This window comes from Halichoeres trimaculatus, unplaced genomic scaffold, assembly GCF_033239565.1.
Source record: "Halichoeres trimaculatus isolate MK-OKI-2021-1 unplaced genomic scaffold, fHalTri1.1 fHalTri1_scaffold_19, whole genome shotgun sequence".
NCBI classification, from domain to species: Eukaryota; Metazoa; Chordata; class Actinopteri; order Labriformes; family Labridae; genus Halichoeres; species Halichoeres trimaculatus.
The window spans coordinates 28083800-28155612 of NW_027437197.1; the positions used below are offsets into that span (position 1 = coordinate 28083800).

The 71813-nt window shown below is 46.2% G+C and overlaps 2 protein-coding genes across 3 annotated transcripts in view; one reads left to right on the plus strand and one right to left on the minus strand.

Annotated features, from left to right (window-relative positions):
- The window catches only part of LOC141808207 (aryl hydrocarbon receptor-like), a 36175-nt gene extending 27711 nt beyond the window's left edge, over positions 1-8464 (minus strand). Inside the window, exon 1 of one of the 2 annotated variants that reach the window (XM_074694646.1) lies at positions 7995-8464. In XM_074694646.1, the coding sequence (XP_074550747.1) occupies positions 7995-8053 (59 nt within the window). In that variant the 5' untranslated portion in view covers positions 8054-8464. The remainder of the gene's footprint in view (positions 1-7994) is intronic. The other variant, XM_074694645.1, reaches the window with a different exon arrangement.
- Positions 8465-30808: 22344 nt separating this feature from the next.
- Positions 30809-35233, plus strand: ndufa10 (NADH:ubiquinone oxidoreductase subunit A10). Its single transcript, XM_074694811.1, has 10 exons — positions 30809-30973; positions 31649-31817; positions 31943-32158; positions 32239-32325; positions 32433-32554; positions 32746-32825; positions 32918-32972; positions 33087-33172; positions 33313-33421; positions 35063-35233. The coding sequence occupies exons 1-10, from the start codon at positions 30899-30901 to the stop codon at positions 35129-35131; spliced, it is 1068 nt and encodes a 355-aa protein (XP_074550912.1). The 5' UTR covers positions 30809-30898; the 3' UTR covers positions 35132-35233.
- The last annotated feature ends 36580 nt before the right edge of the window (positions 35234-71813 follow it).

Here is a 71813-nt window from a genome sequence, read left to right on the forward strand (position 1 = left end):
AGTAGAAACAGTCAGCGTTGATTTGACACATAAGCATGATATTCTTGAACCAGCAGCGTCTCTGGCTTTATTAACTGCCATTGTGATACCCTTTTATGTGATTTTCAACTTGAAGACATCATACAACTTCACGAGGACATCTCCGCTCTTGCTTTTGACATGATTTCGTCATTTCGACAATCAACACTTTGGGGCTTTTTATATACCGCGGACATGCGCCTAGCCGCAGCTTGGATCAGCCTGGTTTAAATAAGTGTCTCTGAAAATCAGCTGAGCCCCATTAGTGGAACGAGTTGCAGCTAAGATTAAAGTGGCCGCTTTTTCAAGCCACGCTTACCGGCGATAGCCCAGCCTATTTTAGCCAGCTTTGTGGAATACCCCCCAGGTCAACAACATCCACATCAACAACATCCACAACATTCATCACATCTACACCATCTACAGAATGTACACCATCCATGACATCTACACAACCTACATCTTCACCATCCACACCATTCATAATATTTACACCATCTACAACTTCCAAAACATTCATACCTTCTATATCATCTACACCCAAACATCCACACCATCAACACAGCATACAACATCCATCATATTTACTTTATTTAGAACTTTCATAACATCTAAAACATTTACACCAATCAAAAACATTCATAACATCCACACCATCCAAACCATCCACCACATTTACACCATCTACCAAATCCATAACATCCACAACATCTATAACATCCACCCTTTCACAACATCTACACCACCTACACCATCTACACCATGCACATCTACCATTCACAGCACTCACAACATTCACACTATCTTCAAAAACAACAACATCCACACCAACCACACCATCCACACCAACCACACCATCCACAACATCTACAACATCGACACCATCCACAATTTACACAACTTCCACAACATCACAGAGGAGCAATGTAAACTGATTTAAAAGTTAAAATATTTTTTAATCCAAACTTTGATCAATATTTAATGATATTTTAATCCTAACTTTTATCTGATTCTTTATCTCATCTTTATTCTTACTTTAATGTAACTTAAATCTAAAGTTAAATCTAACCTAAATCTGATTTAAATCTGTACTTTGGTCTAAAATTTAATCTGAACTTTAATCTAACTTTCATCCAACCTTATCCAGGATATATGTCACTTTAGGAAGCCTCAAAGTTTTAAGCGGTGATGAAACAATACTCATAGAAACCAAGATAATCTCACTTCTTGAGCCTCAGCACAGACTCATTTTATTCTAGAGTCTTCAACTCTGAGATTTTAATTGACAGGTTTCCTCACATGTTAGTGTTCCACAGCACAAAAAGGTGTTTAACTGGTGCTTGTAAGCCACTCCACTTGAAAAGGAAACAAAGGCCAGAAGAACAAAGGCCAGCTTTGTTTTTCACCCGAGTGTTCTGGCTCGCCACCAAATCTCCATCTGACACAGAGAGTTTCTCACAACCCTACACATCAGCTGCAGACAGATTCTCCCTCCTTAAAGCTACCTGTGCTGAACCAAGACGCACACACACTCACTAAAGCTGCGTTTCCACCAAGCAGTCCGGGTCGGTTCAGTACTGTTTGGGACGGTTTGGTACAGTTAAGCCTAATCCCGTTTGCGTTTCCACAGCAAACTGTGCCCTCTCGTGGTAGGCGGCGTGTAACCCGGATGCCGGAAGCCACAGCTGTTAAACAATAGTGCGACGCCGTAGCAGCTTACCCTGCTATTAAATCTGAGAAAGAAGAAAAACGTGACACATTAAACAAAGAGCACAGATGTAAGACATGCAGCATTTTGTCCTCTCAATGGTAAGCATGTCGCTCTCTGTTACAAAATGCAATCAGGCTTCGTTTCAGAGAAGTCTGTGTGCCGCCAGGAGAAATGCAGCCACTGTCGGGGTAAGTGACGATTCTTTTAGACCAATCAACAGTCTGCAGTGTGTTGCTCCACCTTCCGAGAGCAGATCGGTTCAGTCTGGCACCCATACGGAAGGGTCCCAAAAAAGTAGGCCGGCTAGTCTTGTTTTTTAGGGATCTGTCCCAGGATAAGTCAGTGGAAATGCCGCGAAAAGCGAGCCATACCGGGATGAACTGAACCAGTCTGCTTGGTGGAAACGCGGCTTTATACACACACACACACACACACACACACACACACACACACACACACACACACACACACACACACACACACACACACACACACACACACACACACACACACACTCAGGGTTCTTAAGGGGGCAGCAGAGACTCACACTCTGTCATTGACATAGTCATCCCCACAGCCTCAACAGGCTGCAGCTCCTACAAGGAGAAAAAAAGGAGCTGATCTGATCCTGTTAATATGTCAGGCTTTGCTTCCTGACACAAACCAGCTGAGCTAAAAGCTGAGCTAAAAGCTGAGCTGAAAGCTGAGCTGAAAGCTAAGCTGTAAGATGAGCTGTGAGCTGAGAGAGGGGCTATGAGCAGAGAGCTGAGCTGTAAGCTGGGCTGTGAGCTGAGAGCTGAGCTGGAAGCTGTGAGCTGAGAGCTGAGCTGGAAGCTGAGCTGTTAGCTGTGAGCTGAGCTGTAAACTGAATTATAAACTGAGCTGTGACCTAAGCTAATCTGTGAGCTGAGATGAGCTGTTACCTGAGATGAGCTGTTACCTAAGCTAAACTGTAAGCTGAGCTGTGAGCTGAGCTGTGAACTGTTAGCTAAACTAAGCTGTGAGCTAAACTAAGCTGTGAGCTAAACTAAGCTGTGAGCTAAACTAAGCTGTGAGCTGAGCTGAGCTGTAAGCTTAGTTGGCTGAGCTGAACTGTGAGCTGAGCTGGGAGTTGAGCTGTAAGCCAAGCAAGCTGAACTGACCTTGGAGCAGAGCTGAGCTGTGAGTTTAGCTAAGCTGAGCAAAGCTGTGAAAGGAGCTGTGAGCTGGGCTAATCTGTGAGCTGAAATGTGCTGTAAATCGAGCTTAACTGAAAACTGAGCTGAGCTGAGCAGTGTGCTGAGATGTTACCTAGGTCAGCTAAAGTAAGCTGTTAGCTGAGCCAGGCTGTGAGCTGAGCTGTGAGCTGAACCGTGAGCTGAGCTGTAAGCTGAACTGTGAGCTGAGCTGTAAGCTGTGAGCTGAGCTGTAAGCTGTGAGCTGAGCTGTGTGCTAAACTGTGAGAGAGATTTGAGCTGAGCTTGGCTGTGAGCCGAGCTGTGAGCTGAGCTACGCTGTGAGCCGAGCTGTGATGAGCTGAACTGAGCTGTGAGCTAAGCTTTGACCTGAGCTTTGAGCTGAGCAAAGCTGAGCTGTGAGCTGAGCTAGGCTGTGACTTGAGCTGTTAAATGAGCTTGGCTGTGAGCTAAGGCATAGGGAAGTAGCAGGAGGATGCAGAGAGAGGCAGGAGGATGCAGAGAGAGGCAGGAGGATGCAGAGAGAGGCAGGAGGATGCAGAGAGAGGCAGGCTGGGGACACTCAGCAGACATTGGGGTTATAAAGAGGGAGTGTGGACCACAGCCTTACAGTGGGCTGGATGGGGCCTTTGTGCAGCTGGGCCCGGCTGGTCCTATTGGAAATCTCAGCTCTGGCTGCTCTTCAAAACTCTGCAGAGACATCTGCACACAGGCCACCTTCTTTTTTTGAGACTCAGACTGGGAACAGGATCTTAACTCAGAATCTGAGACCTGGTGTCCATGCTGGGTTAAGCCATGGAGCACAAGCAGAACAGATCCTCAGAGTTATTGTAAAAGAGTTCTTCCAAGGGTAATATTAGAAGAAGAGGAGCCTGTTGTCTATCGTTCCTCTCAGTGTAAACAGCTGAGGGGTTCTTACATGACCGGGCTCATGTTCAGAGTCAGATAAAGACAAGTGGGACGAGCAAAGAGGCTTTCACTGACATAAGTAGGGTGTGACTGAACACTTCTCCCTGAGTTTACCAACTAAAACTTAATGATCAAACTCTCCCAGCTCACAACAAAACAATGAGACAGCATGATGACTGCCGATGAGGCCGTGGCGGCGCCAGCATCTACACTAAAGGCAGAGACCTGTGGCTAACAACAGAGACCTGATACTAAATGCAGAGACCTGAGACTGTCAACAGTACCTGAGACCAAGAACAGAGACCTGTGGCTAACAACAGAGCCCTAAGACTGACAACAGAGACCTGAGACAAACAGCAGAGACCTGAGACTAACAACAAAGACCTGAGACTAACAACAGAGACTTGAGACTAACAACAAAGACTTGAGACTAACAAGGACATGATACTAACAACAGAAACTAACAAAAGAGACCCTAACCTGATAACAGAGACCTAGGACTGACAACAAAGACCTGAGGCTAAAGACAGAGACCTGGGGGGTATTCCACGAAGCTGGCTAAAGAAGGCTGGGCTATCGCCGGTAAGCGTGGCTTGAATAAGCTGCCACTTCAATCTTAGCTGCAACTCGTTCCACTAACGAGGCTCAGCTGATTTTCAGAGACGCTTTTTCAATCCAGGCTGATCTAAGCTGCGGCTAAGCGCGCGTCCGCGGTAGATAAAAAGCCCCCACGTGTCCATTGTCGAAATGACCAAATCATGTCAAGACTGAGAGCGGAGACGTTTCCCTCAGCGGAGAAAAATCTCCTCATGGAGTCGTATGATGGCTACAAGGTGAAAATCACATAAAAGGGTGACACGGTGGCAATAAATAAAGCCTGGTTCAAGAATATCATGCTTATGTGTCAATCAACAATGACTGTTTCTGCTGAGTTTGATGAGCTTTTTTTCTTCTCACCCTAAAGCTCCTCACACTGCTGTGGCCCAGAGGAGATTGATCTTGATTAAATTAAAGCTGTTCAAATATATAAACTTCATGTGGTGATGTTTCATCAAACACTGACTAAAACAGCAGAAAAAAACACGTCTAAATGAGATGACATTTTTTTAAATAGAGATGATACAGCTGTCAGATGAGATGTGACAGTGATACAGTGCCCTATATTTAAATAAGGAGGAAGACACAAAGTTATCTCACCATGTGGAATCACCTTTACATTATCATCATGATCAGAATGGACCGCCGGTAAAAGAAATGTATTTCTATGGAAAATTGTGTCTGTTGTCACCTTTTGTATCATAAGACAATTTGTGCGTTTCATTCTGTTATATGTTGACTGTACTTTGGGGGTGACAGAAGAAAGTAAAACAATGATCACTGAGCATCTGTGTCCTACTCTCTAACCACTCAACCACTGACTGTCCTGCATAATGGATAGACAGTTTCGTATCTGACATTTCTTGACTCACAGTTATTCCAGTCTAGTTTAACTGGGGCGGTTCACCTGTCAAAGGATCACGCAGGTGTCCTAAGGCGAGCTCAGGGAGGACGGAAACCTCCCGTGGAGCTGAAGGACAAAAGCTCGCTTGATCTTGATTTTCAGTTTGAATACGGACCGTGAAAGCGGAGCCTCACGATCCTTCTGACTTTTTGGGTTTTAAGCAGGAGGTGTCGGAAAAGTTACCAAAAGGTCTCAGTTCATGTTTCTGAACAAGAACATCATCTATTACAGTTATAGATTCATTTAATGTGACACCTGCAGTTCACAAGGCGTCTTTTAGAAGCCGGTCTGACCTTCTCTGAGACGCAGCTAAGGTAAGCCTGACGTTTAGCCTGACCGGGACCAGGCTAGTCGCACTGGCTAATTTACCATGGTTACCAGGCCACGCTAGCCGTAAGCCTCGTTTGTGGAACCCAACTCTCGCTAAAGTTAGCGAGGCTAACCCAAATAAGCCAGGCTTTGAGCTAAGCCAGCTTCGTGGAATACCCCCCTGATTCTTACAATAGAGACCTGTGACTGAAAGAGGAGACCTGAGACTGAAAAAAGAGACTTGAGATGGAGGAAGAGACCTGAGACTGACAACAGAGACCTGAGACTGAAGGAGGAGACCTGAGACTGACAACAGAGACCTGAGACTGAAGGAGGAGATCTGAGACTGACAACAGAGACCTGAGACTGAAGGAGGAGATCTGAGACTGACAACAGAGACATGAGACTGAAGATGGAGGAAGAGACCTGAGACTGACAACAGAGACATGAGACTGAAGGAGGAGACCTGAGACTGACAACAGAGACATGAGACTGAAAGAGGAGACCTGAGACTGAAGGAGGAGATCTGAGACTGACAACAGAGACCTGAGACTGAAAGAGGAGACCTGAGACTGATGACAGCAGAGACCTGAGACTAAAGACTAACCATTAGGCAGACCTGGATCAGCATCAGAGTCCAGAAAAATGGAACTGTTGGTGCATTGACCAGGACACAGCAGTGTTTCCCCTTGTTTTTCTCAGCCTTAAGGTGCTGGTCTGTGTGTGGGAGCACATGTTTGAACATGTTTGGGCAGGTTTTTGCCGTACGGGAAACACCACAAGGAGAAATGTGAACATAACGATGTACAAGAGGCATCCCGTCATGTAAATTAGATGAATAGCATAAGGCTATTTACCTGATTTATGAGAGAGGTAACTCATGTAGACCAGATCCAGACAAAAAACAGCAAATCCACAACCTGCAGTGCAGTTCAGTTCTCCTGCTGCATGTCCATGAGCTGCGCTGAGAGGTCCCTGAAACAGTCGGTCCAGTTCCCATGAGTGTGAACTGTTTCCTCCCTCTCTGCTTTATGTATGACACACAGGAAGAAGATAATAACATGAGGGCTAGTTGAACTCTTCTGACAGAGACACTAACTCACCAAACACCATGGATCCAGGACTCTGACCTCTGCTTTGACCATGAATAAGAAACTGACAGACTCCAGAGAAATCAGCAGAGGGTGGGAATGATCCATCTCTGGACCCTTTATCTAACTCAGTGTACAGAGACACAGACACAGAGAAAGAGACACAGGGACAGAGAGACAGAGTCACAGAGACACAGATATAGACGAAGAGTCACAGAAACTGTTTCACAAAGAGTCTCAGAAACTGTTTCACAGAGACAGAGAGACAGAGTCAGGGAGACAGAAAGACACTGAGACAAAGACTCAGAGACTGAGAGAGAGTCCCAGAGACAGCTTCACAGAGACAGGGGGGACACTGAGACAAAGACTGAGAGACAGAGAGAGAGTCCCAGAGACAGCTTCACAGAGACACAAAGACAGGGAGACAGGGAGACAAAGACGCAGAGAGACAGAGACAAAGACAGAGGAACAGAGACCGAGTCCTAGAGTGCTGCAGCAGGGATCAACAGGCTGCACAGACACACAAAGAGGGCCCTGAGCCCAGAGGCCGCACAGTATCACATTACAATAACACACTCAGAGCCCTGCCCCCCTCCCCCTCCTCCCTCGCAGCACCCCCTCCCTCCTCGGAGCATCGCGTGAGAGCTGCAGCAGACTCTCCGACTTGATTGTGATTAATGCGCCAGGGCAACATATCCATGCCAGATCCGAGCTACGCACATTCTTAAGGTGGTCCGATCAACAAGTGGGCCACGAATTTGGAGTAGACCAGGACAGACCAGCAGAGATCAGAAAAAAACAGTGTAGACCTGAGCAGGGATAAAACTCTGAGTTTCACCTGGGTCCACCTGACACTGACACAAGAAGCCCCGATTTTGTGTTCAGAGGGCAGACACAGGACAAGCACGACCTTAAACCTGGTTACTTCCATTTCCTTGTCTCTAATTTAAAGCCTGTAAAGTTCTCAAAAGCAGCTCAGAGTGAAGTTCACACTGCCACACTGCGCAGACTCTGTGCGCCCACCGTAAAACAGCTGTTAGATGGAACCTGGACAAAGAGTGATCAAGTCTGAGTGATCAGGTCTGAGTGATCAGGTCCACATCCTGCCCCACGTTAAAGCCACAGCTCTGCGTGCGGTCTGTTCTCTGTTGGCATGTCGGTAAACGCGCTGTGTGTGTGTGTGTGTGTGTGTGTGTGTGTGTGTGTGTGTGTGTGTGTGTGTGTGTGTGTGTGTGTGTGTGTGTGTGTGTGTGTGTGTGTGTGTGTGTGTCAGCTCTTACTGTTTGAGCACAGGCTTCTTCCTCTTCTTGTTGGCGTAGGAGCCCGGGTTTCCCAACATGCTGACTATTTTCTTTAGCTCCAAAACTTCAGACCAGTCTGTGTTTGACCCTCTTCCCGCACTCTGTCTCCATGCAGTCCGGGATCCTCTCTGGAGTGCCACTCATGCAGTCGGGGATCACGGTCCCATCTCATAGAGACCCGCCGGAGTCCGCGAAGATCTGTTGCCGGGCTGACGGCTCCTGTGGGCGGTCTCTTTGGGTGAGCCGGGTCGGTGTTTCTGTGCGGTGAGCACGGAGCTGTGATGTGTGTGTCAGAGTATGTGTGTGAAAGAGGAAGAATAAACTGTAAGTTTAGACAAGTCCAGCTCAGGTCCCTCCCCTGGGTGCTCTGCTCCTGGTTCTGGCTCTGAGCAGTCCCCTCCTTTCACGGGGCGTTTTCAGGAAATGTGCTGTTTGGTATGTTCAGCCTGTTACACTTTTTAAGGTGGACTGACTCGAAGCGTGTTCCCTGCCCTCTCTGACACACACACACACACACACACACACACACACACACACACACACACACACACACACACACACACACACACACACACACACACTGAGCTTGGGTGTTGTGACTACAGGAGGAGGTATTAGGAGCTGACAGACATCTCTCAGCCTCAGCTTCCTCCCTCTGACTCGGCTGCTGGGCTCAGAGACCTTACATCAGGAACTCTGCAGGCAGTGTAAACCAGATCAGAGGAGGGAGCTGGATCTGACACGTTGATGATAGAAACAACGAAACAAAAACCTGAAGGAGCTTTAAACAGACTGAACCTTTGAGCATTCACCTACATGGAGCTGAACTACCCTCAGAGTAATGACGTGTTTGCGTGAGATAGGTCACTGACCTGTGTCTACCTGAGATTAATGTAATGATTGATGAAATGTTAGTGCTCATTACAAATCTGAAGCCACAGCATATGGGAACTGAATCAGGTAATTTATGGGTATCCACCGAATTCTGTCTGTAGTACCAAGTACTGAGGCCCCGTCTACACAACAACGTTTCATCTGAAAATGCTAAAATGCTGAGAAAATGCAGTGAAAAAAATCTGCGTTCACACGGAAAACAGTGATGGACTGAAATACGAAATGAATATCCTATCTTAAAGCAAGAGCATTTTAATTGATTTGAGAGCAGTATTTTATTGATTTCATGCTCAGATTTTGTGATATTGTCCATCAAAACTCTGCTCTTGCGCTCAAATTTGCTCTGCGTGTGCTCAAACTGTGTCCTCATGCTCAGTTATAATATATATTATATTATATTATATTATATTATATTATATTATATTATATTATATTATATTATATTATATATATTATAATAATTAAAAACTCCACTGTCTTCTCATTATCCTTAATGTTACTCTTGGCAAAAAAAGCTATCCTCTAAAACTGGTAAACAAAACAGGATCTTACTATCAAGTTATGGGAAAATGTATTAATAGTCCAAATTTCAATGGAGAAAAACTCAGCTGCAGCTAATAACACACCAGAGTCCTTTGAATCTAGATGGCAACCCATTCTTACCAAAATAACAAACCCAAATAAATGATTTCTGGGAACCACACAACTCATAGTCCACCAAGTACCCCCTTAGACTTGTCTTCTCCAAGGAAAATTGAGAATCAGAAAATCAAGCTCAGATTTTGCCCTGGCTAAATCTTAGAGTTCCCCTCTCCACGACTTTTTTAAACCAAATACTTTAACCTCATCTCACTTTATCTATTTCTTTTATCTTTCTTTTATCTTTTTTTCTGGTTGCCCCCCCCCCCCTCCCCCACCCACCCACACACACACACACACACACACACCCACCCACACACACACACACACACACATACACACACACACACACACACACACACAAATACACACACACACACTGTAACAACGCCAAGCTACGCGGCCTACCCAAACCTCGCAGGCCCACACCTAGCCTAGCAGGTAACCTTACCTGCTCCTGTGTTTTCCCTTGTGTGTTGTCGTGGACTCGTGGACACGGACGTGTTGGCTGCCTTACTAAAGGTTTAAACAGGGAGAGTGACATTGAGATTAATGGAGGAGGATGAGAGATGAAATTATTTCATAATGAACTTCTGCAGCAAGACCCATGAAATACTAAAACACGTAGTAAAAAAAAGGAGATTTATTTTTTACAATGAATAGACTGTTTAAATAATTATGTGAAAATTTATTCAAATATTTATGAATAAATGAATTATTTATTTATATATTATTAACTTTAAAGAAATGCTGATTTATTTAATTCATTATTGCGTCACTTGTTAACATATGCATTAATTCAGAATAATAATTATATATTTGTTTATATATTTGCTGAATTTTTTCCAGCATTAAATACTTGATGACACAGTCATTTTTTTTCAATGCAATGCATTTAGTCATGTATTTCATTCTGCACTTGTAGTCTCGTAGTTTCTGGTCTGCAGATGTGCTCCTGTTCCATGTCCGTCAGTGCCTCCTCCAGTCTGTCAAGATCCATCCAAACCTAAGGAATAGAATAGTCCAACAGTCCAACAGTCCCATTGTTAGGATGGTAGTGATCACCACCATCCTAACAACGGGACTTTGTAGAGGGTAATGTCAGCATTTCTGCTGAAATCGCCGGCTTGCTGTTTACTTGGCAACAGTAGCGGCAGCATTTTAGAAGAATCCCACTTTGGAGGCCGTTTACAAAAGTTTGTGTTTTGGGTCGGCTGAAACAGCGTGTCTGTGTAAACAAGAGGTCAAAACACAACAAAACGTTTGCATTTCATCGTAAAACCATTGTTGTGCAAACGGCCCCTTAACAGATGTCAGGTTATCCTGAATCCCCCAGCTACCTGAGACAGGTACGAGGAACAGGGCCCTGGCCTGTGTGTTTACTGTGGCCCAGCGCTGGAGAAACTCTTCTTCAGTCAATATTTTGGTCAGCAAGAGAGTTGAAAAAACTCCAAGAAATTGGTAAAATCTCTCTGCTCTAGTAGCTTGAGGGGATCCCCAGTGGCTGCTGCTGTGTTGGGAAAGTGCCCGGCCTGGCAACCCTACAAACCAAAGTAATGTTTGAGACTCGATCAGTGTTAGTGACGGATGAAATTATTCTAAGATTTCATGGCTTTCCCAGCAAGAACCATGAAATAATCAACTAAATATTGACATCAATAGATGTGATTTTACAAAGAACAAATGCTCGGCTTGAATAATTATTTAAACATTTATATATTTTTAAATAACTAAATAACATGAATTTAATTGATTAAATAATTTGTTATTAATTTCTATAACACACACATTTAATTATTCATTTATTTAAATATTTTATTTTGGCAATCCTAATGCCCCATTCTTTTGTAGAATGATTGTTGTTGTGTAAATTTAAAAAACAACACACAGGATATACCCCACTGTGATGTCATAGAGACCTGTGGAACTTCTAATCACCAGACCTGGAGCAGAATCTTCAGTTCAGCACTAGAGCCAGACACACAGACACACATTGGTGAATCTCAGCCAGAAAAAAACAATTCAATGATGGAAACAAGCGTTCAAGGAAGGAGGAGGACTGCCAAAAAGGGCAGAAACAAGACCCAGAGAAATGTGGTCTCCTACCCCACCACTCAGGCACCTCTCACTGAGGCAAGACCCGTCGAGGTGGTAGAGGAGGAGTTAGACGACTACTTCTTCAACAGGAATGTCTCAAAGAAGAGAAGGAACAAAGTCCAGACAGAGGTCAACCTAGCATCGTCCTTTCCTCTGCTGGACAGAGATTATACTGAGGAGGACCTGGCAGCTGAGGGGTGCCGCAAAGTCACAGCGTACTCTGCAGAGCCTCCAACACCACGGCCTGCAGAGGTATCAGACCCACTGCCCGAGGGACAACCTGGACCCCAGCCTGGACCAAAACCTGGTCAGTCACCAGAACCACAGCCAGCAGAAACAGAGGAAAAGCTTGTTCCTGCCTTTAAAATATCATACAGTGCAGTGGTTTCTGGGAAACAGCAGGTCAGCCAAAAGAAAGCTCTGACCAAACATCAGGACACCAAGCCTCAGGAGACCAAACCATCTCTGATCCAGATCTCAGAGATGGATTTTCACAGCCTTGTCAGCCAGAAAGAACTGGTCTCAAGACTGGAGGAGGAAAAGGCCACTTTGCTTGGTGAGGTTGAGAAGTTAAAGGAACAGCTCCAAACTCAGGAAGCCAAAGCTGCCTCCAACACAACACTTCTCCTTGCTGAGCTCACAGACAAGCAGGCCACAGCAAGAGAGGCCATCAGCCAGACGGAGGAGCTCAGACAAGACCTGGAAACTGAGAGGAGGAGGCACAAGGAGACAGAAGAGAGCCTGGTCCAGCAAAGGCAAGAGACCACCAGGCTTCAAGCCTATGTGCACCACATTGTTGGGGATTTTCACCACCAGGGCCACATGTGGGGACAGGAGAAGTATCTCCTTTATGGAGAAATCCATAAAATACACACTGCTCTGCAGCAGGCACAGTCAGCAGAGTCCAGGTCTCATCTCTCCAAAGAGGTGCAGACCGAGACCTGCTCCACAGAGCCTGCCCTGAACCAGGCCCCAGAGAATCCAGTAAATAGCAGCCACCAGCTGGAGAAAGAAAATCCAAACCTCCCGTCAGAGCTGGACGAAATCACCAAACTGAAGGCTGCCCTGAACCAGGCCCAGAAAAACCTGAAGGACCACCAACAGCAGCTGGAGGAGGAAAGATCCCACCGCCTGTCAGACCAAGAGCAGACCTCCAAACTGAAGGCTGCCCTGAACCAGGCCCAAGAGGACCTGAAGACTCAGAGGCAGCAGTGGGAGGGGGAAAGATCTCGTCTCCTGGTTCAGCACAAGGAGACGACCTGCACCATGGAGGTTGCTCTGAGACAAGCCCTGCAAGACACCCACAATGTGAAGAGCCAGTGGGAGAAAGAGTGGTTCCTCCAGCTGGAAAAACAGATCAAAGAGAGGGACATGTTTCAGACTGCTCAGAACCAGATGCAGGAGGACATGGACAGACTCAGAGACCTGTGGGCTCAAGAAAAAGCCCACCTGCAGTCCCTACTAGAGGAGGAAGCTGTCAGGAGGGACAGCGCCCTGTGCCGGGCCAGAGAGGACCTGGAGCACCACCAAAACCAGTGGGAACAGGAAAAATCTGAACTTCTGGAGAAACAGCGTGAAGACACCCACAGGATGACAGTCCAGCTCAGACAGGCCCAGGATGAGCTGAGGATCCAGAGGAACCAGAAGGAGGTAGAAAGGTCACAGCTCCTCACAGGGCAGACAGAAACCTGCAGGCTGAAGGACTCACTGAAACAAGTCCAAGGAGCTCTGGAAAGACAGCAGGCCCAGTGGCAGCAGGAGAAGGCCTCTCTCCTGGACTCAATCAGGGAAAACCAGGAGACTCCTGTGAGGGAGGAAGAGGAGGAGGAGGAGGGAATAACAGCAGCACCCGCCATGATGGACACTCTGATGACCCTGGATGAGCAGATCGCAGAGGTAGCTCCGGACACACCAAAGAAGTCCAGGTGGAAACGGTTCCTGGGTCATTTTAAAAGATCAAGACCCCAAAATAAAGACCAGTGAGCTCCTGGCTCCACAGCATCCATCCCCTCAGATTTCCCCTCTCAGTGGTGAACCTCCAGACTCCCCTCTAACAAAACCCCACAGAAACTTCACCAGGGGCCCCTTTTGTCCCCCAGAAACTGGACCACTTTGTGTTTGGTTGTGTGGTCTGTGTCTTGTTAAATGGAGCATTCGATGGGACACAGACCACAGAGCAATAATTCCCACAATGCCATGCCATTGAAATGTTTTTATATGTGTGTCCAAAAGAAATAAAATAAAAAAATAAAAAAAATAAATACAAATTAAAAAAATTTAAAATAAAGAAAAACAGAAAAAAAAACAATAAAAAAAATAAGCAAGAAAAAACAAATAAATAAACAAGCAATAAATAAATAAGTGAATGAATGAATGAATGAATAAATAAATAAATAAATAAATAAATAAATAAATAAATAAATTCCCCCAAATTCTGCATTCAAAGTCTATTTTTTTTAATTACAAAGTGTAAAAGAGAACACTCACCCTGTAGAGACTGACTCATCGTAAAATGACCAGAAAAAAACCCTTTGTTTGGAAACAAACCAGTTCTTAAGGAAATGGGACACGTTTCGTATTATCTTTTACAGGTTTTAAAGGAAACTGTTTCTCATGTTGATGAGATAGAGGTCTGTGAAACTCATGTATCAAATTTAAATGTTTATCAATCTATGGTTAAAGCATTTGGATCCTCTAATTCACCTGATTTTGTATAAAGGTGTGTGTGTGTGTGTGTGTGTGTGTGTGTGTGTGTGTGTGTGTGTGTGTGTGTGTGTGTGTGTGTGTGTATGTGTGTGTGTGTGTGTGTGTGTGTGTGTGTGTGTGTGTGTGTGTTTTCTGGTTGGAGATGCTTATAAAAAAGTTTTCTCATGTAAACCTGACTTGTAATCTGAATTACAACAAGTAGTCAGGTTGCTTAGGTCAATATGTAGGATGAAGACGGAGATTGGTAAAACTATATATGTTCAGAAACCTTATGACATAACAAATCAGAAAACCAATGTTGCCATTTTTTCTGAGATCGTTCTGGCAGCCATCTTGGATCTTTAAATATAGCCTCTTTCAAAAACGTATTTTTCAATATCTCATCTCCTAAATGACCTAAATTCATGGTTTCAATGGTTAAAGGGATAGTTCAGTTTTTTTGAAGTGGGGTTGTATGAGCTCGATGTGACCACTAAGGACATTAGATACAGTAGAAAGTTGTCTCCTCTCCCTCAGTAAGACACAGACTGTAATCGATGGTGACGAGGAAATAGACGCTAACAGGGACAGACGGTACCAAATTCAAAGGCTATTTTCTCTGCCTACAAGAACTAAAATCAAAAAGCAACACCACAGTTTAAGAGTATGCTACATAAAATATTTTTTAAGTGCATTAAGTCTTCGGAAATATAAACATTTATCTGGACCTAACTAACTCATGTGTCCTTATGCGCAGCCGGTTGTAGCCTCGTGTAAGTTTGATCAAGTATTGTAATTCTTTTGTTTGTACTCTGAGGATTGTGAGGCAGCGTAGGAAATTCAAAATGAGTGACTATGACAGCGACGATGAAGTTCCATTCACTTTGGAACCAAAAGGATACCTGTATGAACCAACGTAGCTACACAGAAGAGGAGCTGCTACAGATGGAGACTGAAAGGAATACAGAGGAAACATCCGCGGACACTGGACATCAAGACAGAGTCGGAAATACTCAGTGGTGTAAATTTCTGAGCTGTGACTCAATGCCCACGGATGCTGAGTGTTACTGCTGTCACGAGTGGAACTTGGTTACACACTCTTCAGGATTTGTCTGAGGACACTGCTGGCTCTCAAGCCATCTGAATAACTCATCACACAGATTTCCCTGCTCTTCTGAATTCTGGAGTGTCCTGTAACAGCAACAACAACAACAGTCGTGGCAGCAATAACACTCAGCATCCTGATGTCCAGTGTCCCTGGATGTTTCCTCTGTATTCCTTTCAGTCTCCATCTGTAACAGCTCCTCTTCTGTGTGCTCCGGTTCATGCAGGTATCCTTTTGGTTCCAAAGTGAATGGAACTTCATCGTCGCTGTCATAGTCACTCATTTTGAATTTCCTATGCTGCCTCACAATCCTTAGAGTACAAACAAAAGAATTAGGATACTTGATCAAACTTACACGAGGCTAAAACCGGCGCTTGACGCACAGCTTGTTTACATTCCATACAGCTAAAAGGAGGAGGGGGGATGGAGCGCACTAGCGCTGCGCATAAGGACACATGAGTTAGTTAGGTCCAGATAAATGTTTATATTTCCGAAGACTTAATGCACTTAAAAAATATTTTATGTATCGTACTCTTAAACTGTGGTATTACTTTTTGATTTTAGTTTTTGTAGGCAGAGAAAATAACCTTTGAATTTGGTACCGTCTGTCCCTGTTAGCGTCTATTTCCTCGTCACCATCGATTAAAGTTTTTGTCTTACTGAGGGAGAGGAGACAACTTTCTACTGTATCTAATGTCCTTAGTGGTCACATAGAGCTCATACAACCCCACTTCAAAAAAACTGAACTATCCCTTTAAATCTACATTTTTGGGGGCAAGGAATCTAATGGAGTTGGCCTTCCTTCTAATTGAGGCATGTATGGTTGTGTATTTTGCATCTTTACACCATAAAATGGTATTTATGGTCATTTGGATATGTATGTCGTCCAAACAATGTAATATTTCACTAACACTCTTAATCACATCTTACAAAAGACAACTCTTAAAAGACAACCTGCCCTTCCTTAACTTTGAGGTCCTTTTATCAAGCACTTAAAAGGGGGTGCTCTTACCATTGCATACCATCATGAGAGATCATCAGGCGCTATGACAAAATATGGACAAATGTAGGACAGTTTTGTGATCATACACTAAAAGATAAACTAAATGCACATAGGATCCCCTCCCCAAATACAATATATACAATATTCTCTGTACATTGAACATTCATATCTACAATATAACAGACGTCAATCAATCAATCAATCAATCAATCAATCAATCAATCTTTATTTGTATAGCGCCAAAGCATAACAAACGTTATCTCAAGACACTTTACAAAAACATTTACAGATCTAGACCCGTAAATGTTATACAATTTTATTAGCAGAAACTCAACATCAAGACAAGATAAGGAGTCTGATCTTATCTTAATCCACCATGAGTACAGGACTTTGCAGCATTTAGCAAGTTACAATGGCAAGGGAAGACTTCCCTTTAACAGGCAGAAACCTCGGACAGAACCAGACTAATGTTAGACAGACATCTGTCTTGACTGTCCAACATAATATCTATCAAACTTGTTTAACATAAAAGAAATGTTTAGAGCAGGGGTCACCAATACGGTGCCCGTAGGGTACCTGGGCGCCCGCAAGAACCACTTAAGGTGCCCGCAAAGCATGCCCAAAAGATAGCACAAGTCACAATGGAGCTACTTCATACCATCATTCTTCTGTAAATCATTAATAATAATTGTGAAATAATTAACATTGACCTGTGAATAGTCTTTTTGTATGGTATTACCACTTTTCCATGATAAATATTATTAAAAAGTGATCTGTGCAATTTTGTTCAGAAAGTTTTTGTCGGACAAGTAGCCCTTCATGCCACTCATTTCCCATGAGGTAGCTCTCGGTCTCAAAAAGTTGGTGACCCCTGGTTTAGAGCTCTTCTCATCAAACCTTGCAGTTGACTCAATGCAATTGCTAACTAGAGTTACCTTGGCCATGCCATGTAGACCTAGCATCAACATTATACTGATAAAGCAACATACAGTGAGGAGCATAAGTATTTACACCCCCTGTGACTTTGCAAGGTCTCCCACTTAGAAAATCGGGAGAGGTCTGAAATGTTCATCACAGATACATTTTGCCTGTTAGAGACATAATCTTAAAAAAAAAAAAATCCGGAATTCACATTGTATGATTTTTTAATGATTTATTTGTATGTTACTGGGGTTCATAAGTATTTTCACCCATGAGAAAATCAGTGCTAATATTTAGTGCAGAAGCCTTTGTTAGCAATTACAGAGGTCAAACGTTTCCTGTAGTTCTTCACTGTTTGCACATACAGCAACAGGGATTTTGGCCCACTCCTCCACACAAATCTTCTCTAGATCTGTGAGGTTTAAGGGCTGTCGCTGAGCAACACAAAGTTTCAGCTCCCTTCAAAAATTTTCTATTGGATTTAGGTCTGGAGACTGGCTAGGCCACTCCAGAACATTAATATGCAGCAACTCCTTGCTCATCCTGGCTGTGTGCTTCGGATCATTGTCATGTTGGAAGATCCAGCCATGACTCATCTTCAATGCTCTCACTGAGGGAAGGAGGTTGTTGTTTAAAATCTGACGATACATGGCCCCATCCATCCTAGCTTCATACAGTACAGTCTTCCTGTCCCCTCTGCTGAAAAGCACCCCCAAAGCATGACGTTTCTACCCCCATACTTCACAGCAGGGATGGTGTTCTTGGGATTGTACTCCTTCTTATTCCTCCACACACGATGAGTGGAGTTTAAACCAAAAAGTTCCATCTTTGTCTTATCTGACCACATGACTTTCTCCCGTGATCCCTCTGGATGATTCAGATGGTCCCTGGCAAACTTTAGACTGGCTCGCACATGTGCTGACTTCGACAGGGGAACCTTCTGTGCAATGCATGATTTTAAACCATTACACCGTAGTGTTCTACTGACAGTAGCCTTTGAAGCTGTGGTTCCAGCTCTCTTCAGGTCATTGACCAGCTCCTGCCGTGTAGTCCTGGGCTGATTCCTCACTTTGCTCATCATGAGTGATGCCCCACGAGGAGAGGTCATACATGGAGCCCCAGTCCGAGGTAGATTAACAGTCATGTTTAGCCTTTTCCATTTTCTATCAACTGCTGCAACAGTTGATTTTTTCTCACCAAGCTGATTCCCAATTGCCCCATGGCTTTTTTCCAGCTTTGTGGAGCTCTACTATTTTGTCTCTGGTGTCATTAGAAAGATCTCTGGTCTTCCCCATGGTAGCGGTTGGATTCTAACTGACTGTAGGGTGCACAGGTGACATTATTGAGCCCAAAGAGGTAGTGGGTGGGTGGTTTGTCGTGGGGTAAAGATGGACTTTTTTTAAGGTGGACTGACAGCTCTTTGAGAGTCATAATTATTGCAGATTCTAATGGGTGCAAATACTTATGAACCCCAGTAACATACAAATTAATCATAAAAAAAATCATACAATGTGGATTCTGGATTTCTTTTTTGATTATGTCTCTAACAGTAGAAATGCATTTATGATGAACATTTCAGACCTCTCCCTATTTTCTAAGTGGGAGAACTTGCAAAATCACAGGGGGTGTAAATACTTATGCTCCTCACTGTACCTGGATCTGAGACATAGCCTGGCTCACTGTAGACTTATTTATCCCTGCTAAGTACACAGCTACTCCCTATCAAATATAATTGACATGTAATATTGATTAAGAGATGATTTTACTCCTTCTGAAAATATCATTAACCTTGCAGTTGACACAATGCAATTGCTAACTAGAGTTACCTTGGCCATGCCATGTGGGCCCAGCATCAACATTACACTGATAAAGCAACATACCTGGATTTCTCCGAGATGTATTGGCACCATTTGTTTTTTTTTCACAGCCAAAAATGTAGAAGCCAGTGGAATCTTGAATTAGAATAACATAAGAGTTGAGCTACGGTAAAGGGTTTAGGTTAGGATTAGGGTTGGGTTAGGGTTAGGGTTAGGGTTAACCCTAACCCTAACCCTTCAATTAGGATATAAGGTATTGTCATGATGACCTGATTGCTTCATTATGCCAATTCTATGAAACACTGTGTGGTGTTATGACTATGGAAAGCAAAGTACTGATATAACAGCCTTGTGTTGATTGGTCACTTTATTTTTGATTTTTTGTGATTGGTGCTCTTGTTATTGGTGTCTAAATTAATGTTCTATTCTGTATTAATCATAAGCTGTGAAGTTTAAGTAGAGAGATCACATTTATCTAACACACTACCACACCTCTATTCTCTTTCCTTTACATCAATTTAAGTGTCAAAACTGTTACTACATACATCTGATTATTTGTGCTCACAGTTTGTGAAGGTATGATATTGAGTGAACTGAAAATATACGCCTCTATAGGGACCTTTGCATGGGTGGCTGTCCCTGGGCCGCTGCCCTGTGGGTGATCTGGGGCCCCCTTTGGCCACTTGGGCGGTGCCCTCTGGTACATATCCTGGCCCTGGCTCTTCTGGGGGGCAGGGCTTAAGCCTGACCTGACCATTGTGTGCCCTCATCCAGCCTGCGGCCGAGCCTCGGGCTCCCTCTCCCTGGGGAGCGGCCTGGTCTCGGGAAATTTGGCTCCAGGGGGGCTGCGGACCCCTGGCCTGCCTTGGGGGAGCAGGGGTTGGCTGGGAACAGGGGGTAGGGGTGGTCTGGGGGCCAAGGGGACGGTGGATTGGCGAGGGTGGGTGCAGCCTGAGGGCGACGTCCTCCCTGGATCGCCTGGGGTTGTCCTTGGTGCCCCTGTAGCGGTGAGTTGGCTCCTCCTGGGGTCCTGGGGCAGTCCCTGGGTTCAGTGGCTTCGGGATGCCTGTATGGTGAGTCTTGGGTGCACTGGTGTCTCAGGGGATGCCCGTTGCAGTGGTTTCCACGGGTTCGGGCAGCCACTTGGGTACTCGGTGATCACCTCACATGCATGTCTCGAGATACTCAAGCTCCTGTTGAGACTTACTCAAGAAGTCATTCGTCTCATCAGAACATGCTGAGTTGGACTTTGTCACACTTTTTTTTTACATCCTGTGATGCAGCCCCCCCCCCCCCCCCCCCCCAGACCCTCTGTTTGGACCCTCTGCTGTATGCTGGGGGTGGGGTGTGTGTCAGTGGTGGCTGCTGGTCAGTCAAGGAGGGGAAGCTCATTTTTTTCAGGCCTACATTACAAATTTGTTTATTTATTTAAACTTAAATTCTACCCTCCGTGTCAGCTTGTTAGCAGCTGGAGCTGCTACGTGAGACTACGACAGGCTGTAGGTGTGAGTGACAGGGGGAGCAGCTGTAGCTGTAGCTGTAGCTGCTTATTGGTGAAAAGAGAGAGAATCTTTAAACACAACTCTCGTCGTTCTTAAGAAAGGTAAACTGGCTGGGGATCAATAAAGCCACCGGATCAGTCCAGAACAACTGAATGTAGAACTCCGAAGATGCTCCGGTAGAGGGTTATACTTTAAGATCGCTGACTGGCTCATTTCACCGTCAATCAAAAAGGGATTCATCATGTAGAAGCCCAGCGTCCAGGCCAGCCCACTGCCTCATAGACCCCCAGAGACACTGAGCGCCTCCTTGCTGAAGTCAGAAGACGCTAAGCGTCCGACTGTGTTAAAGAGCTGAGATGCTGCGGGGATGAATGAGAAGGAGGTGGAGCCAGTTACCTGTGATAGGAGCTGATTCTGAACAAAAGATGAAGGAGTTATAGCTCATATTTTGTCAATGAAATGTACACACAGCAGTACATATCACTTTTTTGGGGGATATTTTAGGGGAAGCTGAGCTTCCCTTGCACTCTTAGTTCAATCGCCACTGGTGTGTGTGTGTGTGTGTGTGAAGGGGGGGTCTGTGCACTGCAAAAACTGAGCTCTAATCCAGTCTTTACAAAGTGTTTCAGTGTCCATCGTGGTATGAGGCTAAGTGTGAGCCACGTTCACTGACAGGTCCAGAAAGATGTCGTACGTCATTCTTCAAGATATCAACGGACAAAAAGGAAAGGAAAGACTCTGCCAGGGGTTAAATAGGTCTGATCTTGGGTCCATACCAGGCCCTCATCTGTCAGGGCCTTCTTGTGACAGGACCCCCATGATATAGCCCGCAGAGATACAGTAAGTGCAGTGGCCCCGTGGAGTCTGTGTGCCCTGTGTGTCTGATGTTGGTCCTGCAGGCCGTCAGAGTTCAGTGTGTGTTTGCTGCTGTTAAGTGTGTGACAGCTCCCCTGTGGTCATGTTTGTTTCTGCAGTATTCCCGTTTACCCATCAACACCCCGCTCTGAGTTCTCACACTTGGAAGCTCGGCTAACTCCCACTGACCTTGTGTTGGCACCATGTTGACCTTGTGCTGACCTTGTGTTGACCTCTTTCACTGCCTTCATGTTGGCCACGTGGTGACCTTGTGTTGGCACCATGTTGACCTTGTGCTGACCTTGTGTTGACCTCTTTTGCCACGGCCACACCAAACGCGAACACGCGAATTTAGTCGCGCGAATGGCCTGTCGCGCGCCGCGTAAACGCCCAAGTCTCGCCGCTGGACTTTTTTGACAAGCTGAGGCGCGAACGCGCGAACGCGCGAACGCGCAAACGTGCGGTACTGCGCATGCGGAGTAGAGAGCTCGTTCATTTAAAGACCGAAAGTCCAAAAGAGCAGCTGAAAAACAATGAGCTGTGGTTTCCAAAGCATGACAGGACAGTGTGTGAAAGCTTTGGAGATCACAATCAATGCCTGCTGCCTCTCCCTGGTAATCCACCAGCCCTGCTTGGCTGATCCCTGTGATCTCATCCTCGATCCCCCAAACCTCTGACCCCCCGTACCCCCGACCACCCGAACCCCCGACCCATGTTCCCGGAGGTCTCCCTGGGGATAATGAAGGGGTGGAGGAAAGAGAGGAGCACAGAGAACTTCCATCTTTTCCCTGGCTCTGCCCCTGCCCCGCTCTTTCCTCCTCTCTATCAGGCTCTAAACTCAGCTGAGGAAAACACAGTCGGACTCAGTGATAGCCCGTGCAGGCAGATCCAGCTGGGAACAAATGTTTTCAGAACTTACATTCAAAACCTGTCTCCTCAGAGACTTTCAACCAAGCCTGCTCCTGTTTTTCCGGTCTCTGTAGAGTACACAGGTCGTATCGTATAACTCTGGATGATGACACACCACACAGATTGTTTTCTCCTCCATCCTCCGGCGGAGTTGGAGCCGGAGCAGGCGGCAGTTGTCCCCCAACCTCATCAAAACAATGACGTCGTGGGGGATTATTTTGAACTCGAGCGAATTCGCGTCTACTGCCCAACGCGCGAACGCTCCAAACAAGCCGCACCAAACGCGCAAAATGCGCCAAACGCGCCAAACGCGCCAAACGTGTGAATCACGCCGCCCAAGGCGAATCGGCGGCTAAACGCGTTTTTGCATTGACTTTGTATGTAATCGCGCCGCAGTTCGCGTTTGGTGTGGCTGCACCATTTCACTGCCTTCATGTTGACTGTGTGCTGACCTTGTGTTGACCTTGTACTGAGCTTCTGCTGACCATGTGCTGACATGAGCAGACTTCTTGTTGACGTAGTGTTGACCTTGCGCTGACCTCGTGATATACTCGTTATAATCTTGTGCTGACCTCGTGTTGACCTCATGTTAACCTCATGCTTACCTTGTGCTGCCTTCATGTTGACCTTGGGCTGACTTTGTGCTGACCTTGTGCTGCCTTTATGTTGACCTTGAGCTGACCTCATGCACTGACCTCATGCTGACATTGTGCTGCCTTCATGTTGACCTTGCGCTGACCTTGCGCTGACCTTGCACTGACCTTGCGCTGACCTTGTGCTGACCTTGCACTGCTTTCATGTTGACCTTGCACTACCCTCCTGCTGACCTCGTGCTGTCTTCATGTTGACCTTGCACTGCTCCCATGCTGACCTTGCATTGCCCTTGTGCTGACTTTGAGAGGACCTCTTAAGACCTCTGTTGACTGTGTGCTGACCTCATGCTGCCTTCAGTGTTTGTTTTCTTGAAGGTAAAACAGTTTCAGTCTAAAGGTTTGGTGAGAACAGGGCTTTGAGCAGCTGTGAGGAGCAAAGACTGAAGCTCCTGAACCTGTGACAGACCAGGACAGAGAGCTGCAAGCCCTTTGTTTTGAAAAGGTTCAGGGTTATTGGGTTATTGAATGAACTGATGTTTTTTCTGCTTTTTACTCCTGTTTCCAAACTTCCCATTCTGTGATGAGTGGCTGTGGCTCAGTGGCAGAGTAGTCACCTGTCAATCGGAAGGTCGGGGTTTGATTCCAGCTCTTGCAGTCACATGCCGAAGTGTCCTTGAGCAGGACACTGAACCCCGAATTGCTCCCACTGTTGGTTGGTGGTGTGTGGATGGGTGTGAATGTGTTACATAAAACTGATGGTTTCCAATAGGAAATCCACCATCAGTGTGTGAATGTGGTGTGTATGGGTGAATGAGACTAGCGGTGTAAAGCGCTTTGAGTGGTCTGAGAGACTAGGAAAGTCCTGTATAAGTACTGGTTCACTTACCATTTACCATATGACCTTAATTGTTCCTCAGGTGTTTGAACAAGGAATAAGGCACACGTAAAGAACACAGGAAGTAAGACTGGACTCCACACAATGAGAGAAGATATTACAATCTGCATCCTTCTGCAGGTTAAAACACAGTTTGAAATAGCTTCAGAGTTCGGAAAGCAGAGAACTCTCAGCCTCCTTAAAAAAGGTTCCTAACCAGTTTTACGGCTCAGTGTATTGGTCATCGTTCTGATGTTTCCGCATGTCTTTAATCAGCAGAAGGATCTTCTGTCAGCCACTGCAGAGGAAATGACCTCACAGGAAATAAGGCAAGGTGTGAGCCTGGAGATATCAAACCAGACGTGAGGACCCTGAACTCATTTTCACCTTCAGAGATCAAACTCCAACTCAAACTGTCCTGCAGATACACAGTGTGAAGCTGAATCCACATATGAAGCTTTACATTTACATTACTTTCATTTTCCATTGCTAGGCGCTGCCCAAGTAGCTGCCTGTTGCAGCAGCTCTCTCGTCTTTGTCCATTTCTTGTAATTTTTTTCGTCTCTTTTTCGTGATCTTTGTATTTGGAGTGGATCATCACTTTGTATGGTTCATTGTCGGTCACGGACACCAAACTTTTTGTGGCTTCTGCGATATTTTTTGCGACTTTTCTCTCCTGTGTTTGTCTGGAGATCCTACATGTAACCATGGCTGCATTGTTTACATGCGAAATTAGCTGTTAGCAGCCTGTAGCATGTCAATGCTAACTAGTGTAGGGCTTGATGATTTCCCTCGAGATGAGGAGGAGGAGGTGAGGACGACGTGCTGGTTCTGGGGTGTGAGCTGGGAGGTGACGGCGTGGACCTGTCCTTCCATCCATCGTTGTTGGGAACGTGGGCTTATCTAGCTCCGGGGGATGGACGAGCTAGCTGTGCTAACCCAGCGGCATCGTGCTGTTCACGGACGTGGCTGACGGAGCTGACATCGGACGCCACATTGGAGGAGCTTCACCTGCTGTGAGCAGACAGGATCCAGGAGACAGAGACTGAACAGACTGCTGGGTAGGCTCAGTCCTGGACCCTGTGGAGGTGGAGACTGGCTGGGCTGGAGAGTGGTGGACGAGTGGTGGACGGGATGTCGTCATCTAATTTCTTATGGACATTTTTGCACTTTCTATACTCTTTCTTACTTTTGTTTTCTTAAATGCTGCGGTGACTCCTGAATTTCCCCTCGGGGATAAATAAAGTATTTTCTATTTTCTATTTTCTGTTTTCTGTTTTCTATTTTCTATTTACCATTCATTCTGGAATGCGCCACCAGGTGGCTGCAAATTGTAGATGCTCTGTCTTAACTTTTGTGATTTTTTTGTAATGTATACGCCTTTTTTGAATACATGAGCTGTCATTTTTGGTTTGCCCAAGAGGATTTCTGATGCTGGTTCAGAGTTGCAGTGCTACATGGGAGATTTTCTGGATATTTTTTGGCTTTTTCAAGACTTGTTATGCTGAATCTCCATGGCAACAAGACTTGTTTACCACCAGGATCAACTGATAATGCTCTCCAAACTCAAGATCATCAGTGAAATATCACCTCAAATCCCAATGGAGTTGAAAAGAAAGAGCAGAGGATGCAGGGCAGGAGTGAGGCAGAGAGAAAAACGGTGGAGATTTAAACTGTTTCTTCCAACTGTTGTGATGGGTAACGTAAGATCGCTAGCTAACAAAATTGACGAGCTCCGGGTGCTAACCAGGTCTCAGAAAGAATACTGAGAATGCAGTATTATATGCTTCACTGAGACGAGTTACATGAACACATCCCAGACTGTAATGCGTCTGTACACGGCTTCATGACGGTCCGTGCAGACCACAACAAACAACTCAGCGGAAAGCTAAAGGGAGGTGGAATTGCAGTGCTGGTTAACCAGCGTTGGTGTCATCCTGGACGTGTCACTGTTAAAGAGAAGAAACACTGAACTGCTAGCTGTGAATTTTCACCCATATTATTTACCCAGAGAGTTCACATGTGTTATTCTGGTAGCGGTTTATATCATACCTGGTACTGCCCCAGACGCAGCCTGTTATGTTATTAACTCTGTCATTGCCAGGCTTCAAACACAACATCCAAACGCTTTTGTGGCGATCTCTGGAGATTTTAACAACATCTCCCTCTCTGCAACTCTACCAACATTCCACCAGTTTGTCAGCTGCTCCACCAGAGAAAACAAAACATTGGACTTATTCTATGCAAACATTAAAAATGCATACAGCGCCTCTGCCCTGCCACCTTTAGGGATATCTGACCACAATCTGGTTCTTCTCACCTCCTCCTACAAGCCCATTGTTCAGCAACAACCAATCATCAGAAAGACTATTAAAACCTGGTCTAATGAAGCTGAAGATGCTCTGAGAGGGTGCTTTGAGGCTACAGACTGGAGTGTCCTCTGTGAACTGCATGGAGATGCCATCAACACCTTGACTGAGTGTGTGACAGATTATATAAACTTCTGTGTGGACAGCATCATTCCAACAAGAACAGTGAGGTGCTTCCCCAATAACAAACCCTGGATCACCTGTGACCTGAAAAAGCTGCTGAACATCAAAAAGAAAGCCTTCAGGGATGGAGACAGGGAGTTATTGAAGTCAACACAAAAACAACTGAAAACACAAACAAAGAAGTGCAAGGAGGACTACAGAAAAAGGTTGGAAAGTCAGCTTCAGCAAAACAACGTGAGGGATGTGTGGTCAGGAATGAAGAAGATCACTGGCTTCAAGATAAAGGGGGATCAAACTGACGGAGATCTGGACAAAGCTAATGTTCTTCAGTAGGTTCAGCTCACCTCCTGCCTGAAACCCAACAGGTCACACACCCTCCCTGAACCCACAGCTTTCCTGTCACTGCCCCACTCTGTCACCCTGCAGCTCAGTCAAGGACATGGAAAAAGTCTCATCTCCATCCAAATCAGGACTTCCTGAAACCTCCACTGCCTCTTCCTCCACTTTGTCTGTCTCCTGTAATCAAGTCAAGAAACAACTGGAGAAACTGAACCAGAACAAGGCAGCAGGTCCAGATGGTGTCAGTCCCAGAGTTTTTAGGACCTGCTGAAAACAGTTATGTCTGATTCTTCAGCACCTGTTCAACACCAGCCTGAGTCAGAAAAGAATTCTGGTGCTGTGGAAAACATCCTGCCTTGTTCCAATGCCTAAAAAAACACAACGTGCTGTACCAAATGACTACAGACCAGTTGCCCTGACATCTCACATCATGAAAGTCCTGAAGAGACTCCTACTGGCTCACCTCAACAAGCAGGTCAACACCTTTCAAGACCCATTACAGTTTGCATATTGTAATGGGCTTGGGGTTGAAGATGCCATCATCTACCTGCTTCAGAGAGCCCACTCTCATCTGGACCAGTCAGGCAGCACTTTGAGGGTCATGTTCTTTGACTTCTCAAGTGATTCTGCCAGCTCTGCTTTGTGAGAAGCTCCATGGATTCCAGGTGGATACCTCTATAGCCACCTGGATTTATGACTACCTCACAAACAGACCACAGTTTGTGAGACTGAATAGCTGTGTGTCTGAGAAGGTGGTCAGCAGCACTGGAACACCACAAGGAACTGTACTTTCACCATTCCTCTTCACGTTGTACACCTCAGACTTCCAGTACACCTCTGAGTCATGTCATCTGCTGAAATACTCTGATGACTCTGCACTTACTGGGTGTATCAGTGATGGACAGGAAGCAGAGTACAGAGAACTGGTTGGTCAGTTTGTAAAATGGTGCAGTAACAATCATCTCATCTTGAATACCAACAAAACAAAAGAGATGATTGTTGACTTCAAGAGGAACAAGAATACACATAGATGTGTTTCCATCCTGGGAGAGGAGGTGGAGGTGGTGGAGGAAAACAAGTGCCTTGGAGTTCAGCTGGACATGGACTTGATTGGAAATGCAACTCTGAGTACATCTACAAGAAAGGTCTGAGCAGACTCTACTTCTTAAGGAAGCTGGGATCTTTCAACGTCTGTACCAAAATGTTGCACATCTTCTATAAGTCTGTTGTTGAAAGTGCAATCAGCTTCGCGGCGATCTGCTGGGGCAGCAGCATCAGAACCAGAGACTTGAAGAGAATCAACAAACTGATCAAGAAAGCTGCTTCTGTGTTTGGAGTAACTCTGGAGCCGCTGGAACTGATCGTCCAAAAAAGAATAGTGCAGAAGCTGATGAAGATAAAGGAGGACTCTTCACACCCTCTCCACAACACGGTGATGAGACAGAGGAGTGTGTTCAGTGAGAGGCTTCTTCAGGTCCGATGTAAGACTGAGAGGTACAGATGATCATTCCTGCCAGCAGCCATCAGCCTCATGAACAAAGTCCAGAATTAATTATTGTTATTGTATATTATTATTATAAACACAATTTGATCTACTGCAATCCTGAATTTCCCTTTGGGATAAATGAAGTATTTTTCATTTTAATTTTCATTTCATTCATTTCATTTACATCCAGCTGACGGTGCAGCATGCTGCAGGATCACCTCTAAAACTCAGGGAAGGGAAAGTCAGAGCTGCTTCTTTGTTTGCAGTAAAGACCAGCTTCCCTTTCTGTTGCCATGCTGCTGGCTGTTTGACTGATAAACAACGCACACACTTCCCCCTCCTCCGCTTTCAGCAGCAGTTAAACTGGATTCAAACAGCAGGGAAATAAAAGCTGCTGCTGGAAAAACAGTGGAAATCTGGCACAAACACATTTACCAAACCCACAGCCAGCCTCACAGGGCTGCAGCCATGAAACTGGCTGAGGAGGAGTGCTGGTCACTGAAGACCAATTACCCGGGTTCCCTTCCAAACTTCTCATCCTGTGACCTTGATTGTCCCTCAGATGATGATTACACAAGGGATGAGACGCAGGTGAGACAGACAGGCACAGGTGAAGACGTTCAGAGGAGGTAAAACACAGGAAGTAAGACTGGACTTGACACAATGAGAGAAGATACCACAAAATAAAACAGACACGAGGCAAACAACAGCACGGACCAAGAAAAGATGACTCAGGAGACAATAGGTGAAGATAACCCCAGGTGCTTGTTGGAGGTGATGTCTCAGAGGACAGGCTCCTGGTTGGTTAGTTGGATAGTTAGTTGGTTAGTAAGTTATTAGCTGGTTAATTAGTTTTTTAGTTGGGAGTTAGCAGGCTTTTTGAGTCTAAGAACAGAAAGCAAGTAGTTTACCAGGCTGCAGGGGATATTTCACGAAAACCAATAAACATGAAGCCATGTTAATCTAAAGCTGAACCAGAAAAGAGATATCCTGCAGATCAGTTAATACAGAGTTTCAGCTGGTGTTGGTAAATGGATTTGAGCTTATATAGTACTTTTCTAGTCTTGGCCTACTCAAAGCTGCAGTACACCGCAAGGCACACTTACCCATTCACACCCATTTGGTCTCACATTCACTCACTGGTGATACAGAGTTGCTATTTTAGTTGTCTACCAATATATCTAACACATTCATGCTCTTTTCATGCCTATTTACAGGCCACTGACACAGCAGTGGGAGTTGGGCTTGAACCTACAACCTTCTGATCACTGACCAGGCACTCTATCCAATTGCACCACTAACACCCCTGTTCATGAAAAGTACATGAACAGTGGGGTACAGCAGGCAAAGGTGAGCTGTTGGTTAAACTCTGAGGATTCAAACTCTGGCTCACCTTTACCCGCTAAAAGAAATCATCTCCAGAACAAGCTTTAAACTACACCTGTTTCCTCTCCTGAGCTATGACTGTGCCACTGACTCATTATGGGATGTCAGGCATTATGTCATTAATTTAACATGGCAGCTATTTTGCACATTAAACTGTTTTGCACTGACTGAAGGGCTTTTGCAATTTCCTTGCACTTGTTGCAATGACAAATAAAGTTCTATTCTATTCTATTGAATAAAATGTATTGTATTGTATTGTATTGTATTGTATTGTATTGTATTGTATTGTATTGTATTGTATTGTATTCTATTCTATTCTATTATTTAAACTCACATCATATGAATCATAATTTCATGAACAGGTTATAAAAAAAAACATATTCTCATGCTGAATCAGAAATGTTTGTGAAATTGCACGCTGATGTGAAACTGAAACCAAACTCCAAATTTCAGGTTCTGCAGGATTCTCCAAGACTGCGGTTTTAATTCTGATCCTCACACCTATGTCAACCAGATACCCAGATACACATAGATACACGTAGGATACAGATACACAGAGATACACAGCGGCACACATGAAAACACACAGATACACACCGGGGTATTCTGACAAACAGCACCTTCAGGTTCTTACTCTATGAAAAAGGATCAAACTAAGGGAAATGGTCACCTGGATACACTGCAAGATGCACCCTTTCTGTCCTGTTATTTATTATTTTTTAAAGAAAAAGCATAAATCCAAAGACTAGGCCCTTTTAAAGCTAACCAACAGCGCCACCCGCTGGTGAGCAGATGCAGACACAGGCTGAAGAGGACTCCAGCACTGAGCAGAGTCCCAGTTAGTCCTTAAAGGGCGGTTTACAGGTTAAGTTAAGAGGGTGTTATCAGTATTAATATGACCATACATTTTCAATTCGATCGAGCTATAAATTAAACAACCAGAAAAACAATCAAACAACAACATCTTAAAAATGTAAAATTAGTGACTTGGGAGACACAACAGACATCTACATGACAGAGGGGATTTCACAGGGAGGATTCCCGGATGTGCAGAAGGATGTTGAGAAAATATTAGCGAGTTAACCTCTTCTTTTTCAATAACCTGAATAATATGAACATTAAAAAGAACTCCTTGTCAGCAGGCGGCGCTGACACACAGCGCTGGAGGCTAACTGCCGTTGATCAAGGAGAAGAAGAGCAGCGGCCTCTCAACCTCTGACGTCACACTCAAACTCTGGTTTACAGGTCTCAGAGTCCTTTGGAGGGTCTTTGGAGGACAGGCAACCATGGCCCTGAGGGTGATCCGGATGGTCATCCCGTCTGGGGCGACTGTATGTAAAGCGGTTAACGTTTCACAGAAGGTAAAGACAGAAAGTTACCAGAAGATCCATTTGTCCTGCCAGAGACTCACAAGGACAAGCTAACATTGCTAACGGTGCTAACTGCTAACTGAGCTGACACTGCGAACTGAGCCAGCCTGGTAGCAGTTAGCATCACACAGGGTCGCAGAGAGGATCTAATGCCGATGATGTGATACAATAACGATCGATAACACCGGAGCCGGCCTGTCACTGTGTTTTGACAGATTGTAGTATCTGAACAGTAAGACCTGAAGGCGCTTGAATTATTTTATTTATGCCTGTTTTCAGGGTTTGTCTGTTAGCTCGGTTTGTTAGCCTCAGAGATGCTAAGTGTGTTGATCTCATGTTTACATCTAGTCTAATCCTCAGTTTACCCAAACCGACCCTGGTATTTATACTTAGTGTGTAACTGTTTAACTGACAGTGTCTCACTCATTGACAGAGGGAATTATATTTACGAACTGATCAACAAATCGGATGATTGAACTAGGTCATGGTCCAATGGCTGAGAAATCTGCATGTTTATTTAATTATATCTGTTTCTATTAATGCTTGTGTTATTGTAAGGGTAGAAGCTAAATGTAGAGTTTTATGTTTTGCCTGATTGTACAGTAGCGTGGCATTAATCAGTGTTGACCTGTAGTTACTTGGTAAGGTTGTTTCCTTATTATCCAGGCAGGTCTTCACACCAGCTCAGTGAAAAGTCTACGGTATGGCTGGTGGGCGTATGCGCTGGGTGAGAGGACAACACCACGCTTATCCCAGCACAGCAAAATCATCTCAGTGGATGGAAACTTAGCGTCTGGAAAAGGAGCTTTGGCTCAGAAGCTGGCCGACAAGCTCGGTATTACTACAATTCTCCTGACAGCTTGAGAGATCTCCCAGTTTGTTGTCTAAGTGAGGGTTACATGTCTACATGAGAACCCTCTTCTATCATACTGTGAACAATGACTCCTTCTCTGTCCTCAGGGATGCTCTACATGCCCGAGCCGGACACTTTCTACATGGACAAGATGACAGAAGAGAAGGTCCCGCTCCCTGTGGACTTTAATGGGATGTGCAGCCTGGAGAAGTTCTACACAGACCCTAAAGCAGCCGATGGAAACAGCTACAGGCTGCAGAGCTGGATGTACATTATGAGACTCCTTCAGTACTCTGATGCCATAGAGCACATGCTCACCACAGGTGCACAGACAACTGCCGTCTAACAGATGCTGATGTGATAGGATTTATGGGTCACTAACTTCCTGTTTTTCTGTCTGAAGGCCAAGGAGTGGTCCTGGAGCGTTCTCCCTTCAGTGACATGGTCTTCCTGGAAGCCATGTTCAAGGAGGGATACATCAGGAAGGAGTGTGAGTGTCCACTGTCACTGCAGAGAGGCAGATTGTTGAACCGTTATCTAAGGATCTGTGATGTACATGTGACATGTTCCTTTGAGATGTATCTGTGTGTTCTGCAGGTGTGCAGCACTATAATGAGATCAAAGGCATCAGCATCTGTGAGTTCTTACCTCCTCACCTCACTATCTACATCGACCTGCCCGCCGAGGAGGTGCAGAAGAAGCTGAAACAAAGTGGAAAGGTAGATAAACACCAAACTGTCGTCTGTGGCAGAGAATCGCCTTTTTGATTATTACCTCCTCTCTGAGAGGATGACCTCCTACAGCCTGAGCAGAGAAAGACATCAGATGATTGTAAACATGAGGTTGTGAAGGATGAAGAGAGCTGAAGACTGTTGTTAAAAATTTTCTGATGACATATTTCTGCACTCAGCCTCTCCTGCAGAACGTTCCCCTGTCGTACCTGAAGGCCATTGAGGACTCCTACAAGAAGTCTTTCCTGCCTCAGATCAGGTGAGTGTTTGAACCGTAGCAGATCTGAAAAGAGCTCAGTGACATGAAATCAGACTTCAAACTAACCCTGAGACTTTGTTTTCTTCTTTCAGTGAGATGTCAGAGGTCCTGGCTTATGATGCAACCCAGGCCCTGGACATCGAAAGGGTAAGAGGAGGCGTTAGCTGTTACAGACACCTGAGCTCTGCCAAAGGATCTCAGGCATAGAGATGTAGAGGAACAGTCTGTTTGAGCAGAGTATTGATTGTGTTTGGTTCTCAGGTGGCCGAGGATATCGAGTATTTAAAGTTTGAGAAAGGACCTTGGCTGGAGCAGGATGACACCACCTACCACCACATGAGGATGCTGTAAGTACATGACCAGAACTCCTCAGAGAAACACAGATTTCACAGAAAAGAGAGACCACCAGAGGAGTCTAATCATTTTTCTGCTGCTACCTCGTGGACTGTAACACCTGTCCTCAAGCTGTCTCCTGTTTGTCCCACAGTGTGGAGGACAAGCAGAGGGTGGCCGGGCTCACCCATGTACCCTTGTTCCTGCCAGAGATAACCATCGGGGCCCACGAGTACGACCAGAAATACTTTGCCTTCAGAGCGGTACGTAAAAACGAACAGGTGGAAACACTCGTCCCTATTAGAGAGCAGCTGATCAGACCATCTCAGAACCAGCAGAACCCTGCACAGGCCTCATCTGTATGTCATGAGGTGATGCTTGGCTTGTTCTAGACTTCCCTGATGAAAATAAACTCATGTCTCCAACCATCTGTGAGATCTGCTCCACTCCTGCAGAGCTTCAGAGGTGAAACTGAAGGTCACCTCAGCATAGGTACAGGGTGGGGAAAGGGCCTGGATCAGATTATACGGCAGGCTTACAAACAGCGCTCCAGTCGTTGGTCTCTGCTCTCATTGGACCCAACATCTGTAGACAGAGCTGCTGCAGAGCCAGTGAAGGTGTGAAAACGGGGCTGTTCAGAGTTCTGTTCTGTTTGCTCTTTTTTCCTTCAGAGCACCATGTGCAGAGCAGTGAGTGTGTGTGGTCTCTTTTATTAGCGGAATAGCTTAATGTCCTCCTGCACACATAGAGTTAGAGAGGTGATGGAGAGGATCCTCAGAGCTCGTTCCTCATCCTCTCCAATAATTCAGCTCAGCTTTTATTACAGCTCAGCAGGAGGACAGCAGCACACCCATCCATCGTCCTCTCTACAGCTCTGTGTGTGTGTGTGTGTGTGTGTGTGTGTGTGTGTGTGTGTGTGTGTGTGTGTGTGTGTGTGTGTGTGTGTGTGTGTGTGTGTGTGTGTGTGTGTGTGTGTGGATGGATCAGTGTTTAGTGTGATCACAGCTCTTAAGAGCAGCGGCTCAGCAGGAAGTGATGGTCCTTGCTGTCGTCTTGGTGCTGTTCCCCAGATGGACAGGAGGGGGCAGCATGTCACTAAGAATCATCAGTTTGCTCAGAGAGGTAGAGACTGAACAGAGCTGGATTCTGGACTCACCTGAGCTCTTTCTCGTCAGTCTGAGATGTTGTGTTGTCTGGTGATGGTAATGATCCATGGTAAAGTCATCAGATAGTGAGCTGAGCTGTAGTCTGACACCGTGGCATGTTTTTACCTGTTGAACCTCCTAACAGGAGTTAGAGAACCCTAAAACCCCTTAAACCCTCAGTGAGCCTGTGACATGTGTCATTTCTTTTAGCCTGTTACAGAGCGGCTGGTAGTTCCAGAGATATGGAAGATTCCCCCGTCCTTCAGAGCCATCAGAAACACTCAGGGCTGACCTTTTCTGTTTATTGACTGGAGACTTTTTTGTCTCTCCTCAACAACAAGCAAAACGTGGTGTGTGTGATGCTACAGGAGGCTGAGACCTGACATTTAGCTCTGAGCCAGGATCAGCTGAAGCGAGCGGTGGAGTACTCTCCAACAAACAGAGAGAAGTAAACAGTACAAAGCCTCAGAAAGACGAGTTTTATTCCAGCACACTTTATTAAAAAGAGGAAAGGTAGAGATAAAGATGGGACTGAGAGGGAGGTTGTTTTCAAAGGTGAGTCAACACATGTAGAGACAGGCTCTCAGCCAAGATCTCCCCATCAGATCATCACGTCGGCTCTGTCTGAGCCTCGCTGATGAAGATTTGTCCTGAACATACAGATCAGTGTTTGGTGAAGGTCTCTGTCTGTGACTCAGCTGTTCCCAACGTGTCCTCGTGTCTCTCATTAATGGATGTTCCTTTTGTGTGTCCCTGCAGCTCCCGGGGAAAAGGTATGCTCCTGGTTATAACGAAGATGTCGGAGACAAATACATCTGGCTGAAGTGAGTCCTCAGGCTGAACGCTCGTCTCTGATTGGTCCTCTGGTGCTGTACATCCTGAATCTATGTATGTATTAAAGAAATAAAAGAGTAAACTTTGGGTCTACATGCTCCACTGTCTCTTTCTTCCTGGGTCCAGAGACCATCAGAGTTCAGTTTCTTCCATGTGGTCAGGTTCTGACTTCACAGTTTGGACTTTCAGAAGTGTTCCAGTCTAAAAACAGACTCTTGATCTGATGGAACACAGAACTCAACCCCAGTCTGTGTTTCTGCCCTCGCCTTATTTGGGTCTGGTGCCTCATGGCGAACAGACTGGAGGTAATGAACAGCTGACCTTTGGCTTAGTGCATGTCCCTCTGTGTACTTGTCCTCAGCTAATAGTGACCTTTTCGTTTCTGTGGAGCCTTCACTTCCTGTAGATGTGGACTGGTGTTTTCTGAGAGGTCTCTATGTCTAATGCAGCTCTGATGGACGCCACAGACACAAAGGCCATTGTTATCTGAGCTGAGTTCTGAGTCCGGGGGGGGGCAGTATTCCACACACCTGGCTTAGCTCAAAGCCTGGCTTTAGGTTAGCCTTGCTAACTTTAGCGAGAGTTGGGTTCCACAAACGAGGCTTAGGGCTAGCGTGGCTTGGTAACCATGGTAAATTAGCCAGTGCGACATGCCTGGTCCCGGGCAGGCTTATGGTCAGGCTTACCTTAACTGCCTCTCAGAGAAGGTCTGACAAGCTTCTGAAAGACGCCTTGTGAAACACACGTGTCACAATAAATTCATCTAGAACTGTAATTAATGATGTTTTTGTTCGGAAACATAAATCTAGACCTTTTGGTAACTTTTCTGACACCTGCTGCTTAAAACCCCAAAAGTCAAAAGGATCATGAGGCCCCACTTTCACGGTCCGTATTCATACTGAAAATCAAGATCAAGCGAGCTTTTGTCCTTCAGCTCCACAGGAGGTTTCCGTCCTCCCTGTGCATGCCTTAGGACACCAGGGTTATCCTTTGACTGGTGTACCCCCCTGTCATACTAGACTGGAATAACCGTGAATCAAGACATGTCAGATACTAGACTCTCTGTTCCCAATGCAGGAAAGTCAGTGGCTAAATGGTTAGAGTGGAATGGACAATAACTTAGGTTTTACTTTTGCCGTGGATTTGATCCCACCAGTGGTAACTATTTGAAAATATCTGATTTTATTTCTTCTGTCACCCTCAAAGTACAGTCAACGTACAACAGAATAAAGGCACAAATTGTCTTATGATATAAAAGGTGACAACAGCCACAGTTTTCCATATAAATACCTTCCTTTTTCCAGCGGTCCATTCTGATCATGATGATAATGTAAAAGTGATTCCACATGGTGAGCTAACTTTGTGTCTTCCTCCTTGTTTAGATATAGAGCACTGTATTACTATCATCTCTAATAAAAAATGACATCTCATCCATACATGTTTTTTTCTACTGTTTTAGTCAGTGTTTGATGAAACATCACCACATGAAGTTTATATATTCATATAAACAGCATTGATTTAATCAAGATTGATCTCCTCTGGGCCACAGCAGTGTGAGGAGCTTCAGGGTGTAAAGAAAAAACTCAGCAGAAACAGTCAGCGTTGATTTGACCCATCAGCATGGTATTCTTCAACCAGTAGCGTCTCTGGCTTTACTAACTGCCACTGCGTTACCCTTTTATGTGATATTCACCTTGTAGTCGGATTGGCAGTGTTTATCAGCCCATGAGTACAGAACTGTGACAGGAGTTCAAATCTGCCACGCGCCAGGGCACGGAGCTGTGAGGAGCAGGAAGTCATGTGACCTGAGAGAGCGGGAATCAAGCACTCAGAGAACAGCTGATCGGACCGGACCACATAATGTTTTCTTTTTTTAACATGTGAACACATCCTCCTCCTTCATCTGACACGCCATCTGATAACGCCGCTGCCTCCTACCCATGAACAGAAGAGGAGCACTCAGGCTTGGCTTGCAGGTTTCCTCCTCCCTGCTCTTATCCTCATATCTCAGTTAATTATTTTGTTATCTCAGAGCCAGAAGAAGAAAAGGTTGTTTCCTCCCTGTGTTTATCAGAGATCAGAGCCGGGCCAGCGTGCACAGATGCTCTCTTCAAACTGCTGGAACTCGCTAAAAATGTCAAATGGAGGAGTCCATGGTGTTTATAAGCGCTCCTCCTTCACCGTCACACTCTCAGCTCTTCCTGTTTGGGGAGCTGAAATCAGGTCTGACGCACAAACACACTCATTTAGCTAATCCCATAATCTGCACAAAGCATCTTCTCTGAATAAAACATCTTCGTCCAGAGAGCAGCAGATTCTCAGCGGATAAATCCAACCCCGCTGTGTCTGAGGTCTCTGAGGGTCTGCTCCTGTCCCCCTTCCGTCTCAGACTGAGAAACACTCAGCCTTAAAACCTCAGTGAAGAGGGAATCAGCCTCCACAGCTGCAGAGACAAACTCATTTATAAACTCTGAGCTCAGGACCAGCGCCAGGGTCAGAGCCATCAAACATGTCTCTTGATATCTGGGTCAGGGTCTGAGGAGCTTCATTCTTCAGTCTGAGGGGCTGAATCAGACCATGGATCCTCAGGAAACCCTCACAGGGTGAAAAACTCTCCAACACCAAGTCCTGTTTAGCCCCGTTTCCACCAAGTGGTTCAGTCCGGTTCGTCTTGGCACAGTAGGCATTTTGTGGTATTTCCACTGACTGATCCCAGGACAGGTCCCTAAATAACCCAGACAAGCCGTCCCACTTCCTGGTACCCTTCGGTCGGAAGGGTTTTAGTCCCAGGTTTATACTGAGGTTAAGTCTGAGGTTAAGTCTGAGACTTAGTCTGAGACTTAGTCTCACGTTTAGTTTAAAGCTCAGTCTCAGATTTAATCTCCTGTTTAATCTCAGGTTCAGTCTCAGATTTAGTCTCAGACCCAGTGAACACAGGTCAGTCCTAGTGTTTGAGAATCAGAATCACCTTTATTGGCCAAGTATTTTCAAGAATACAAGGAACTTGACTCCGGTTTAAACTGCACTCTCTCAGTACAAACGTGGATAGAATTACAAGAGTAGAAAAATAGAGTTTAAGTAGAAAAAGAATAATAATTATTACAATATTAAATAAAGAACTCTACACAGAGTAAATACAAAATATATACACAATTTAAGTTAGGAAAATGGTGCACTGAATAAATGTCATAAGGATAAGGATCTGTCTGTGACCTTTGAAGAGGCTGTAGATCAGTGAGACTCAGCTGAAGCTCCTCTCTGCGGTGGGCTCAGGCAGCGCAGGGTCTGTGGAGCGTGCAGACGTTTGCAGCACAGACAGTCAGCTCACAGAGGGGAACAGCCTGTGTCAGGGAACACTGTTAATTTGAGATAGCTGCAGGCTTCCTGTAAGGAGACTGCTTCACCTCAACGCGCACCACCTTCTGCTCACCTGTTGGCTGAACACTGATCATTCTCAGGCTGTATGACGTTATCTAGAGGGGGGAGCGCGACACAGCAGAGACGGAGGGCGCAGTCACACTGGCCATGCTGTGCTGTGCTTAAGCAGGCCTGACACAGCCCTCTAACTCCCGCTTCGTTTAGGATGATTGTCGAGAGATACGCTCATGGCCATCGTACCTCAAGATTCTTGTACGCTTGCATGAAGTAAACCGTGCCAAAGCTCACCTCTCCGCGGCGTGCCAAAGCAGAGAAGTGAATCCGGCTCAAGCACAGCACAGTCTCGGTCACACTGGCTATTCAAAATGTGCTTTAGGGCTGAAACGTGCTTAAGCACGGCACAGTTTGCCAGTGTGACCGTGTCCTGAGGACCAGGTAAAAGGCCACAGGTCAGAGCCTGGACCACATTGGGCTCCTCAGGGTCCGTACACAGAGTGTGATATCAACCACTTACTCCATAGCCTCAGATTTGTGTTATAGGGACAAGAAACCTGCCAAAGGGATTGTTTCCATGATCTCTAAGTCCCTGCTCTGGTTTCTGGAGTGATGGGGACCCTTCCTCTCTGAGTCTGGGTCTCTGCTCTGGTTTTTGAAGTGATGGGGACGCTTCCTCTCTAAGTCTGGGTCTCTGCTCTGGTTTCTGAAGTGATGGGGATGCTTCCTCTCTAAGTCTGGGTCTCTGCTCTGGTTTTTGAAGTGATGGGGACGCTTCCTCTCTCATCCTGAACCAGCTCTACTTCACATGCTTGTGTCCCAGTTGGAGGTTGAGAGCATGTCAGTTGTCAGGTGGAGCACATGTTTTGAGCTCCAGGAGGAGGTCACTCCTGACCCAGACGTGTGTCAGACAGGGTCAGGGTCTGAGGACTGATCACAGCCCTGAACTCTGAACTCAGGACTGGCCCTTTATGAGCCACTTTTTAATCATGGGTCTAAATGACGAGCAAAAGTGGAGCGGACTTACTCCAGGTGCTTATCATCTCGTCACATGACCCTCTGTGACCTCATCACAGCAGGAGGTTTAAACACTTGAGACCCGTCTGTGTTTGAATCCAGACTCAGAGGACTCAGAGTGAGACTTTTGACTCAGAGCACAGCCTCCCCCAGGACAGACCAGGCTCTGTAAAGTCTGGAGGCTGATAAAAGTCCTGCCCAGAAGATACATTATCCTTCTTCAACCCTTCAGACCCCAAAGTGCCCCAAAGGAGCCCCAGGGGGCCTCCATCAGAGGATCCAGACTCAAATTAGTGTGTAGAGGAACTTTCTGAGAGCAGAGATATTTCTGGCTGTTATAGTCCAGTGGTGAGAGACAGATTCATCCCTTTTTAACAAGCTCAAAGTGGCCTGAGAGGGGCAGAGGAGAGGAGGAGGTGAAGGTGAGGAAGAGTCACCCAGAGGCAGAAGAAAAGAGGAGTGAACGCTGAATTACTTGGATTAAAAATCTCCACACGGGGAGAATTAGTGAATGAATCCAAAGCAAAGAGTCAGATTAGCCCATCCAAAGTGTGAGTTCAGGATGAAGGGTGGAGAAAGGCCTGTCAGCTCATTCTTAGAGGAGCAGAGGGAGAAACCGTCTCTCAGTCAGAGCCCAGAGCCTCAACCTGATGACTGAAAGGAGCATGTGGACTCTGTCAGAGCTGCAGCTTCAGGTCTGCTCAGACACAGGAAGGACTGAGCTCTGCAGAGATGTCAGCGCCACCTGCAGGACCACTCAAATCATCCAGATCACTGCTCTATCAAAGACTAACTGGATTAGATCATCTTCATCCAGACACTTGAAGACCGTAAAACCAAAACCAGGACTACTGATGCTCTGAGTGTCCACAAGGGGCGCCAAATCCACACACACACACACACACACACACACACACACACACACACACACACACACACACACACACACACACACACAAACACACACACACACACACACACACACACACACACACACACACACACACACATACACACACACACTGGAAGATTTCCCTGTTTTTTTAATATGGTGAAAGAAACTTCATGGCTTAAGTTTTTTAATCTTCCACATTAAGAGAAAGTTCAGGTTCAGACGTTTGTGCTGTTACACAGCAACACCAAATCAAGTGTAGCGTTAGTTCAGGTGTCAGAATCCATTTCAAAAAGAGATCTGCTCTCTCTGCTAGGTCATTTCAATTTCGCCATGCACGTGATTCCTCAAGGCCATTCATTTTTATCCAGGCTTCTTGACCTCTCAAAATCAGTCGAAAAGCTTCATGATACATTTACTCTGGATGAAGGGTGCAGACCAGAGCTCCGGTTCTGGTCTTTGCTGCTCGAGAAATGGAATGGCATTTTGTTTTTCTATAACGATTATACAGAATCGTCTTTGGCCATTAGTTTATTCACCGATGCAGCTCCCTCCACAGGTTTTTGGGGGTTCTTCGATAACCAGTGGTTTGCTGATGCATGGCCAAAAGAATTGTCATTGCTGCCAGCTAGTGCTTGTTCTTGGAATGGTAATATACGCAATCACTATGGCTATCTTCTCTGGAGAAAATCCTGGTCTAGGAAGGAAATTATTTTCTCTTGTGACAATGGAGCAGCTGTTCACATTATAAACAAAGGATGCTCCACCATTCCATCTATGAACAGATTTTTAAGGGGTATAACCTGGGAATCCGTGCTGAAGAACTTTAATCGTGCAGCCCACATTCCAGGATTGGATAATGAGGTTGCTTGTAGACATATACACTTTCAGATGCAAATCTACATTAAAATTATATGACTCTGCATGGTCCTATTTCACCGCATTGTGTTCCCCCTTTTCTGTTGCTGTTCTTCCTATAAGTATTCCCATTGTTTGTGCATTTCTGGTTCAATGTTTTCAGTCTCACAAAATGCAGCCGTTCTCCATCAAAGGCCTCCTCACAGGTGTCCAGTTTCACCTGCGTTGCTTGGATCTGTCTACCTTCAGTTTACTAGAAAATCCTTCAATTAAGCTTCTTCTAAACAGCTTTAAATAAAAACCACAAGTCAATGACATTTGTCTCTCTTTCACTCCTCCACTTTAGCACAAATTAATCTCTCACTTAAGGAAAGGGTGCTTCCGGTCATATACAGACTAACTGTTAGAAACGGTCTTCCTCACTGCTTTTATGAGTTCTTAAGGTGCGGTGAATTCACAACGCGATCACGATCCTTTGAGCCCTCTCGAGACCTCACCATTAATGACGTAGTACTACACAGTCATTACTTTTCTGTTCTCTTGAAACATTCTAAAAATGACAGAGATAGGAGAGGAGCATCAACCAAAATTCACAAACCACTGTCTTCCATGGTCCACTGTCTGAGGAGCCGTGCCCAGGCCAGTCCTCAGGAGCCGCTGTTTGTCACAGAGGGAGGGGAGCCCCTGTCACGAGCTTGGTTCACCTCACGCCTTCGTCTCCTGTGCCAACTCTGTGGTCTCCCTCCAGAACGCCACACACCTCATTCGTTCCGCAAAGGAGCAGCAACAACAGCGGCTATGGTTGCTCCTGTATCCACCCTAAAAGCCATGGGCTGATGGTCTTCCTCAGCACTCCCTGCTTATGTCGTTCATGATGGCTCATGATGAGCAGGAAGCTGTGCTCTTCCTGCCTCAGGCTTTCCAAGCAAGCACGTGGAAGAGCAGGGAGCCCCAGAACAGAACCATACAGCCAAATGAAACTGTGCAAGTTTTTTTGATCAAGTTTATTTTGACAAAGTGGTCCTGACTGAACTGTCAGGAAAGTCAACTCTGAACCTGTTTGTGCAGACAGAGTGAACACACCTGAGCCTTAACCTGACCTGAACCTGTACTCGCCGACAGAGAGAACACACCTGAACTGAACCTGTGAATACTGTTAGTGAACACACATTTACCTGAACCTAGCTTGTGCACACTGACAATAAACACACCTGAACCTAAACCTGTAATATCTGACAGTGAACACACCTGAACCCGAACCTGAACATATAAAATCTGACAATCAAATTCAGAATCAGACTAGTTAATTGATCCCTGAGGGGAAATTTTATTTCAGCTACATCCCTTTTAAGACTTATAAGAAAACAAACATGGGGAAACACAGAATTGGGATGAACCAAGGAGCTGCCAGCTACCCAGCGCCTCTTTGCAATAGACATGAAATAAAAACAATGGGAGAAGAGAGGGGAAAAAGGTCAATTCCAGACTATTCCCAACAGGGGGCGTAGTTTGAGATTAAGACAAAAAAACACCTCAGCATATAAGCACATGATAGCAACAAACATAAACTGTCACTGCTCAGCCACTGAGGGGTGTGCACGCTGCCTTACTCAGGCACGTGCACATCAACCCTCTACAGCTGAACTGTAATGGAGCCAAAGAAGGCGTTGAGTCTGAGGTTGTGTGTGTGTCATGTGACTTCATGTGTGTGTATGTGTAAGCCCATGGACTTCGACCCGACCCAGACTCAACCTTAACCTGAACATGAACCTGTAAATTCTAACAGTGAACCTGGACAGGAACCTGAACCTGTGCACTGACAGTGACCAGCTGAACCTGAACCTGAATCTGAACATGTTAATGCTAACATGTTGAAAGCTGACAGTGAACACACCTGAACCTGTGCACACTGACAGTGACACACCTGAACCTATACCTGAACCTGAACATGTTGAATGCTGATATTGAACACACCTGAACCTGAACATGTTGAATCTGAACATGCTCCTTTGCATGCTGACAGAGTGTGAACCTCCTCTCGTCCTTTCCCCTCCGCTGCAGTGGTACCCTGAGCAGGGAGCCTGTAGGACAGACAAGCTGAAGTCTGTAATTGAATAATTTAGCTGTCAATCACAGAGCCGCCCTCCATGTCTGTAACCCCTGATATTTACATCCTGGAACAGTGAGTCTCATTCAGCTTCACCTTCAGAGAAAGTGGAGCTCAGAGACTTTTCTGGAAAGAAAGGAGGCAGGAGGTGAGCCTGCAGCTGAGAGAGAGAAACACAAACTCTGATCCAACATGTTCACACTTCAAACACACACTTTGTTCCTCCATGCTACAGAGAGGCGTTCAAAGGCTGCATGTTCCTGCAGGGACTCCACTCTCTGGCTCTGAAGCTGTGTGTATGCACACGAAAACACATTCTCCTCCTATGGTTCAAACCCTGCTTTAATACTCCAGGTGTTGATTTTTCTCTCTCTGTTTTCCACTGTGTCAGGAGAAGAGGCAACAACAGCCTGGTGGTAACAACAGGCTGATGATTATAACAGGCTTCTGTTTTTAACAGCCTGATGTTTTTTTTAACAGCCTAATGTTTATAATATGAATACAGTCTGATGTTTATCACAGCCTAATGTTTATCACAGTGTGATGCTTATAACAGTATGATGTGTATAATGTTTATGATATTATGATGTTTTTAACAGTCTGATGTTTATCACAGCCTAATGTTTAATACAGGCTGATAATTAGACAGCAGACTGTCTTTCTGGGCCTCAGGATGAAACAGGCAGGTTGCTGGAGTTGAAGGTGTGTGAGCAGGTTTGAGCTGTTACACTCTTTAAAGACAATGTTATTTCACTATTATTGTTTATTTTTATCTCCCCACATTGGAGCTGCTGATGTCTACTTCCTCGTTACTGAGTCGTTTTGTGCTCCTGCTGCTTCCTCCCTCTGATTTTCAGCATACAGAAACTACTGCCCCCTGCAGTGGGCCTCAGGCTGGACTAAGGCCCCGTTTACACGACGCCGAAAACGGTCGATTCCGCAAACATTTCGTTGCGTTTTTGCCTTCCGTTTAGACGAGACCACGTTGCGTTTTCAGTGAAAATGCAAACTTTTGAAAACGCTCCCCAGAGTGGAAAGATCTGAATCCGCTCCTCCATCCAGCTTCGTGTAAACACAAAGCGGAGCGTCTCAGGGTGAACCGCTGACGTCACCGCATGCGCACTCGCAGTTTTAGGTGAAGGCTCCGCGCTCAGCCACATTTCCAGTTGAGCCAGTAGGTGGCGGTAATGCGTGTTATGGTTGGATTGCCGACCGTCTCACACAACAAAACGGCAGAAAAAGAAAGAACAGAAGAAGAGACTTGTCCTCCTGGAGTCGTATGAACGCGGATCGTTTTCATGCCGTCCTCATGTAAACGCGGGTGGCTTTTGAAAACGCAAAGGAAGAATCGTTGCGGGAGTCTCCGTGTAAACGGGGCCTGAATTAGTGCTGAACCCTGCCATTCCTGCAGGTTGCAGGTCCTGAGTCAGCAGGTTCCATGGTCACTAAATTTAAATGACATATTTAATAGGCACTCCAGCAGTGATTCAGCTCCTAACCATCCATTACTCCTAATTCTCTCTGTCCTGAGGCTTTCAGCTCCACTCACTCAGGTTAACACATTTAAGGCCTCACAGAATCTGCTTGTTTAATCCTAATTACCAATCCACACGTTATTTAAACCATTCTCCTCACTTGAAGTGGTCAATTTATCATCCTCATTAACACATTTCTTGTGTTCAGACATGTTCAGACATGTTCCTAAGCGGACCTCAGTAGTGTTGTGCGAATCATGAACGAATCGTTCAATACCCGAGAATCACTTTACTGACTCGAGAATCATGATTCTTTGCCCCAAATGTCTCATTGACTGACTCAGTACAAAGCTCACGGTAGCCCAGCCCCTCACTCACATCACGGGAGAATGGCTGGTATGTAGAATGGCTCAACTCACAGTGTATACGGGTCATTAACTCACCCACAGTACATACGGATCACTAACTCACTCACAGTATGACTCAAAGCACATATGAGTCGCTCGCCAGCTCAAACATACGTAGCATGGCTCAACATTTAGCACATAGGATTCTCCTCACTTGAAGTGAGGAGAATCAGCACTTACGCACTCACAGAATCACTCATACGAGTCACTCGCAAGCGAATGTACATAGCATTACAGTCTCAGTCCTGGAAAGGTTCGTGAGACCATTTTCCTGAATGCTAATTTGTTGTGTGTACAATTCATTTTAAAGGAGGGGTGACTTTTTGATGACTGCTGACACTTGATTTTTATTTCACTATTGTTTAAGCTATGTTCGTTTTTTTTTTTTTCATATTTGTCAAGAGGTTTTATTTCACTTTTGATTTATTGTACATAGTTATTTTTTCTAATGTTGCACTGTTTGAACTTTGTAATTTTTCTCAGTTATATTAACCTAATTTAATCTTATTTTATTTGTGAGTTAGAAAAATAAAAGTTATTTTTATATATGTTGATCTTTCACTCTTTTTTTCCACATTGGAGTGTATTCATTGTCCTTTTCAATCATTTTGCTGGTATGAATTTCTATGCACTTTCTGGGTAACTGACTCGAGTGACTCAAATGACTCAAAAACCCGATTCACTTTGGTGAGTGACTCATTTAAACTCGACTCAGTAAAAAGAATCAAGTTTCCCATCACTAGACCTCAGCCTCTTTAATCCCATCCTGCTCTCTGAGCAGGTAGATACAGACTCCTGCTGTGAAGTGAGGACATGTCCTGCCGTTAATCGATGGCCTCAGTTTGCTCCCCTCACCCAAAGCTTTCAGGGTTTTGAAGGCCAAGGATGGACTCAGAAGCTTTGTGGTGTGTTCGGGGATTTAGCAAATGAATGTCCCTGCAGAGCTCTTCACTAAAAGCAGACTTTCTCCACAGCTTTCAGGATTAAAACTAATTTAACGCTGCTGCGCAGGCTGTTATTGAACATGCTGCAGCAGAAAGCGGACTTCTTCCCAAAGAAATGCCTGGGGAGGCCTCACGGTGACTCTGTGATGGAGCTTAGGGGAGATTATTGGAGCTGAGGGTCATTTCTCAGCTGCAGTGAGCTGTGGCTGCTGCTGCTGTGACAGGAAGAGGATGAGAAGGAAAGAGAGAAGGAAGAATAGAAAGAGGAGGGGACACCTGAGCACAATAGCACTAATTAACAGTCTGTAAGCACCCTGCCATCCCTGCTTAGTAAAATCATTTCTCTGTCTTCTTGGGCTGGACTCTGAAGAAAAAGGAGCTGATGTGGGGATGCCCTGGGGCTGCAGGCTGCAGTCTGAGGGCTGCGGGCTGCAGTCTGAGGGCTGCGGGCTGCAGTCTGAGGGCTGTGGGCAGCAGTCTGAGGGCTGTGGGCAGCAGTCTGAGGGCTGTGGGCTGCAGTCTGAGGGCTGTGGGCAGCAGTCTGAGGGCTGTGGGCTGCAGTCTGAGGGCTGTGGGCAGCAGTCTGAGGGCTGTGGGCTGCAGTCTGAGGGCTGTGGGCAGCAGTCTGAGGGCTGTGGGCTGCAGTCTGAGGGCTGTGGGCTGCAGTCTGAGGGCTGTGGGCTGCAGTCTGAGGGCTGTGGGCAGCAGTCTGAGGGCTGTGGGCTGCAGTCTGAGGGCTGTGGGCTGCAGTGTTAGGGCTTTGGGCTGCAGTCTGAGGGCTGTGGGCTGCAGTGTTGGGGCTTTGGGTTGCAGTCTGAGGGCTGTGGGAAGCAGTCTGAGGGCTGTGGGAAGCAGTCTGAGGGCTGTGGGCTGCAGTCTGAGGGCTGTGGGCTGCAGTGTTAGGGCTTTGGGCTGCAGTCTGAGGGCTGTGGCCTGCAGTCTGAGGGCTGTGGGCTGCAGTCTTGGGGCTGTGGGCTGCAGTCTGAGGGCTGTTGGCTGCAGTCTGAGGGCAGTGGGCTGCAGTCTTGGGGCTTTGGGCAGCAGTCTGAGGGCTTTGGGCTGCAGTCTGAGGGCTGTGGGCTGCAGTCTTGGGGCTGTGGGCTGCAGTCTGAGGGCTGTGGCCTGCAGTCTTGGGGCTTTGGGCTGCAGTCTTGGGGCTTTGGGCTGCAGTCATGGGGCTTTGGGCTGCAGTCTTGGGGCTGTGGGCTGCAGTCTTGGGGCTGTGGGCTGCAGTCTGAGGGCTGCAGTCTGAGGGCTGTGGGCTGCAGTCTGAGGGCTGTGGGCTGCAGTCTGAGGGCTGTTGGCTGCAGTCTGAGGGCAGTGGGCTGCAGTCTGAGGGCTGTTGGCTGCAGTCTGAGGGCTGTGGGCTGCAGTGTTGGGGCTTTGGGCTGCAGTCTGAGGGCTGTGGGCTGTGGGCTGCAGTCTGAGGGCTGCAGTGTTGGGGCTTTGGGCTGCAGTCTGAGGGCTGTGGGCTGCAGTCTGAGGGCTGTGGGCTGCAGTGTTGGGGCTTTGGGCTGCAGTCTGAGGGCTGTGGGCTGTGGGCTGCAGTCTGAGGGCAGTGGGCTGCAGTCTTGGGGCTTTGGGCTGCAGTCTTGGGGCTGTGGGCTGCAGGCCGCAGACTGCAGATGGCACTGTTGTTTTTTGGATTCATGTGCTTTGACAGCAGTGTGCAGAGGAAGAGAGATGCAGAGTTTATCCTGATGGTGTGTTTGTTTCTCTGGGCCGTTTGAGTAACACCATGTGTGCTTACACCTCTCTCCTTTTGTTTGGAGCATTGTTTGCAGGATGGATGAGTACAGTGATGAAAGAGAGCTGCTGGAACATTCTTAACGTGTTTTTCCTTCCATAACTGTTAGAGGGAACGCTCTGTCACATCACTGATACAGACAGGACGAGCAGCCCCTTACGGTTCTCTTCTGTTCGAAGGGATCATAGTGTTTTGGACGTGTCACAGCTGTAAACATGGACTTCACAGCATCAGATGGAGAGCCTGACACAGTCCAGGGTTTTCTGTTCACACAGGTCGCTCACAGCAGGAGGTTGCCTCTGTAGGATGAGGAGGTGAGGTGAGAGATGATAGTTAGGAGGTGAAAGAGGGTGGTGGAGGTCACAGTGAGGATGCTGTGATGGCGGAGGAAGCCTCAGAGCCTCAGAGGAGGGACTTCTGGGATCATGAGAAACTGTGTGTTACTGTAACTCAGTTTGGCTCATTGTTTCAGATCCTGCTGATAAAAAGGATCCTCTCTGGTTACACTTACTCTGAGGCTTTACTCTGAGTGCTGACACTCTGAGACTCTTTACTTTGAATTTTAATCAAAGGTTTAAAGTTCGGTTGTATGCTCGTCCTCTGTTCTGACCTCTTCAAATTCAGCAGAGCTCTGATGGTAACACAAAGCGCTTCCCCTTTAAAGGGGACATATCATGCTTGTTTCTCCTTTTCACTATGCCAGACTAGGATGCCTGTAAAGCATTTCTGTCCTCAGTACAAGTCATTTAGTTCCTTCATTGCCCCACAATAGTGTTCTCAATATCCTCATTTTAGGCCATTCTGAGGATCTCGTTGAAATGCTCCGTTTCCAGAATGACCTCCAGTAACCTCACAACGTCACAGCCCTTTGTGCTCTGATTGGTCAGTTCTATCAGAGGGGCGGAGGGGGTAGAGCCAGGGGGCGGATTTTGCAGCATGGCAGTATTTACAAAATCGCCATATTGGATGGGGCAGACGGAGCGAGTTTGCTGTTTGCCAAAACTTCACTGTAAGGCATTGATAGCTCTAATAAAATGGCAGAGTGTAGGATACATCCTTTTGTATTGGACCCCGAGTCAGACCCGGACGGTTCTGCAGCTCAGGAGGAAGAAAATCCACCTAGACACAGATCATCTCAGGACGCTTCAGTGTGGTGAGTCAAAGCGGTACTGTAACATGTATAGTTTATACGTGGAAATATAGGCAGACTTCACCAATAAACTGTTTCTATAACAGGGCTCCATCCTGCTCCTTCACTTTTCTCTGTCTGTTTTATCCATCATGCTGAAAGTGTAGTCAAAAGATCACCTCTACCGTCAGTTCCTCACTATGTTATTACCGCAGCATTATTGTGGTCCAGGTTCACAGTGCATGTCAGAATAAGCATGCAAATATCACCGTCTCACAAGTATTACAACGTCTACTAAAACTACAGTATTTTAACTGCTAATTCACCATGAAAAGCAGAGCTGCTCAGCAGAGCAGAGTCCCTGCATCCAGCACTCAATCAAGTTAGCCAGAGCTGGTAGGGAGCTGTAATTGTACTTGGCTCTTGGTGGGTGTATCCCTCGGTGGCGGTTGTGTGACTAACTGACATCACAGAGGAGGAGCTGCTTTATCAGATTACTCCAATAAAAAGAAAGGATCCCCATCCTGAACTATTTTCAGAGGCGTCAAATCTGGTTCTAGGATATCAGAAAAAATACAATATCTCATTTTTTGAAAATTCACGGGGTGTAAGGTCTTGTTTTCAAATTTATTATATTATATGTAAGTATTAAATCAGGGATCAGCATGATATGTCCTCTTTAAGAGGCCTGACTGACCATGAACGGCTCTGTGAGTGTGTTACTGTGTGTGTGATCATGGTAGAGTTTATTCTGAATGTTTGATGGAGTGCTCAGCATGTGTGTGCTTCAGACCCTTATGTGACTCTGCTGTGGTTCTCCATCAGGTCCTCAGGCAGCTCATATAATAGCTTCATTGATCACCTGTCCCCTGCAGAGCTTTATGTGTTTCTGGTTCAGGTGAGATGTTAGCAGCTTTCTGTAGGTCCAATTGATGCAGAGCTGCTCTGACCTCTGAGTCTCTGATGTCTCATCCCCTCAGAGTGCTCAGTCCTGAGGGGCCGGCTAGGAGACCACTGAGATCTACAAACAGCAGGGGGCGTAACTTGAGTCTGATCAGACGTTGTGTAAGCAGGAGCTGAGGTGGATGGAAGATGTCTTCTGACGTATACTCAGATTAAAGACAGCAGTTCCAGCTTTCTTTCCCTGTGATTTAAGAGACAGTCTGTAAAATACTGGTCCAGGTTTCAGACAAGACATGCTGAGCTGACTCTATGCTCCTTTAAACACACAGTCTGCCCCTTCTCACTTTGCATGTTTGTGAAGCCTGAGAACATCTTCCTCTGCACAGACGCCATCAGCTGGGCCTTAGACTGCAGACATTTGGCCTGAAGGATCAGTGCCTCTGTTTTAACCCTTTCTGCTCCCTGCTCAAACAAGGTCCATCAGGTGGACTTCTCTATGGGAGTTAAGGCCTCCACACTGAGCTGCCTGCAAACATACAGGTTTGTGTCACATCCAGGTGGGCCCCAGAGACCTGAGGGTCAGGGCTCACTGTGTGGGAAACTGCTCTTAATGTGAAACCCAAAGAAAAGCTGAGGGGGGTCCAGCTGCAGACCTCCACCCTGTGTGGACCCTCTTAGAGGCTCCACTCCTCCACTGTCAGAAGTAAGTGACGTCCGGATGTGAAGTCAAAGAAAGGCAGGTATCAGGATCACCTGTGAGGTTGTCCTCAGCTAGAGCCAATCAGCAGAAAGCGGTTATATGAGGAGGCTGAAGTGGACCATTGCTCTCAGAGGGTGGACACTACTGACTCTGTACCCTGATCCCTTTGACTTAAGGGGAAAAAAGGAGTTTCTGCAGTATGTGAACGTATGACAGAAGGGAAGGTCTAACTAGGTTCAGACTGACTCTGAGGTCTGGCTCTGATGCCTGGCTCAGAGGTCTGGCTGCATTTGGACTGGGTCTGTGGTCTGACTTATTTTGGAATGGCTCTGTGGTCTGACTGGGTTTAGACTGGCTCTGAGGTCTAGCTGGGTATATACTGGCTCTGTGGTCAGACTTGGTTAATTTCAGCTCCTTGGCCTGTCTGTGTTAACACTGGCTCTGTAACCTGACTGGATTTACATTGGTTCTGTAGTCTGACTGAATCTAGACTGGGTCTGTGTTCTGTATGAATCTAGACTGGCTGTGGTCTAATAAGGTTAGGACTGGCTCTGTGGTCTGACTGGGCTCAGACTGGCTGGCTGGATATATACTGGCTCTGTGGTCTGACTGGGTGTAGCCTAGCCTTGTGGTCAGACTGCATTGAAACTTGGTCTGTGGTCTGACTGGATTAAGACTGGCCCTGTAGCCGGACTAGATTTACACTGGCTCTGTGGTCTGACTTGGTTTAGACTGGCTCTGTGGTCAGACTTGGTTCGGACTGGCTCTGTAGTCTGACTAGGATTAGACTGGCTCTGTGGTCTGACTGTATTTATAAGGGCTCTGTAGTCTGACTAAGTTTAGACTGGCTCTGTGGTCTCACTTGGTTCGGACTGGCTCTGTGGTCTGACTAGGTTAAGATTTGGCTCTGTGGTCTGACTGTATAAAGACTGGCTCTGTGGTCTGACTAGGTTAAGACTAGCTCTGTGGTCTGACTAGGTTTAGACTGGCTCTGTGGTCTGACTAGGTTAAGACTGGCTCTGTGGTCTGACAAGGTTTAGACTGGCTCTGTGGTCTGACTTGGTTCAGACTGGCTCTGTGGTCTGACTGTATTTAGACTGGCTCTGTGGTCTGACTGTATTCAGACTGGCTCTGTGGTCTGACTGTATTAAGACTGGCTCTGTGGTCAGACTTGGATCATACTGGCTCTGTAGTCTGACTAGGTTTGGACTGGCTCTGTGGTCTGACTGTATTATTACCAGCTCTGTAGTCCCACTAGGTTAAGACTGGCTCTGTGGTCATACTTGGTTTAAGCTGGCTCTGTGCTCTGACTGTATTTAGACTGGCTCTGTGGTCAGACTTGGTTCATACTGGCTCTGTGGTCTGACTAGGTTAAGACTGGCTCTGTGGTCTGACTGTATTAAGGCTGGCTCTGTGGTCTGACTAGGTTAAGACTGGCTCTGTGGTCTGACGAGATTTGGACTGGCTTTGTGGTCTGACTAGGTTTAGACTGGCTCTGTGGTCTGACTAGGTTTAGACTGGCTCTGTGGTCAGACTTGGTTTAGACTGGTGGTGTGGTCTGACTAGGTTAAGACTGGCTCTGTGCTCTGACTGAATTTAGACTGGCTCTGTGGTCAGACTTGGTTCGGACTGGCTCTGTGGTCTGACTGTGTTTAGACTGACTCTGTGGTCTTACTAGGTTAAGACTGGCTCTGTGGTCTGATTAGGTTAAGACTGGCTCAGTGGTTTGACTTTGTTTAGACTGGCTCTGTAGTCTGACTAGGTTTAGACTGGCTCTGTGCTCTGACTGTATTTAGACAAGGTTTAGACTGGCTCTGTGGTCTGACTAGGTTTAGACTGGCTCTGTGGTCTGACTGAATTTAGCCTGGCTCTGTGGTCAGACATGGTTCAGACTGGCCCTGTGGTCTGACTGTATTTAGACTGGCTCTGTGGTCTGACTAGGTTTAGACTGGCTCTGTGGTCTGACTAGGTTTAGACTGGCTCTGTGGTCTGACTAGCTTTAGACTGGGTCTGTGTTCTGACTGAATCTAGACAGGCTGTGGTCTAGATTTAGACTGGCTTAGACTGGCTCTGTGATCTGCCTGGGTTTAGAGCAGCTAGCTGGGTATATCATGGCTCTGTGGTCTTTCTGGGTGTAACCTAGCCTTGTGGTCAGACTGCATTAACACTTGGTCTGTAGTCTGACTACATTAAGACTTGCCCTGTGGTCAGACTAGGTTTATACTAGCTCTATAGTCTAACTTGGTTTGGACTGGCTTAGTGGTGGGACTTGGCTCTGACTGGCTCTGTGGTCTGACTAGGTTTAGACTGGCTTTGTGGTCTGACTTGGTTTGGACTGGCTCTGTGGTCAGACGTGGTCAAGATTGGCTCTGTGGTCTGACTGTATTTATACCGGCTCTGTAGTCTGACTAGGTTTAGACTGGCTCTGTGGTCAGACTTGGTTTAGACTGGCTCTGTGGTTTGACTAGGTTTAGACTGGCTCTGTGGTCTGACTAGGTTTAGAAAGGCTCTGTGGTCAGACGGGGTTAAGACTGGCTCTGTGGTCTGACTAGGTTTAGACTGGCTCTGTGGTCTGGCTGTATTTTGACTGGCTCTGTGGTCTGACCTGGTTCAGACTGGCTCTCTTGTTTGACTAGGTTCAGACTGGCACTGTGGTCAGACTTGGTTCATACAGGCTCTGTGGTCTGACTAGGTTTAGACCGGCTCTGTGGTCTGACTGTATTAAGACTGGCTCTGTGGTCTGACTAGGTTCAGACTGGCTCTGTGGTCTGACTAGGTTTAAAGTGGCTCTGTGGTCAGACTAGGTTTAGACTGGCTCTGTGGTCTGACTAGGTATAGACTGGCTCTGTGGTCTGACGTGGTTTTGACTGGCTCTGTGGTCTTACTGTATTTAGACTGGCTCTGTGGTCTGACTGTATATAGACTGGCTCTGTGGTCTGACTTTATTTAGACTGGCTCTGTGGTCTAACTTGGTTAAAACTGGCTCTGTGGTCAGATATGGTTGAGACTGGCTCTGTGGTTGGACTGTATTTATTCCTGCTCTGTAGTCTGACTAGGTTTAGACTGGCTCTGTGGTCTGACAAGGTTAAGACTGGCTCTGTGGTCTGACTAGGTTTAGACTGGCTCTGTGGTCTGACTAGGTTAAGACTGGCCCTGTGGTCAGACTTGATTCAGTCTCGCTCTTTTGTCAGACATGGTTAAGACTGGCTCCGTAGTCTCACAAGGTTTAGACTGGCTCTGTGGTCTGACTTGGTTTAGACTGGCTCTGTGGTCTGACTGTATTTAGACTGGCTCTGTGGTCTGACTAAGATTAGACCGGCTATGTGGTCTGACTTGGTTAAGAGTGGCTCTGTAGTCAGACTAGGTTCAGACTGGCTCTGTGGTCTGACTAGCTTTGGACTGGCTCTGTGGTCAGACTTGGTTCAGACTGGCTTTGTGGGACGACAAAGTTTAGACTGGCTCTGTGGTCTGACTAGATTTAGACTGGCTTTGTGGTCTGACTAGGTTTAGACTGGCTCTGTGGTCTGACCTGGTTCGGACTGGCTCTCTTGTCTGACTAGGTTTAGACTGGCTCTCTTGTCTGACTAGGTTCAGACTGGCTCTGTGGTCTGACTTGGTTTAGATTGGCTCTGTGGTCTGACGTGGTTTAGATTGGCTCTGTGGTCTTACTGTATTTAGACTGTCTCTGTGGTCTGACTAGGTTTAGACTGGCTCTGTGGTCTGACTGTATTTATACCGGCTCTGTGGTCTGACAAGGTTAAGACTGGCCCTGTGGTCTGACTAGGTTTAGACTGGCTCTGTGGTCTGACTGTATTAAGACTGGCTCTCTGGTCTGACTAAGTTTAGATTGGCTCTGTGGTTCTGAATCTATTTAGACTGGCTCTTAGGTCTAACGAGGTTTAGTCTGGCTCTGTGTTCTGACGTGGTTTAGATTGGCTCTGTGGTCTTACTGTATTTAGACTGGCTCTGTGGTTTGACTAGGTTCATAGTGGCTCTGTGGTCTGACTAGTTTTAGACTGGCTCTGTGGTCTGACTAGGTTTAGACTGGCTCTGTGGTCTGACTAGGTTTAGGCTGGCTCTGTGGTCTGACTAGGTTTTTCCTGGCTCTTTGGCTTGACTAGGTTTGGACTGGCTCTGTGGTCCGACTGTATTTAGACTTGCTCCATGTACTGACTGGGTTTTGACTGGCTCTGTGGTCTGTCTTGGTTCAGACTGGGTCTGTGGTCTGACGAGGTTTAGACTGGCGGTGTGGTCGGACTAGGTTTAGACTGGCTCTTTGGTCTTACTGTATTAAAACCGGCTCTGTGGTGTGACAAGGTTTTAACTGGCTCTGTGGTCTGACTAGGTTAAGACTGGCTCTGTGGTCTAACTAGGTTAAGACAAGCTCTGAGGTCTGACTGGGTTTAGCCTGGCTCGCTGGGTACATAATGGCTCTGTGGTCTGACTAGGTTTAGACTGGCTCTCTGGTCTGACTTAAATTAGACTGGCTTTGTGGTCAGACTTGGTTCAGACTGGCTCTGTAGTCTGACTGAGTTTGGACTGGCTTTGTGGTCTGACTAGGTTCAGACTGGCTCTGTGGTCAGACTTGGTTCATACAGGCTCTGTGGTCTGACTAGGTTTAGACTGGCTCTGTGGTCTGACTGGGTTTAGACTAGCTCTGTGGTCTGACTAGCTTGAGACTGGCTCTGTGGTCTGACTAGGTTTAGAGTGGCTCTGTGGTCTGACTAGGTTAAGACTGGCACTGTGGTCTGACTAGGTTTTGAGTGGCTCTGTGGTCTGACTAGGTTTAGACTGGCTCTCTGGTCTGACTGGGTTTAGACTAGCACTGTGGTCTGACTAGCTTGAGACTGGCTCTGTGGTCTGACTAGGTTTAGAGTGGCTCAGTGGTCTGACTAGGTTAAGACTGGCTCTGTGGTCTGACAAGGTTTAGACTAGCTCTGTGGTGTGACTAGCTAGCAGGTATCAGGATCACCTGTGAGGTTGTCCTCAGCTAGAGCCAATCAGCAGAAAGCGGTTATATGAGGAGGCTGAAGTGGACCATTGCTCTCAGAGGGTGGACACTACTGACTCTGTACCCTGATCCCTTTGACTTAAGGGGAAAAAAGGAGTTTCTGCAGTATGTGAACGTATGACAGAAGGGAAGGTCTAACTAGGTTCAGACTGACTCTGAGGTCTGGCTCTGATGCCTGGCTCAGAGGTCTGGCTGCATTTGGACTGGGTCTGTGGTCTGACTTATTTTGGAATGGCTCTGTGGTCTGACTGGGTTTAGACTGGCTCTGAGGTCTAGCTGGGTATATACTGGCTCTGTGGTCAGACTTGGTTAATTTCAGCTCCTTGGCCTGACTGTGTTAACACTGGCTCTGTAACCTGACTGGATTTACATTGGTTCTGTAGTCTGACTGAATCTAGACTGGGTCTGTGTTCTGACTGAATCTAGACTGGCTGTGGTCTAATAAGGTTAGGACTGGCTCTGTGGTCTGACTGGGCTCAGACTGGCTGGCTGGGTATATACTGGCTCTGTGGTCAGACTGCATTGAAACTTGGTCTGTGGTCTGACTGGATTAAGACTGGCCCTGTAGCCGGACTAGATTTACACTGGCTCTGTGGTCTGACTTGGTTTAGACTGGCTCTGTGGTCAGACTTGGTTCGGACTGGCTCTGTAGTCTGACTAGGATTAGACTGGCTCTGTGGTCTGACTGTATTTATAAGGGCTCTGTAGTCTGACTAAGTTTAGACTGGCTCTGTGGTCTCACTTGGTTCGGACTGGCTCTGTGGTCTGACTAGGTTAAGATTTGGCTCTGTGGTCTGACTGTATAAAGACTGGCTCTGTGGTCTGACTAGGTTAAGACTAGCTCTGTGGTCTGACTAGGTTTAGACTGGCTCTGTGGTCTGACTAGGTTAAGACTGGCTCTGTGGTCTGACAAGGTTTAGACAAGCTCTGTGGTCTGACTTGGTTCAGACTGGCTCTGTGGTCTGACTTGGTTTAGATTGGCTCTGTGGTCTGACGTGGTTTAGATTGGCTCTGTGGTCTTACTGTATTTAGACTGTCTCTGTGGTCTGACTAGGTTTAGACTGGCTCTGTGGTCTGACTGTATTTATACCGGCTCTGTGGTCTGACAAGGTTAAGACTGGCCCTGTGGTCTGACTAGGTTTAGACTGGCTCTGTGGTCTGACTGTATTAAGACTGGCTCTCTGGTCTGACTAAGTTTAGATTGGCTCTGTGGTTCTGAATCTATTTAGACTGGCTCTTAGGTCTAACGAGGTTTAGTCTGGCTCTGTGTTCTGACGTGGTTTAGATTGGCTCTGTGGTCTTACTGTATTTAGACTGGCTCTGTGGTTTGACTAGGTTCATAGTGGCTCTGTGGTCTGACTAGTTTTAGACTGGCTCTGTGGTCTGACTAGGTTTAGACTGGCTCTGTGGTCTGACTAGGTTTAGGCTGGCTCTGTGGTCTGACTAGGTTTTTCCTGGCTCTTTGGCTTGACTAGGTTTGGACTGGCTCTGTGGTCCGACTGTATTTAGACTTGCTCCATGTACTGACTGGGTTTTGACTGGCTCTGTGGTCTGTCTTGGTTCAGACTGGGTCTGTGGTCTGACGAGGTTTAGACTGGCGGTGTGGTCGGACTAGGTTTAGACTGGCTCTTTGGTCTTACTGTATTAAAACCGGCTCTGTGGTGTGACAAGGTTTTAACTGGCTCTGTGGTCTGACTAGGTTAAGACTGGCTCTGTGGTCTAACTAGGTTAAGACAAGCTCTGAGGTCTGACTGAGTTTAGCCTGGCTCGCTGGGTACATAATGGCTCTGTGGTCTGACTAGGTTTAGACTGGCTCTCTGGTCTGACTTAAATTAGACTGGCTTTGTGGTCAGACTTGGTTCAGACTGGCTCTGTAGTCTGACTGAGTTTGGACTGGCTTTGTGGTCTGACTAGGTTCAGACTGGCTCTGTGGTCAGAGTTGGTTCATACAGGCTCTGTGGTCTGACTAGGTTTAGACTGGCTCTGTGGTCTGACTGGGTTTAGACTAGCTCTGTGGTCTGACTAGCTTGAGACTGGCTCTGTGGTCAGACTTGGTTTAGACTGGCTCTGTGGTTTGACTAGGTTTAGACTGGCTCTGTGGTCTGACTAGGTTTAGAAAGGCTCTGTGGTCAGACGGGGTTAAGACTGGCTCTGTGGTCTGACTAGGTTTAGACTGGCTCTGTGGTCTGGCTGTATTTTGACTGGCTCTGTGGTCTGACCTGGTTCAGACTGGCTCTCTTGTTTGACTAGGTTCAGACTGGCACTGTGGTCAGACTTGGTTCATACAGGCTCTGTGGTCTGACTAGGTTTAGACCGGCTCTGTGGTCTGACTGTATTAAGACTGGCTCTGTGGTCTGACTAGGTTCAGACTGGCTCTGTGGTCTGACTAGGTTTAAAGTGGCTCTGTGGTCAGACTAGGTTTAGACTGGCTCTGTGGTCTGACTAGGTATAGACTGGCTCTGTGGTCTGACGTGGTTTAGATTGGCTCTGTGGTCTTACTGTATTTAGACTGGCTCTGTGGTCTGACTGTATATAGACTGGCTCTGTGGTCTGACTTTATTTAGACTGGCTCTGTGGTCTAACTTGGTTAAAACTGGCTCTGTGGTCAGATATGGTTGAGACTGGCTCTGTGGTTGGACTGTATTTATTCCTGCTCTGTAGTCTGACTAGGTTTAGACTGGCTCTGTGGTCTGACAAGGTTAAGACTGGCTCTGTGGTCTGACTAGGTTTAGACTGGCTCTGTGGTCTGACTAGGTTAAGACTGGCCCTGTGGTCAGACTTGATTCAGTCTCGCTCTTTTGTCAGACATGGTTAAGACTGGCTCCGTAGTCTCACAAGGTTTAGACTGGCTCTGTGGTCTGACTTGGTTTAGACTGGCTCTGTGGTCTGACTGTATTTAGACTGGCTCTGTGGTCTGACTAAGATAGACCGGCTATGTGGTCTGACTTGGTTAAGAGTGGCTCTGTAGTCAGACTAGGTTCAGACTGGCTCTGTGGTCTGACTAGCTTTGGACTGGCTCTGTGGTCAGACTTGGTTCAGACTGGCTTTGTGGGACGACAAAGTTTAGACTGGCTCTGTGGTCTGACTAGATTTAGACTGGCTTTGTGGTCTGACTAGGTTTAGACTGGCTCTGTGGTCTGACCTGGTTCGGACTGGCTCTCTTGTCTGACTAGGTTTAGACTGGCTCTCTTGTCTGACTAGGTTCAGACTGGCTCTGTGGTCTGACTTGGTTTAGATTGGCTCTGTGGTCTGACGTGGTTTAGATTGGCTCTGTGGTCTTACTGTATTTAGACTGTCTCTGTGGTCTGACTAGGTTTAGACTGGCTCTGTGGTCTGACTGTATTTATACCGGCTCTGTGGTCTGACAAGGTTAAGACTGGCCCTGTGGTCTGACTAGGTTTAGACTGGCTCTGTGGTCTGACTGTATTAAGACTGGCTCTCTGGTCTGACTAAGTTTAGATTGGCTCTGTGGTTCTGAATCTATTTAGACTGGCTCTTAGGTCTAACGAGGTTTAGTCTGGCTCTGTGTTCTGACGTGGTTTAGATTGGCTCTGTGGTCTTACTGTATTTAGACTGGCTCTGTGGTTTGACTAGGTTCATAGTGGCTCTGTGGTCTGACTAGTTTTAGACTGGCTCTGTGGTCTGACTAGGTTTAGACTGGCTCTGTGGTCTGACTAGGTTTAGGCTGGCTCTGTGGTCTGACTAGGTTTTTCCTGGCTCTTTGGCTTGACTAGGTTTGGACTGGCTCTGTGGTCCGACTGTATTTAGACTTGCTCCATGTACTGACTGGGTTTTGACTGGCTCTGTGGTCTGTCTTGGTTCAGACTGGGTCTGTGGTCTGACGAGGTTTAGACTGGCGGTGTGGTCGGACTAGGTTTAGACTGGCTCTTTGGTCTTACTGTATTAAAACCGGCTCTGTGGTGTGACAAGGTTTTAACTGGCTCTGTGGTCTGACTAGGTTAAGACTGGCTCTGTGGTCTAACTAGGTTAAGACAAGCTCTGAGGTCTGACTGGGTTTAGCCTGGCTCGCTGGGTACATAATGGCTCTGTGGTCTGACTAGGTTTAGACTGGCTCTCTGGTCTGACTTAAATTAGACTGGCTTTGTGGTCAGACTTGGTTAGGACTGGCTCTGTAGTCTGACTGAGTTTGGACTGGCTTTGTGGTCTGACTAGGTTCAGACTGGCTCTGTGGTCAGACTGGGTTCATACAGGCTCTGTGGTCTGACTAGGTTTAGACTGGCTCTGTGGTCTGACTGTGTTAAGACTGGCTCTTTGGTCTGACTAGGTTTAGACTGGCTCTGTGGTCTGACTAGGTTTAGACTAGCTCTGTGGTCTGACTAGCTTGAGACTGGCTCTGTGGTCTGACTAGGTTTAGAGTGGCTCAGTGGTCTGACTAGGTTAAGACTGGCTCTGTGGTCTGACAAGGTTAAGACTAGCTCTGTGGTGTGACTAGCTTGAGACTGGCTCTGTGGTCTGAGTAGGTTTAGAGTGGCTCTGTGGTCTGACTGTATTTAGCCTGGCTCTGTGGTCTGACTAAGTTAAGACTGGCTCTGTGGTCAGACTAGGTTTAGACTGGCTCTGTGGTCAGACATGGTTCAGACTGGCCCTGTGGTCTGACTAGGTTCAGACTGGCCCTGTGGTCTGACTGTATTTAGACTGGCTCTGTGGTTTGACTAGGTTTAGACTGGCTCTGTGGTCTGACTAGGTTTAGACTGGCTCTGTGGTCTGACTACGTTTAGACTGGCTCTGTGGTCTGACTAAGTTTAGACTGGCTCTGTGGTCAGACTTGGTTCAGACTGGCTCTGTAGTCTGACTGAGTTTGGACTGGCTTTGTGGTCTGACTAGGTTCAGACTGGCTCTGTGGTCAGACTTGGTTCATACAGGCTCTGTGGTCTGACTAGGTTTAGACTGGCTCTGTGGTCTGACTGGGTTTAGACTAGCACTGTGGTCTGACTAGCTTGAGACTGGCTCTGTGGTCTGACTAGGTTTAGAGTGGCTCTGTGGTCTGACTAGGTTAAGACTGGCTCTGTGGTCTGACTAGGTTTTGACTGGCTCTGTGGTCTGACTAGGTTTAGACTGGCACTGTGGTCTGACTAGGTTAAGACTGCGTCTGTGGTCTGACTGGGTTTAGACTGGCTTGTTGGTCGGACTTGGTTCAGACTGGCTCTGCGGTCTTCCTAGGTTTAGACTGGCTCTGTGGTCTGACTGTATTTATACCGGCTGCGTAGTCAGACTAGGTTGACACTGACTTGCTCTGTTTTCAGACTTGGTTCATACTGGCTCTGTGGTCCGACTAGGTTTAGACTTGCCATGTGGTCTGACTTGGTAAAGACTGGCAAGGTGGGTACATACTGGCTCTGTGGTTTGGACTAGCTTTGTGGTCTGACTAGGTTAAGACTGGCTCAGTGGTCAGACTTTGTTTAGACTGGCTCTGTAGTCTGACTAGGTTTAGCCTGGCTCTGTGCTCTGACTGTATTTAGACTGGCTCTGTGGTCAGACTTGGTTCAGACCTGCTCTGTGGTCTGACTAGGTTTAGAAAGGCTCTGTGGTCTGACAAGTTTTAGACTGGCTCTGTGGTCTGACTGTATTTAGACTGGCTCTGTGGTCTGACTAGGTTGTAACTGGCTCTGTGGTCTGACTAGGTTGTAACTGGCTCTGTGGTCAGACTTGGTTCATACTGGCTCTGGGGTCTGACTAGGTTTTCACTGGCTCTGTGGTCTGACTGTATTTAGACTGGCTCTGTGGTCTGACTAGGTTTAGACTGGCTCTGTGGTCTGACTTGGTTTAGACTAGCTCTGTGGTCTGACTGTTTTTAGACTGGTTCTGTGGTCTGACTGTTTTTATACCGGCTCTGTGGTCTGACTAGGTTTAGACTGGCTCTGTGGTCTGACTGTATTTAGCCTGGCTCTGTGGTCAGACATGGTTCAGACTGGCTCTGTGGTCTGATTAGGTTTAGACTGGTTAGCTGGTTATATACTGGCATTGTGGTCAGACTTGATTAATTTGGGCTCTTTGTCCTGACTGGGTTTACACTTTCTCTGCCGTCAAACCAACTTTTACCTGGCTCTGTAGTCTGACTTGGTTTGGACTGACTCTGTGGTCAGACTTGGTCCAGACTGGCTCTGTGGTCTGACTGGGTTCAGATTGGCTCTGTGGTTGGACTTGGTTCAGACTGGCTCTGTGGTCTGACTAGGTTTAGACTGGCTCTGTGGTCTGACTGTATGTAGACCAGCTCTGTGGTCTGATTAGGTTTAGACTGGCTCTTTGGTCTGACTGGGATTAGTCTGGTGCTGTGGCCTTACTGAATCTTGACTGGCTCTGGGGTCTTAGTTGGTTTAAATTGGCTCTTTGGCCTGACTGCGTTTGGACTGGGCCTGCGGTCTGACTGAATCTTGACTAACTCTGGGGTCTGAGTTTTTTTAGACTGGTTCTTTGGCCTGGCTGGGTTTACACTGGCTCTGTGGTCTTACTGGGTGTAGACTAGCCTTGTGGTCATACTGCATTTAGACTTGGTCTGTGGTCTGACTGCATTTAGACTGGCTCCGTGGTCAGACTAGGTTGACACTGGCTATGCAGTCCGACTGGGTTTGGACTGGTTCTGAGGTCTGACTGGGTGTATACCAAGCGGCAACCTTTGGTCTGAGAATATGAGACACTCCCACTGTATGGGGGGTGAATTAGTTTTCTAATGCGGCAGTTCAGAGGATATCAAGATTGAGAGCTCCCCAAATAAGAGGCACAGCTGAGGGTCACTTAATGGCTTCTGCCCTATGGCTGTAGGCGAAGCCCTTGCCGCTACCACTATGGCCGCTATAGCCAATGTGCTTCATTTTCATTTTCAGAAACAGACAGGTGACGTCGGCAAAACTACGACCATGATTTATACAGTCAATAGTAGGCTTGACACGATACTGAATTTCTAACTTCGATACGATATTTCGAAAAATATTGATTTTCGATACGATTTTCGATACCACACAACCAGGGCTTGACATTAACATTTTTGCTCACCAGCCACAGTGGCTAGTTGTTATCCAAATTTACTAGCCACTCAGCATTTTCACTAGCCACAATTTTGTTGTTGGATAATTATTTTTAATATGATGAAAGCAGACAAAAATATGCTAAAGTTTACTTGAACTGGATTTACAACCTTTTTAAATGTGAATGACCTCTGTTTACACTTAAATCAAGACTACATAAATGTTTAACCCAATTATCAGGTATTCAGTTCTAAAATGGTCGTGCTCCTTTAATATGAAAATATGCAGACAATTAAGACAAAGTAATTGAAGGAGGATTTTGTTATTGTATTGAATGAAATTTGTTATGCTTCAAGGTTAGTTGAAAAGATAAAAACCAAACTGAAAAACTAGCAAGAAAAAATGTTTGCTTAGATATTAATTTACAACAGTAATTTTTCAGTAATAAACGAAGTACCATACTTTCTGGACGATGTCACTTTGTAGTATAATTATACATTTTTTTAAGTCGTATCAATCAAAAGAAAAAAATGCGTCAGGAAGATGAAAGATAGGCTATAAGTCACACTGGATCATAAGTTTCATTTATTTAGAATGATTTGGTTTGTTTACAGTATTTCCAGAGTGAACTTTTTACATATAACTGTGATAAATGTTTAGGAGGTTTAAATATTGTTCCTTCAGCTCCTCATATATGTGACCACTTTATCTTCTCTACTTGCACTCCTCTCCTCTCCTCCTCTCCTCCCCTGCTCTAGGTGAGTGTTGCTGTTGAGATCGGTGCAGTGCGAGTTTAAATGAGCTCCATCTGATGAACGTCCTCACTTTTAAAAAGTTACAGGAGTTTTGGCGCTAGTTTGTGACTTAAACCCCGGCATCTGTTTACAATAGAGAGCCAAAAAGACGTGAGTGAAGTTTTAAATCACGTTATCAGGAGCTAAACACCGGGAGCTGTCAGGCTGTCCAAGACAGAGGCTCGAGACGAGTGCGTCCAATGAGCAAACACTGTGTGCAGGCAGTGCTCATGAGAGTTGTAGTGCTGTAGTCTCAGATTGCAATGGGTTTAGTATTTCAGATGCCGTTTCAGAAAACTACAATTAAATAACTCAACCCGCCAAAGTGGCTAGTAGGAGTGACGGTGTTATCTGCCACAGCTGGAATTCAGTGTAAGCTAGTGTCTCTCTCTCTTGCTCTCTCTCAACTACGAGACAGGACTCAGGGAAGGAGGGGCTGCATGCACTCCGTGTGCGCTCTGTGTGTATGTTTTGACGCCAGCACATGTCTAACCAGGGAAAGACGTTGAGTAACCATCTATCGATACTAGGGGGACTTTATATTGAATCGTTTGCTAAATTTCAGGATCGAAATTTACAGATAAAATGATACTATTGACAACGCTAGTCTAAAGTGTAAACTGGCTTAAATATATAATTGCATTCAGACTGGCTCAGTGGTCTGATTGTATCTTGACTGGCTCTGTGGTCTATCTAGGTTTAGATTGGCCCTGTGATCTAATTGGGTTTGGAGTGGTCTGTGGTTTACTGAATTGAGACTTGTTCTTAGGTCTGACAGCATTAAGACTGGCTCTAAGGTCTGACAACATTAAGACTGGCCCTAAAGTCCAACTGGGTATAGACTGGCTCTGTGGTCAGACTGCATTAAACTGGCCCTAAAGTCCAACTGGGTATAGACTGGCTCTGTGGTCAGACTGCATTAAACTGGCCCTAAAGTCCAACTGGGTATAGACTGGCTCTGTGGTCAGACTGCATTAAACTGGCCCTAAAGTCCAACTGGGTATAGACTGGCTCTGTGGTCAGACTGCATTAAACTGGCCCTAAAGTACAACTGGGTATAGACTGGCTCTGAGGTCTGACTGTGTGTAGACTGGCTTCAAGGTATAATAGCATTTAGACTAGCTCTGTTGTCTGTCTAGGCCAAGATTGGCCCTGTGATCTAATTGTGTTAAGAGTGGTCTGTGGTCTGACTGAATTTAGATTTGCTCTGTGGTCTTACTGGGTTAAGACTGGCTCTTAGGTCTGACTGGGTTTAGACTGGCTCTAAGGTCTAACTGGGTTTAGACTGGCTCTTAGGTCTTACCGGGTTTAGACTGGCTCTTGGGTCTAACTGGGATTAAACTGGCTCTGAGGTCTGAATGGGTTTAGACTGGCTCTGTGGTCAGACTTGGTTCAGACTGGCTCTGAGGTCTGAATGGGTTTAGACTGGCTCTGAGGTCTGACTGGCTCTTAAGGCTCTTAGGTCTGGCTCCATGTTTCGGAGGTGTCAGTGCAGCGTGCTGCACACTGCAAGCTGTGTTGATGAATGTTGATGAATGTTGATGAATGTTGATGGATGTTGATGAATGCTGATGGATACTGGGAAACGTGAGCATGTGCATAGCTGCTGTTAATTAACGTGTATGAAAGGAGCAGCTATTGGCTGCTGATGAGTGTGCTGAGGGCGATAAGGGGAACAGAAACACTCGTTATCTGCTGACTGGTATTAATGGTTGTACTGCAAAAGTAATTTAAAGGCGTTAGCTCCCTTATCTGAGCCTTCTTCCTGGATAAAAGCATCTTTCCTCATGCTGCTGGAGAAATAGGATCAGGAGGTGAATGACAACTATCCTTTGTCTCTCCATGCCGCTGAATGCCCTGTTTAGGCCTCATGCAGTGCAGGATTTCCTGAAGGAGCTTCAGTGATGGACACGAGGAGGTGCCCTTTGCATCAGCCCATAGAACAAAGGCTGAAAGGAGCAGAGAGTTTCTGATTGACAAGCTGCAGCCGGCCCTCTGTGGGCTCTTAATCTGGCTGTGTGAGCACTGGAGTTATCTCTCCAGACCTTCTGCCCTTTCTCCAAGAATAAGAAGTCAAGTTTGGGAATTAGACAGAGCAAGGACGTGCTTTGTCATGTTTAAGCTGCACACAGGGTGAAATCTAATCCATCTAAATAACAGAGCAGGGAATGATTTGGCCTTTAAATTTCCTTCACTCTAGATTAAAAACCTACATGTGATTGTGCTGAAGTCTCCCTCAGGAAGCTTTCCCTTCCTCACCCTGCTGAGGAGGAGCCCCACCAGATGACCTGATAAACACGTCTAACTGTCATGAAGAGGCTCATGAGCAGACCCATAATCCAGCTAATCATATCAAAGACCACCAGAGATGCTTCAAAGACATTCAGGAGGACAGATCTGTTCCTGTTCTTTGACTTTTGGCTTGGATGAAACCCCCCCTACACCCAAACAGATCTCTCTACATCTGACGCACTCAGGGACACAAGGTCATCCATGAAAAAATAAATCCTGATGAAGAAGCAGGGTCAGGTTTCTGTCACTTTACCAGCTTAATATGTAAGGAGGGTCTGTTTAGGGTCTGTAACCTTAGCAGGTTTAGACATGAGGAGGGTCTGTTTAGGGTCTGTAACCTTAGCAGGTTTAGACATGAGGAGGGTCTGTTTAGGGTCTGTAACTTTAGCAGGTTTAGACATGAGGAGGGTCTGGTCAGGGTCTGTAACTTTAGCAGGTTTAGACATGAGGAGGGTCTGGTCAGGGTCCACATTGACATAATAGCATCACACACTTGCTGCAGATTCATCGGCTGAACATCCATGATGAGAATCTCCCGTTCCACCACATCCCAAAGGTGCTCTATTGGATTGAGATCTGGGGACTGTGGAGGCCCTTTGAGTACAGGGAACTCATTGTCATGTCTTGACCATGTCTACATGACTGAATGCATTGAGTTGCTGCCATGTGATTGGCTGATTAGAAAGTTGCAGTAACAAGGTGTACCTAATAAAGTGGCTGGTGAGTGTATATCTATGAATGCATAATTCATTTTTGGTTCCGATTTTAGTTACAAGTACAACTATAAAAGATGCAAAGTGATCTGCTCCATGCTGTGCAGGGTTACTTCATTCATGTAAGGGTTGTTAAGGTTGTATTTCAGCTACTTAAATTTACCCTTTACATAATTTTCTGCTCACGCTAACTGTAAAACCAAAATATTCTCTTGACCTCAGGAGGGACATTACTAAAGTACTTTGCTGGTGCCTGTGGACAAACCTCAAAGGAGACTGATGCCAGAGATGATGTCACTGGTATTTGTTCATTTATTGCATTTTCAATCACGTTAATTGACAAGCGCAACTATGTCTTTCTTTAAACATTTTTTTACATGACGGAAACTTGAATGAGTCTTTGGCTGAGTTTCTTACTCTTTGCTATATCAGGAGGAAAAAAAAAGTCTATTTCTTAATAATCAGTAAAAATGTGAATTACTGGTGCAACTTCCCTGTCTTTTTCAGCTGTGGAGAAAAAAAAATCAATACAAAAGGTCAAACCAAGGTTTGGAGTTGCCTGGTGGATAAATAGTAACAAAGTAGAAGTAAAAACGTGGCATGTCTGTAAGCTTCACTGACTGAGTAACAAAATTACTGTCCGGTCAAATTAAAAAAAACAAAGATAAATGCACAAGGTTTTCACTTGCTGGTTTCTGATGGCAATACTCCACTATCCACTGCGGGGCAGGGCCACAAAATGATCCTGCTTGGGGCGCCTTGATGTCCAGAGCCAGCCCTGTTCATGCTCCTCACGTGCCTGAGGCGTCCAGGTGTGGCTCCGGCTCTCGGTTCATCTTAGTTTAACAATGCTCACTGGTACAGAGGATGCAGGGCCAACATTTCTCTCAATGAGCTCTATTGTTATTCCAGACTCTCCCCTCCTCTTCCTCTCCTCTTCCTCTCCTCTCCTCTCCTCTCCTCTCAAATATGTTCTCAAGGTCCCATATTATGCAAAAATCACTATATCAAGTCTTTTAGTGAAATTTGTGGGTCTTTGGCTTTCCTCCCAGTCCACAAAATGTGATATTTAATGACAAAACCTGTACTCAGTAGTGCTTGTGAATGTAAAATCCTGACCTAAAACGAGCTGTTTGCATTTTGGGGATTTGCTGACATCAGCGAGTCCCTGTTTTGAATAATCAGGAGCAAGTCTGACCTGATTGGTCCACCGGAGCAAATACCCCCGAACCCTCTCCCCGCCCACTCCCCTCCCCGCATCTGGGGAGAAATCTCTCCAGCAGTGTGTGTGGCTGTTTTTGGCTGTAAACAACCACATAGTTCCATGCACAAGCTTCTCATCTTGGAAGAAGACAAGACTAAGTGTCTAGAGTTCATTTATGAGGGAAATGTTCCAGCTAAACTCAGTAAAACTGTGCATGTGTGTGCTAGTCACTTCACGGCCGACTGCTTTTCCAACTTTGGACAGTACAACAGAGGGCTAGCGAAAAGACTGGTTCTGAATCCAGGCGCATTACCAATCATCCGCCAACAAACCTGGGACCCTGGAAACGTGATTATTTTAAATGCTGTGTGCTGTGGAGCAGATGGAAGAGCTTTTCCTCTGTGTCCCCCCTGTTAGCTTCAGGATGCGCTCTAGCTGCAGTTAACCTGTTGTTTTAGCTTGTAATGCTATGGTAAACGAGCTTCGCTGTTTTCTAAACATTGTGCACTTGGCGCTCGTGGTGCTGCTCTCAGTGACGCGGAAGATCGATATCAGCGGTGGCTCATTTACATATGAAGGTCACGCCAACTAAATCAGAGTATTCTGAACAGAGGGGCTATGAGAGCCTGGAAACAATGCTGCTGTGCTTGATTTATTGGCTTTTTGGACCAAAACATGTTACTACCATTTCATGAAGACATCATTGATCCATATTAAACTGCAGAAAAGGAGCAGAACATGGGACCTTTAATTTGATTTTTTTTCCTCACCAGGAACATGCTAGATTTAGACAGGGGAAACATATGGGAGGCCCCTCATGGACGGCTCCACACCAGGACTAGGGGGTGCTATAGCCCCCTCAAAAATCTGTTTAGCCCCAGTTAAGCCCCGCCTAACTTTTATTTCATATAATAATACATGTATTTTAAGTTAAAAAACAATTTCAATCATTGTATATTTTAATGTATATTTTAATATATATTTTAAGTTAAAAAAAAAAAAAAACACTAAAAAGTTCACGAGTTCCAATCCATCCCCGCTTGCCTGTTTCCCATTGATTAGTGTAGCCCAGAGTGTTGCCTATGTGTGCGTGTGTATGTGTGTAAGAGGGGACATGGGGGCGTGTTTTGTCACCATGGATACACGCGCGTGTGGCTAGGCTGGCTTGCGAGTCCGCTGCCTGCGATATGGATCGTTTCTTTACAAAGAAAAAGAGAGTGGTAGAAGAAGATGACGAAGGAGGAGATACATCGAAAAATGGTTCTGAGGGAGGAACTGCTGAGCCAGAACATGAAGCAGCACCAGAGCATTCCATCACTGCAAGCTGCTCTACGGGCCCTACCTGCACTGCTGCTGACACAGGTACCGCACCCTCTGATCTAATCCAGTCACCTGTTGATGAACCAAGGCGGCCTCTTCTCTGCCGTTATCTGGCCACGAAAGTTGGACACCAGGATCAATTGTAGATGGTATGAGGATTACAAATGGCTGGAATATTACATTTCAAAGGATCGTGTTTTCTGCTTCGCCTGCCGCCACTTTCAACGCCCAGGAAACCACGGAGAGAAGGCAGCATTATTCATGATGACTACCAGAAATGTAAGAAAGTGACAAGTTCATTCAAGACACACAATGCTAGTTTGGATCATAAATATGCTATGGCAGCGTGGAATGAGTGGACTATTCAGAAGGAGTCTGGCTCAACAATATGAGTGCAGTTTTTCCTGCATGCGGCGCGTAAAAACCTACCTGAGGATCAGAATGGCAAACCCTGGACTCAGCAACCTGGCCTGCCTGCCCATACACGCAGAACGAACCAAGGCCCTGGATGTCCAGAAGATTATAGACTCATTTGCACTTAACCACAGCAACAGACGCATTGTCCTCTTATAAAACATCTCTGGTGAGTTCATCTGTTACCGGGCAACTCCTGGAAAAATATGGTATCAAGAAGCTGAAATACTTAGTTTGGGAACATTTACTATTTTATGACAATCCATTTAGTTAATGGACTGTTGTGCCTGAATTAAATCAAGTGTATAGATCAGTCCCACAATATATGTGAGCAATATCCTGGCGTGCTGTAAACAAACGCAAGTTTGGTTTGGCAAAAAATGGGCAAACACACGGTAACGCCAGCTGACATAACACTAATTTAAATGTATATAATACACATTGGCTTACCCTGCTGTACTAGAACATTGTTGTTTTTGTATATGCTTCATTTGACGTGAAGTAACAGTGCATGGGGTGTTTGGTGCTTACACTGGGATCTGTGTGCTTTTTCCTCTATTTTAACTCTTTGTTGTCCTCTTTATTTGAACTCCGCCAACATTTGATTTGGTGAATGTAGTTCTCAAAAGCATATTGAAGACCCTTCTGTCTGCTTCTCTCTGATATCTCTGTAGAAAATGTCCAGAAATTTGCACATTTCTCCTGAGAAATATCACTCACTGGTCCCTCTAAAAACTCCACATTTCATGCTAGAAGGGTAAAGCTTGACAGGTGTGGTAACAGTAACCAATGGGGGCGGGCCAAGCATGGGTCAATTATATTAAAGCGAGCTTGATAGTAAATGAGAGAGAGTTTGATAGTAAATGTAAAAGAAAGGATAATTTGTTTCTCAAGGGGTCTCTCATAGAAACACACACACACACACACACACACACACACGCACACACACATACACACACACACACACACACACACACACACACACACACACACACACACACACACACACACACACACACACAGCATTTCCATTAGTATTTGGCTTTGTGAAGAAGCTAATTGCTGCTGTTGTCCACTCTGTACCTGTAATTACTATCATTACAGAGATGGGGCTGATGTGAATCAGAGAGTGAGCATTGATCTCAGTGTTGTGACGATCATCTGATGGATGAGTCACTTGGTGCTCTCTCAGTCCGCTTTCTGGCTGCTCCTGATGCAGAGGTTGAGCCATGAGGGGTGGGTGCTGGGACCTTTAGCCGATGGTGTTTGTGTTCAGTCTGCCAGATATCAAACCCACCATGTGCTGGGTTTGGGCTTCCTGCAGAAAAACAACAATCTGCTGATGGGGTTTGTGCAGATCACCCTCGCTCAGGTTTCAGTAGCTGCTGACGAACTCTGGTTCATAATTCCATCTCTCCAGCCAGCTCCCAGCTCCTGCGGGGTACACTGAGTCCTTTCCAGGCCAGATAAAATATCTCTGCTGAGTTCCGAGTCCACCTCAGTCCAATGTGCCGAAAAATCTGCACAGCAGTCAGATTAGATACCCGAGCCACCCCAGCTTAACTTCTTTGGATGCAGAAGAGCGTCAGGTTGACTCTGCGCTCCCTGCAGACCTCTGAGCTCCTCCTTATCTCTGAGGTTGAGCCCGAGCAGCCGCCCTGCAGAGGAAACTCATTTTGTGAGCTTCTATCTACTTTCTCTTTTTCTGGTCGCTTTCCAAAAGTTGTGACCACAGGTGAGTGTTGGGAGCGAGTTCAACATGTACTTGGAAAGCTGTTTTCTCCTGGCTAGGCTCTGCTTGCCCCAGCAGATATCAGCTGAAAACTGTTAAACAGAGCCACAGGTCCCTCACTCTCCTTCACAGAGTCAAGTAAACATAGGACTGGCAAGATGGTGCTGTGGTGTGTGGCCTGCTGTCTGTCGCTGCCAGTGCTGTGTGTGTTTATGCTGTTTACCTCACTGTTTTCTCTAAATGTCGACTCTTTACTTATGTATGATCACCAAACGTTGCTGGATCTTTGATTTTCTGCTGTGGATCTCGCTCAATCAGATTATGGTAGACGTGCATCATTGCCCCCACACCTGTCGAGTATCCTGGCTTACCTTTACTGCCACCCTACTCCTCCTCCTCGGCGTAAGCGCCTCCGGCGCCGGGGTAAGCATAGCGGGCGGCTGGTGAGGCTGAAAGCCAATCTTAAGTGGATTTCTACGCCTTCTCCGACAGGTTTTGCGGTGTTACACAATCTCCACATTCCGCGGAACTCACTGGAATTTACTGACACCTGGCTGATACCTGTCGTCAGCCTAAGAGGGGTGTCTCAGTCCAGCGGCACCGGCTTTTCTCGTCCTTGCCGATGCGGGGTGGATTACCGCAGCTTGCAGCCACTGAGTCGG

Bases quoted from the DNA above. Each gene is read 5' to 3' on its own strand.
- ndufa10 (XM_074694811.1), top strand. From the start codon at position 30,899: ATGGCCCTGAGGGTGATCCGGATGGTCATCCCGTCTGGGGCGACTGTA. The intron at 31,818-31,942 runs GTATTACTACAA...CTCTGTCCTCAG, and splicing joins GAAGCTGGCCGACAAGCTCG to GGATGCTCTACATGCCCGAG. The intron at 33,173-33,312 runs GTAAGTACATGA...TTTGTCCCACAG, and splicing joins TACCACCACATGAGGATGCT to TGTGGAGGACAAGCAGAGGG.